General features: G+C 40.1%; 4 protein-coding genes and 1 long non-coding RNA gene across 9 annotated transcripts in view; 2 read left to right on the forward strand and 3 right to left on the reverse strand.

Moving 5' to 3' along the window:
- The first annotated feature begins 21497 nt into the window (after positions 1-21497).
- On the forward strand, positions 21498-29860 carry adra1d (adrenoceptor alpha 1D). Its single transcript, XM_086295727.1, has 2 exons — positions 21498-22864; positions 29310-29860. Exons 1-2 carry the CDS (start codon positions 21910-21912, stop codon positions 29858-29860), a joined length of 1506 nt encoding a protein of 501 aa, XP_086151853.1. The 5' UTR covers positions 21498-21909.
- LOC147327822 (uncharacterized) lies at positions 26204-32440 on the reverse strand. 2 transcript variants are annotated; one of them, XR_015129892.1, is made up of 3 exons: positions 31762-32440; positions 29279-29513; positions 26204-28090 (listed from the first exon to the last, which is right to left on the reverse strand). It is a non-coding gene; the product is annotated as an uncharacterized LOC147327822 (long non-coding RNA). The 2 variants fall into 2 exon arrangements; XR_015129891.1 differs by lacking the exon at positions 26204-28090 and having other exon boundaries at positions 29128-29513.
- Positions 32441-34883: 2443 nt separating this feature from the next.
- LOC147327823 (serine/threonine-protein kinase pim-2-like) lies at positions 34884-41727 on the forward strand. Of its 2 annotated transcripts, XM_086295728.1 has the most exons (10): positions 34884-35055; positions 35690-35932; positions 38550-38792; positions 38927-39061; positions 39179-39273; positions 39415-39462; positions 39566-39784; positions 39888-40068; positions 40155-40325; positions 40415-41726. In XM_086295728.1, the coding sequence occupies exons 1-10, from the start codon at positions 34995-34997 to the stop codon at positions 40504-40506; spliced, it is 1488 nt and encodes a 495-aa protein (XP_086151854.1). In that variant the 5' UTR covers positions 34884-34994; the 3' UTR covers positions 40507-41726. The 2 variants fall into 2 exon arrangements, with proteins under 2 accessions (XP_086151854.1, XP_086151855.1); XM_086295729.1 differs by lacking the exons at positions 34884-35055; positions 35690-35932 and adding an exon at positions 37804-37914 and having other exon boundaries at positions 40415-41727.
- Positions 41728-51461: 9734 nt separating this feature from the next.
- Positions 51462-54539, reverse strand: LOC147327824 (5-hydroxytryptamine receptor 4). Its single transcript, XM_086297597.1, has 2 exons — positions 54474-54539; positions 51462-52551 (listed from the first exon to the last, which is right to left on the reverse strand). Exon 2 carries the CDS (start codon positions 52536-52538, stop codon positions 51462-51464), a length of 1077 nt encoding a protein of 358 aa, XP_086153723.1. The 5' UTR covers positions 52539-52551; positions 54474-54539.
- A 10406-nt stretch (positions 54540-64945) lies between these two features.
- LOC147327825 (uncharacterized) overlaps positions 64946-72089 on the reverse strand; it is an 18510-nt gene continuing 11366 nt past the window's right edge. For all 3 annotated transcript variants that reach the window (XM_086295706.1, XM_086295704.1, XM_086295705.1), the window contains exons 14-19: positions 68829-68893; positions 68598-68737; positions 67675-68489; positions 67447-67508; positions 67218-67351; positions 64946-67051 (exon numbers count right to left, since the gene is read on the reverse strand). In XM_086295706.1, the coding sequence (XP_086151832.1) occupies positions 66963-67051; positions 67218-67351; positions 67447-67508; positions 67675-68489; positions 68598-68737; positions 68829-68893 (1305 nt within the window). In that variant the 3' untranslated portion in view covers positions 64946-66962. The remainder of the gene's footprint in view (positions 67052-67217; positions 67352-67446; positions 67509-67674; positions 68490-68597; positions 68738-68828; positions 68894-72089) is intronic.

A 72089-nucleotide genomic window follows, 5' to 3' on the forward strand; every position in this document is an offset into this window, starting at 1 on the left:
TTGAAACTAGCGTGTGTCTAAACCACAACAGTAACCCAAAATGATTTTCCAGTGACCTCGTAGATGGTACGAGGTTAAGTTTGTGTTCTCAGCTTAGCATAACAAAGTGCTTAAAACAGTGGATCTTTCCTGTCATGCACCTCTTTAGAAGTCTAAACACGTTATTCTACCAGATATATTAAATATATATTAAATATTAAATATCAATCACGTAATGGTGAATAAAAAAAGTGAAATAAAATAAATGTTTTGTTATTCTTGAATTAAACACGGTTAAACGCACAAGCAGGGGTGTCAAGTATAAGGCTTTGGGGCCAGAATCGGCCTGCCCAAGACCCCAATCTGGCCCACTGGACAGTTTTGAACTCTCAGATTTTTAACTCTTTTCACATGTTTTGCAGCTTTTCCTATTGATAAGGACCCTCTTCCCCACTTCCACCCCCACCTACTGCTGTTCATACTACATCAAAGTAAGTCACTAATAGTTAAAAAAGTTAAGTGTCAGTTTTTGTCTTCATCCATCTTTTTTTTTTTTTTTTTTAAGTAGGTAAAAGAAAAAAATGACCTTTTTTTTTAATTAACACAAACTTTAAAGTTTACAATTACAAGTCATTCTGGGCAGTGAACTACCATTTATCATGTTGTCTTTATTGGTCTCGCCCACTCAAGATCAAAGTGGGCTGTATATGTAAAATGACTTTGGCATCCTCGTTTTACAGCAGTTTTATTTGCTTTTGAACACTGATGGCTCAAATACCCACCTTATCTATGCAGAGAAATAAAATATCTGGATACTGGGAAGGTTTCTCTCATGGTGTCATGGACACATAGTTCAGGAGTTGTCTGGCGTATTGGACCTAATAGAATCACTACGGTTGCTCGGGGAAAGATTTTTTTGTTTCTCAACTTATTCAGTTCAGTATTATTTATATAGTGCCAAATCATAACAACAGTTGCTTCAAGGCACTGATTGGCAGTGGAGGTTTCCAAATGGGTGAAATCAGTTGTAGAGAAGGTCCTGCTCTAAAACCCCTTGGGATTTCTTTGGTTGCTAGCTGATAGCCACAGTTGCCTGTAGTTTCTCATGTTTGTCTGCAAATACAAGAAAAGTAATAGCCTAATGGTAGTAAAACTTGAAACAACTGAGCCTTTTGAAACATGTTGCCTGCAGTACTGAGGCACAGCTTTCATTTGAAGTAAAAGTTTCCAGTTTACATTGCACTTTTCATTTCAGCTTTGACAGTGGCGAGACTGTGTTTGTAGACAAGTCAGTCACTTCCATGGAAACTACAGGTGACCTCTGCAACGTATAGCAGCAGCCAGAGCAATCACAGGGAGGTTTTTGCCGATCAGTTTGGGAGTACATGTTTATCCCTAGTGACAGGTGGTTGCCACGGGGTCACTTTCTGGTCTACAGACCTGCGTGACTGGGGATTTACCAATGATTTTCCCAGTGACTGCCATCAACCCCCAGAAACCATTCACAACCAGTTGTGGATTTAAAAAAAAAAAAATTTTCTGTCATGATGGTGGTTGCCAGATGGTCACAGACCAGTGTCTAAGCCTGTGTGACTGGGGCCTTATCACTTGATCCTGCATTGTCGATATGATTGTCACACAACCAAAATGGCAGACAGGATAACATCACGTGGTTAGTGGTCACAAGTCTGTAAAATCTCAATAGTCCTCTGTCAGGGTTTATCGTGGCTTAGGTTTGAGGTTGGGGTTGGTTTACTGTGGTGGCAACAGGGAGATCTTTGTTTGGTTTATTTTTTCCAAAGAAGTCTGTCCAGGAAAAACCCTAAAACTGGATATTTTTTTATCATTAAAAAAGTATATCAACAAAAAATTCTGGTGTTTCATCAGTCAGACATTCTTTTCTGTTTTGTGCCGTTTTCAGCATCTCCAGCATCGAGTTTGACTTAAAAAACAAACAAGTGAAACTAACTGCACATTCCCTTCTCCATGAAATATACATTTGAGTCTAGTCAATCTGCAGTAAATCCTCATGTCTCAATCTCGCTTTATGTCGACCAGGAACGGAGACAAGCTAAGGATGGGGTGATTTGCCTGCAGATGATCATCCGTCTCCCCACACATCTCAGTCCAGTTTGAAAACTATGTTTTCTTGCTTTAGTGTCAGCGTCCAAGTATTAATACCATCTTTTCTGCTGAAAGTATCCACTCTTAATGTTTTTACTGCTATATATTTTTAATGCAGACATATATTCAGAGAAGTAGCAACTGAGTCTTAAACCTGTTTCCAAGTCATGAAGGGAGAAAGGAAGAAATAACAGAACAATAAACAGATATGTCACTGCCAATTGATGTCACCTCCGTTTCTTTCAATCTCTGTCTTCCCTTTAGACACGCACTCAAAATTTATTTTCCACCTCCTCAGAGTGGTCGTGTTCTTTAATCTTGTCAGCGAATCCTTGAATTTAAACTGACTTCTGTGCAGTCTTTAAAACAACAACAACAACAAAAAACCAATTGCATTTATGTGTCTATTACCTCAGAATCCATCACTTTGTGCAAACTCTTGTCTGCTTCACTCCAAATAAACTGACACATTCTGTTTTTTGCTCTTTGATAAAAGATTCAGTCGCTGTTCAGCAGCAATCGCAAGGCTGCCAAATGCTGATTTATTTATTTTTCGAAACAACATCTCATTATTCAGCGGGAGTAGTGAGGAAATTGAAAGTGTACTGTTTCAGTATGGCTTTTGGGGATACCTGATTATACAAAGTGCTGCTTCATTACAGTTTCTGATGCAGAAATGAAATGGAGTCTTGGTGGAGAGATTTTGCTTCCATTAAGAGGGGAGCTGTGCCGCGTGGAATGTCAATGAATATCCTGCGCTATTTTTAGTTACACTTTGTCCAATTTGTCTTAACCACTTAAGTATAACACTGACGAATTATAAAAGCACACACACACACGAGCGGGCACACACATCCACTAATCTGCAGATATGAGGCATCATCCTGCATTGTCTTTTATCTGTCGAGACTTGTAAAGTAGCTGGAGTCAGTTAGTCACATGGCACATAAAAGAATCTGATAGGAAATCCTTCTCTCCCATTTCTCCTGTCTTGCAGATTTGTATTTATTAGCCCTTTAATCTTCCTCTACTATGGGCTACTAACTGAATTTAACTGAAGCCAGAGGACACTAGTGTCTCAAAGCAAGCAGACAAATGCGTCTTTCATCCTCTGTGCAATTCTCCTCAGTGAAAAGATGTATGGGTATTATAATGGGAAGGTGAAATTTGCTGCAGATGTTAACAGGGCAACGGCTCCTTGTTATCTATGCGCCGTCTCTCAGTGAAGAATCGCTGTATCCACTTTGCTGAGATTTCTAAAGCTGCTAAGTGCCAAACAAATGCAAACATAGATAACTGCTCAGCTCAGCAGCCGCATGAGGCTATGAAAGGAAGAAAAACAGTGCTGTCAAGTTCCTCTGTACAAAGTGGAGGTTATGTGAACCGACCTGCGCGAATACTCTGAGGCCAAGAATCAGCAACCGCAGAGGCTTTCTGTCTTCCTCTGTAGGCTGAGGTTACAGTGGCTAATTAGTGTGTTTGTTATTGTAAATGTTACTCAGAAGATAAAAGCTAAAAAAATAAAAAAAAACTAGGGAAAGGCAAAAAAAAAGAGAAAAGCGATTATTTCCCATACAGTGAGTGGAGCGTTTATCTGTGAGTCACAGCTAACCTGGAAGAACCAGCTGTGATTTCCTAAGAAATGCCTCCCTGTGGATCAATCCACAACAGCTGTGCTGTTAATGAAACAATATCAAACATGTTTCTTCAAATAAACCTGCCGCTAACAATATTAAACTGTCCAGGTCCAACAGTTCAAGATCAAATAACAAATAATATTTGCTATCGGATTAGGCTGATGGTATTCTTTATTTTTCATGGTCAATACATCCAGTGAAAAGCCCAAAACCAACAATGAACTGATCCTCTTAACTATTATCAACCGTGTAACTAAACCCTGAAAGCACACCGGTTTGCCATCATGCATAGTGCTTGAATGTGAATGTCTAAATTAAACAAATTTATACCCATATAAAACAGCCCGGACGTTTATTTATGTATTTTTGGGGGGGATACGCATGATCAGTCAATTAATACCGATTGCATTTCATTTGGATATTTCACAAAAGATGTAATGCTTGTTGAACCCGTCAGATGCTTTTTTACATCTGCTTTCAGAGCGCCATTTGGGAAAATGCGTGAGTTCTAACTTGACAGCAAAACGGAGAGGTTTAATAGTTTACTGGATACACTTCAAATCACTTAACTGCCATGGCTTCTCGCACCTGTCACTCTTCCCCAGTCAACTATGAGAGAGGGAGAGTGAAAATAAATTTGAGTAATTACTGCAAATTGCCAGAACCAAGCAGGCAGTTAGCAAGTGTCAAGGAGGATTTTAATCATTAACATGAGACCATGCACCTGTCCACCCGGAGGCTCTAAAAAGTACCGAAAACATCTACGATTAAAGTTACAGCGTTAAATAAATGTTTTCAGATTACAGAGCTCAGATTTCAGCTCCCCAGTCACTTTCTGGTCTTCAGGAATAATGAGACAACCCTGTCACTTATCAGGGGACTATCAGGAGGGCTGAAGGATGGTTCCACACCTCCTGCTTTTCTACCAAATAATTAGATATCATTATAGTGACATATTTCTAAGTTTAGCATGACCTTCCTATTATATGGTTCTGTATGTTTTTTCCCCCACCTCTTTTATAGCAAAGATAAAGGGGAAAAAAAGCATCCGCCCTGTTTCATAAACAAACAACAAAGCATTATTTCAACTAAGTCTTTAGTCCTACCAGTGCTGTGCATCCTGCTGTTAGGGACAAATGTTTGCCTTTGTGAGTTTGCTTTGACTGAATACCCTTTATTCTGTCAGCAGCACTTCAACACTCAGCAGTTTGGAAACAGCATTATGTTATTAGTAGCAGCCACTGTTGGCATGATTCTTGTGTCTGGCACTTTAAATACATCTGACCATTATTATATTATATTTTTTATATTAGCTGCTGAAGTTAATGATTTGTTGATGGGGGAGTATAGCATTTAACTATATAAATGATGGATTATATGTATGTAGTTTAGCAGGAATCACAGCTCTTTGGTAAGTCTCTGCAATCTTTGCACACCTGGAATCGGCACATCCTCTCAAGCTCTGTGAAGTATCTGTGAAATACCATCTAAAACGGTCGCTGCAGATCTTCTCTAGGCTTTAAGTTTATGCTTTAGCGTGCACTCTAGGACAGCCAAGGACTTGTTCAAACACTGTATTCAACATGCCAAACAAGTAAGTTAGCTTTGCAGCTGTTCTCACAGGAGTTAGATAATCTAAACTATAGGAAGATGTAAAAGGTTTAGAGCTATAAAAAAAAAATCATTGCAGATTAAATTTCCATAAGCTTCACTGACAAGCTGACACAAAGGCTTCCCATCCATATAGTTGTTTGTGACTCCAGGCTGTGATCTGGCTTAAGAGTCTATGCATTTTAACATAGACTGAATGTATAATGCACACATGCAGAGAGTTTTGCCGTTAGCATTTCCCAAAGATCTCTAGGCTGTGACAGTACATGTACACATGACTGACACGGGTGATGGGTTACATCACAAAACTGAGGGGTAAAAAGTATTTTAAACTTTAATTTCATTTTTTGTCAGGGTGTGTATCCTGAATCAACTTAAATGCTGCCAGTATGTTTTCGTGGATACAACAAACTTAGATGAAGAAATTCTGCATTTAGTAAATGAGCAAAAGATCTTAATGACCTGTATACTTGCAGATACAGTGGGATGCAAAAGTTTGGACAACCTTGTTAATAGTCATTATTTCCCTGTATAAATCGTTGGTTGTTACAATAAGAAATGTCAGTTAAATATATCATATAGGAGACACACAGTGATATTTGAGAAGTGAAATGAAGTTTATTGGATTTCCAGAAAGTCTGCAATAATTGTTTAAACAAAATCAGGCAGGTGCATAAATTTGGGCACTGTTGTCATTTTATTGATTCCAAAACTAATTATTGGAACCCAAATTGGCTTGGTAAGCTCAGTGACCCCTGACCTACATACAGGTGAATCCAATAATGAGAAAGAGTATTTAAGGGGGTCAATTGTAAGTTTCCCTCCTCTTTTAATTTTCTCTGACGAGTAGCAACATGGGGGTCTCAAAACAACTCTCAAATGACCTGAAGACAAAGATTGTTCACCATCATGGTTTAGGGGAAGGATACAGAAAGCTGTCTCAGAGATTCAAGCTGTCTGTTTCCACAGTTAGGAACATATTGAGAAAATGGAAGAACACAGGCTCAGTTCAAATTAAGGCTCGAAGTGGCAGACCAAGAAAAATCTCGGATAGACCGAAGCGACGAATGGTGAGAACAGTCAGAGTCAACCCACAGACCAGCACCAAAGATCTACAACATCATCTTGCAGCAGATGGAGTCACTGTGCATCGTTCAAACATTCGGCACACTTTACACAAGGAGATGCTGTATGCGAGAGTGATGCAGCTTGAGGTATGCTAAAGCACATTTGGACAAGCCAGCTTCATTCTGGAATAAGGTGCTGTGGACTGATGAAACTAAAATTGAGTTATTTGGGCATAACAAGGGGCGTTATGCATGGAGGAAAAAGAACACAGCATTCCAATAAAAACACCTGCTACCTACAGTAAAATATGGTGGTGGTTCCATCATGCTGTGGGGCTGTGTGGCCAGTGCAGGGACTGGGAATCTTGTCAGAGTTGAGGGACACATGGATTCCACTCAGTATCAGCAGATTCTGGAAACCATACCAAATACTGACTTTCAAATTCATTACAATTGTACAGACTTTGTGTTTGCCTTTAATACTGTATTTCCGTGTATGTTTACACATGCTTCAGGAAATTTCTGCACCTATTTCCCATTTCGTCATAACAATATATAAAGAAATAAGAGGGTGAAGATTTTTGCACAGTACTCTGTTTCTTGTGACTGTCTTTCTTGTCCTACCTTCTCAGTCTCCCTGCTTTCATGAACATGTGTTTTTTTTCTCTCATATTTTCACATACTACACATAGATTCTGTACTCTCTTTCTCTTACCTTTGTTCTCTTTGTCCTGTAATAATGCAACATGAATGTCTTTGTTACAGTCCAGTTGCTTTTTGCTCTAGACATGCAGTTTCAGTGTATATCTGCTGATGTTTCCCTCAAAGGAAAATTTTGGAATCAGCCAGTTCTTTGGCTGTCCCGGCCAGAGAAAATATCATAAAGATCAACATGTTACTACAAAAAGCATAATTATAGACAATGATCTAAAATGCCACGCCACTGTATCTGTGCTGCTGACGAGCTAACTGGGATTATAAAACACTGTTACATGGAAATCTGTGTTAGCACCTGGCCGACACTGGGTGCAACTATTCCCGTCCAGCTCGACGCTGAGTCCTCACTGTTGTTTTCTAGCCTGGCTGGAATGTAAGTCGATAAGAAGTGACTAATGATAGTGTGTGAAAATAAAGAACTCTGTATAAGGTAACACGTAATGTTCAAAACTGAACAGGAGTGGAGGGCGAAAAGGGACCACAGCACATTCCTACAACCTTTGTTGTTTTATTGTGTTATCCAGTATTGTGTAATCTAATTGACGGGACTCACAGGGAAGAGGTGATGGGAGCACTTTTCTCGAGGGAGCGACGGCATATTTTCTTATCCTCTGAAATTATTGAAGCATTATGGTTGCAGCTGTCAACTTTGCACAAATATCTTTGCTCTTTTGTTTCTCACCCTCTGCATTGCTGCTGACATCCTCTCCTGTGTTCCCTGGAGTATCTTAACAAATCCTGTGTAGCTGTCCCCCTGAGGGATAGTACACTGCAACAAAGTAAGCAGTTCACAGTATCCAGTGCAAGCTGACGTGGGTATAAAAAGCTGTTTTGTCTTTTTCTTTCCAGTCCAGGAGATTCAGCTTGGACTAAAACATACAACTTAATACTTATCAAACTGGTTTTTTTTTTCTTCCAGACAAACATTTGCCTGCCAGCGTGGGTTGTAAAGAGCTGCCTAAATATCACTATTTGACACTTTATTTTCTACTTTATACTTCATGCAATACTTTTTCAGTTACTGGTGCTCGAACAGAATGCCATCCATCCAATTTCTGTCCCTTGTGTAGGCTGGGGTCAGAGGGCAGCAGAGAAGCTCAGGTCTCCCTCTCCTCAGTGACCACCTGTAGCTTCTCTGGGAGGACGTCAGACTAGCTCAGAGTGTTAACTTCTCCTGCTCATCCTGGGTCTGCCCTGGGATCTCTTTCCATTTGGGCATGCCCTGAACACCTCACCTAAGAAACATCCAGGAGACATCGAGGTCAGATGCCCAAACCACATCTTACCAATGCTCTCAGAGGGATTAATAAAAATGACAACATCACTCTTTGGACAATTATCAGAGTTGCTGCAAACTTCTTTGACAGAGCTGATGACACCAACACTAAATACAGGAGCAAAGGGCAGCCGTTTAAGCACAGAAAACCATGTGAGGAAGTAAAACGAGAGGAACAAGAAGAACAACCCACACAGACAAACATGAAGACCCACATGGGAGAAACACAGGAAGGGAAAAAACTCAGAAACATACGGGTGATACAAAAATTAAATGCCATGAGAGGCAGTGCTAGGCTTATGTTAAGTAAGCAGTGTCAACTGATTGAAACATTGAAAAAAAAGTCATTCATTTCAAGGGGGAGGAGGGGAAGACCCAGAGCAATATAGCTGCGTTTGTAATGGGGTAGGAAGCGTTAAGGACAAGCATGAATTCTAATTATGTTTTTATATTGTCAGGCAGAGATAAAATAAGAGACAGTTATGAAAAGAATGTGAATCATTGCACTGCTCTATCTGTCAGCAAGCAGCTCACAAGCTGAATATGAGTGTGTGTTAACAGTATTATTGTTGGGATCAGCGCTGATTTCATCTATCTCCACACACGCACACTCAACAAAGTGCTTGTAGCGTGAGAAAGGCACTGCAGGGTCCCCGCGTTTTGGAGGACACTCAGAGTACACAGAGCAGATCCCAGGAGAGTTGTCTCAGTAAACTCAGTCAGCGGCTTGCAATTAAGTGAGATTTACACGGTGTCAAAGTGGGGCCGACAGAATGAGCATGTAGATAAAAAGCAGCGAGTGTTGGCGTTTACAGTGCGTGTACTGTACGTCTGTGAAATGTGAAAGGAGCAACCACGGAAATCAATGGCACTGTTATCAATATTCAAGATATGTTAGTTTTAGCTTTTCATGAATTTGTATTTCTGCACGATGAAAGGACAAAGCACGTACCGAAACGTATGAATATTAAGTATTCGATATGAAACACAATCTTTTTAGTCCTCAGGTAAGATAATGCTGTGATTCAGTAAGTCAATCAATCCTGTGTCAATAATCACAGCCCAGTATTAATCTTATTATCTTGTTTGGGCCCCCTCTGACTCAGCTAACGAGCAGTGCCAGTCAGCCCGAGGTCTCGGCAGTCTAAACTGGAGAAGGAAGATTTTTGTTTGTAGCAGTGCTGAACCCATAGTCTAATTAGTAGACTTTGTTCTGCAAGACTTGCCTCAAAACATATTTTTCTTTGTTGAGTTTTGAATCGATTAACCTTCGTTCACAGTCTCCATATGACAGTCTCCGTTTCACAATATGTGACTTTTGGATTCTGAAGTTGGTGAGTCTGTCTGAGTGGTTGCATATAAGGTTTGTTTTAAAAAACTTTTTATTTTTTACATTTTTACATTTGCTAAACTACTGAAGCAAAGACTGTCGAGACCAGAATTACCTCAGAGTCCTATCATTAACTTGCATAAATATTCTTTATAAAAACATCAAATATGTCTCACCAAATACAATCAATAGCTGTCAAGAAATAAATGGGTGTTATATGTGTATACCATAGTAGCTCCCAAACGAACTCACGCTCCCAGATGACAGATGCCAGATGAGATGCCAAGGCTATGTGTTATAGCTTTATCAGTCCAGCCTTTGAATCTGCTTGCTTATCACGAGCCCCTTGACCTTACTTGCTTGCCTTTCTTGTCTTGGGTTTTTGAAGGTCTTATCACTACACCGGATGGGCAAGAGACTATTTGTAAATTCCTGTGTGGCCACTTGGTTACATTACTTCAGACACTATATCCTGATATATGAGACTTTACATAGGAGATATATATTAACAAAACCATGTTTCAAACTATTTTAAATGTGATTTTATTTTATTTATTTATTTTACTGAAAATTGAATTAAATCATTGAAAACTAACAGTAGGGAATGGTAAGACATAGCCACCACAAGCCGTGTAGCTGTGCTCCTGCTTAGAAGTGTCAATGAAAGCTAACCAAGGTGTCTGCTGCTGAAGACTAGGGAGAAATGAGCTGTTACCTGTTCAGTTAAACACATCCCCACCCTAAATCAGGTACAGAAGAGGACACGTTCACATATTGTGTATATTGTCAAGGATCACAAGGAGTGGCGTCTTAAAACACCAGACATTTAAAAAAAATCTATCAAGTGTATTTTCCATCATTTGAGTTTTGATGCTTTGTAAACCAGGTGGAAAAATGGGGTAAGATGATTTTTGTTTCCACTAGTGGGGGGGTGACATGTTCTCAGCATCTTCTGTGGGTTTAGTAGGGAGCAACTGAAGGGGGAGGAAAAACCACAAATGAATGGACATGAAACAGGAAGTCCTTTTGTTCTGCTGAATCGGGCCAAGGACGAGGGGCACACCTGAGGCTTTTGAGTATAAAGCCAGTTTAGGTATACCATGAAAAATGCGTCTGTGTAGTTTCAAGTTGATGTAATTGTATACGTTTCATGTGGATTGGTTCCAGTCCCCCTGCAACCCTACAATGGAGAAGCAGAAGAGAATGGATGGATGGATGATTCAGCATTGTATTTACCAATGATTTAAAAGTCTTTGTGCAATATCCGCAGGCTTATTGATTTAGTTGATGGCCAAATGGCCCTGCAGGCCTAAAGGGATAAAGGCCATTGGTTTTCCTTTTTATTTATGGTATTTGTAAAGCGCTATACAAATACAGGCCATTTACCATTTACCATATTTGTAATGTATTGTACCCGCGGGCCCAAAGCAATGCACTACAAGTTAGTAGTTTTTGTATTTGTGTGTGTATTTTCTGTTTAATGAGTATAAATGTTGTGCGTTTTAAATTGTGTGTGTGTGTTACTTTTTTTTAAGAATTCCATGTTTGTCAGAATAAAACACCTTGTCATTTATATATATCCATCCATCCATTCGCTTCCGCTTATCCTTTTCAGGGTCGTGGGTGTTGGAGCCTATCCCAGCTGTCATAGGGCGAGAGGCGGGGTACACCCTGGACAGGCCGCCAGTCTGTCGCAGGGCCCATTTATTTAAATATATATATATATATATATATATATATATATATATATACTCTATAGCTCACAGTTACAGTTATTTGGAGCAGACACTAGCTATTTTGCTAGTGTCACGCTGCACTGAATCACCTACACATTCCACAAACTGTAATTTACAGAGTCTCCAAATATCCAAAATTCAATGACTGTTTCAATGACTGTTGGTGGCATCTTTCTGTGAGCAAAAAAAAAAAACAACAGTCTGGTTTAACATTAGAATTCAAGTTGAGAGCCTAAAGAAAATCATTCCCTGTCTCCACTGTCATACCACAAATGCCTCTTTCCTCTGCTCCTCTGCTCTGTTGTCTCTCTGTTTTTCCAGTGTTTCTAGTTTAAACTCGGGGATCATGTTCAACATCCCACTTGATGTTGTCCTTTGTTCTCATGAGACTTCAACCCCTTATGGGCCTTTTTATTACTTTACACTAACAAAAGTAAGAACAGGAAAAAAGGAGAGAAGTTCAGCTTGTGTTCACTTGACATCTTTCTGCACTCAAACAATTAAAACATAGCATGCAATTGACCTGTTAGTTTAATATATGTATATACTGTATGGTATTTGTCCAGTGAAATAATTTTATTGAAGCCTTTCGAGGAGGAGGAGGAGGAGGAAGAAGAAGAAGAATCCTTTATTGTCATTATATATATATATATATATATAAATATATATATATATATATATATATATATATATTTATTAGGGGTGCAACGATACACAAAATTCACGGTTCGGTTCGGTTCGATACTTTGGTGTCACGGTTCGATATTTTTTCGATACAAAAAAAAATGTTCATGCCTTTTAAATTTGTCATTTATTAAATTTTCACGGCACATTCTGCACCACATCTCTGTGCGTTCATCATTTGTTTGAAGCCAGCTCACCTCCTGCAACTACTTTTCCGAGAATACGTGCTTCTTTTGTGGTTCGGACTCCTTCTGACATTTCTTTGGAGGTGGAGGAACACCAAAGCAATTGCTTAAAGGAGCTTCTTTGACATCTTTAAGAGTTTTAAACAAATGTCTGTCCTCCTCCAGAAAATCTTATGTATGCAAACACGCGTTGCAACTTCTTATCTTGTGCGCATTTTTTATTTTGACAGCGAATGCGCACCTGCGGACCACTTATGTGCAGCCCTGGTTATTTAGCTCGTCATATTGCAGCCACAGAAATTATTTTGTCCATAAAGCTGCACTTTCTTTTTGCCTTATAGTCTGATTTGTCATAACTTTTCCGTTTTGTGGTAAGCTTTTCTTTGGCTGTCACTTCTTCACCCTGACCTGTCTTATTTGGCTCAGCAGAACTAAAATATATATCCTGCTGCTTTTACACACGCACTCACATAAGCTCAGCGATTCTCTGCGTGATCAACCTCTCACATGTTTAAGCTGCGGGAGATTTCACTTGTCATGTTTGCATAGTAAGCTAACGATTGATAAGACGATGTCAGAGGAATTGGTGGGCAAATGATCGTCACTCACCAATCAGTGCTGTCGCTCTCTATACACAGTTCGCACGATTGCAAAGTGAAAGCAAAAAACAAGCGCAAATTCAAACGAATATATATATATATATATATATATATATATATATATATATATGTGTGTGTGTATATGTGTGTGTATATCTTCGATACCCAACATCCACAATGACGGCGAAACAACTAGTAGCTCAGTGTTCCAACATTCGAAAGAAGGGACTGCTATCACAGCTAGAGATTGAGGGAGGAGATATCATCACCCCTACCCGAGATTGGGTACATAGCCCCAAGTGCGATAGGAGAAGGATCGTTGAGTGCGAGAGGAACTGACCTGAAAAATAGGATCATGGCCAAGCTTGAAACCTGGATCCCCCGTAGCCGGTTACCAAGATTACGTGAAGTACCCTCAGAAGGTCTGCTAGATGATGTTAATGCAGCACTACGGACGATACCTACAACCACGATTACCGACACTAACAAGCTGATCTACAATACGGCAGCAGTGATCAGTGAGATGCTTGGCTACAAGTTGAACAGCCACAAGGGGCAGTACCCTCCATGGAGAAGGAGGCTAGAGGGCAAGATCAAAGTAGATCATGTATGTATATATATATGTATGTATATATCTGCTTCTCATCAGACACTTTACCTTGGGGATATTGAAACATGAATTTATGTTTATTTGGACAACACTGCTGAATCCTGACCTCGAAATATAATTGTTTTGAATTTTCTTACTCAATTTGCACAACTCCAGGGTGCATATTAACAGCTCTGTCTCCGAGAAAATACAAACAAATATGTCTCGGCCTTCAAAATTGCGGGGATGCAGAAGAACTGACTACAGCAATTTAAGAAAACTGCATTTATTTTAGCAAACTGTGGAGCAATCAGAGTCCTCAGACAAACATTAAAATGCAAAGAGACTAATCTCATATTGCCGGAGGTGTGTCATGCTGTCAACAAGATACCAGAATCAGAACAAAAAGTAAACATTTCAAATGTCTGTGTGCCAACAATTTTACAGAAATTGTTTCTGCCTTCAAACCCACACAACAAAAATATTCATATTAACTAGTAAAGACAGTTTGTTAAGCTGTTTTAGTATTTTATTCTTGTAAGCACCACTAGCTTTTTCTATATTTTTGGAAGAGGAAATTAAAAATGGTCAATTCCCAGAAACTGAATGTATGTCTCTCCAAAGAAAAAATGTATATGGTAGTAGAAGTGTGTGTGTGTGTGTGTATTTTTGTGTGCAATGCTGTGAAAAAGTATTTGCGCCCTTCCTGATCTTACTTTTTTGTACATTTCTCACACTTAAATAGATCTTAAACAGATCATCAAACAAACTTTAATTTTAGATTAAATTAACCAGAGGAAACACAAATGCAGTTTTTAAACAATGTTTATATATGTAAACGCAAGTGGCTCTATGTGAAAAAGTAATTGCCCCTCCTTGTTGAATCATTAATTAACTCTGATTAAGCACATTGTTTGGAAAACTGAATTTAATTCCACTAACCACACCAGGCCTGATTACTTCAGACCCGTTGAATCAAGCAATCACTTAAATAGAACCTCTCTGACAAAGTAGGCTGAAAGATCTCAATAAACAACACACAATCCGACGATTTGAAGAAACTCAAGAACAGCTGAGAAACAAACTCATCGACATCTGTCAGTGTGGAAAGGATTACAAAACCTTCTAATGCTTTAGGACTGCAGTATACAGTGAGAGCCATTATCCACAAATGGAGAGAACCTGGAACAGTGGTGAACCTTCCCAGGAGTGGGCAGCCTGCCAAAATTACTCCGGGAATACATTAGCAACTCATCCAGGAGGTCACAAAAGAACCCAGAACAAAATCTGAAGATCTTTAGGCCTCACTTGTCCCAGTTGAGGTCAGTGAGAGGTCAGACTCTCTACGGAAGAGTCTCAAACAGAAAAGTACTACTGACCAGAAAGAATACAAAGGCTTGTCTCACATTTGGCAAAATATCTCTTGGTTTATCCCCAAGACTTTTGAAGTTATGGAGTGACATATTCAAAGTCTGGACTCAAATCAGCGAATCAAGAATCATGATCTCAAACAGGCCATTAATGCTCGAAAACTTTCCAATAAATCTGAATTTCAGCAATTTTGCAAAGATGAGCGGGCCAAAGTTCTTCCACAGCAAAGTGGAAAACTCATTTCCAGCTATTCCACGCACTTGATTGCTTGATTCTTGGTGGCACAACCAGTTATCAGGTTTAGAAGGCAATTACTTTTTCACACATGGCTCAAGGATATATAAACAGGCAGTTTATGTCCAGGTCAGAGTGGGAATAGTGAAAAAAAGTTGTTGCAGGTTGGAGATTTATTTATTTTTTGGCCCAAATGACCTTTTCTAAATGTAGCAACTTAGTGCTGGTGCATTTCTTTAAAAAGAGGTCAACAACAAGAGTAAATTGGACGTGTGAAGACAGCAGTCCTAGATGAGACTCAAACATCTTTCTTATTGGAGGTCCTGTCATTATGCTACCCAGTGTCCAAACATGCTCCTTATGTATACATGTGCTACGTGTGATAAAATATAATGAGAAAGTGTGCTGACCAAGCATCAGTACATCAAGAGTTGGGAGCGAAAGATGTTGAATGGCCCTTCTTTTTCTATTTGTCACTACAAAACCTACTTTTAAGCCACTCAGGTTCTGAGGAAGCAGCTTGGTAACCCCACAATTAAGCCTTGATGAAGGGTAGACTGCTACCAGGTATTGACTAAATGCAGTTTCATCTATCCTCTGACTGTGGAACAATGGGCGGCCTACAAATATGGCCTAACAGCAGGGGACTACAGAACAGATGCTTTGTCATTTGGACTTGTCTCATTAATTTACTGTTCTTTATTATAGTACAAATGCTCAGTTTGTGAGCACACATTCAGTGGCCACATGTGAAGAAGAGTGCAATCAGCCCTGGGATGTTATGTGAAACAACAGATGTACAAACGGAAGTTTGCATTGTTTGGTCAATTTATTAGGTACGCATTTTCAACTACTTGTTAAAGTAAAGCTAATCAGCCAGTTACATGGCAGCAACTCAATGACCGTAAGCATGCAGACGTGGTCAAGATGAGCTGCTGAAGTTCAAACAGAGCATCAGAATGGGGAAGAAAGGTGATTTAAGTTACTTTGTGCTTGTTGGTGCTGATCTGAGAACAGTCTCAAAAACTGCTGGGATTTTCCCCACACACCCATCTCTGTCTCTGGGGTTCACAGAGAAGGAACTGGAGATATCCAGTGAGCGTTGGTTCTCTGGGAGAAAATGCCTTGCTGAGGTCAGGGGTTACAGAAAAATGGCCAGGCTACTTTGATCTGATAGGAAGGCAACAGTAACTTAAATAACCACAAGTCACAACCAAGGTATGCAGAAGAGCATCTCTGAATGCACAACATGTGAAAGCAGGTGGACTACAGCAGCAGGAGACCACACTGGGTGCAACTCCTATGAGCTAAGAGCAGGTAACTGAGGCTATAACAGTAAATAACATTGTGACATGTGGATAGTAGGATCAGACTGTGGTGCAGTCAACATGAAAGCACGGATCCATTCTCCTTTGTAAAGGATATTTTCTTGGCACACTTTGGGCCCCTTAGTAACAACTGAGCAGCCTACCCGAATACTGACCGTGTCCATCCCTTTATGACCACATCTGCACCCATCTGCTGATGGCTTCATCAAGCAGGATAATATGCTAAAAAGCTCCGATCATCTGAAATCAGTTTCTCGAACATGAAAAAAAGAGCTACCACTAATGAAAATGTAACCAAAAATATTTTTTTCCTGTTTCCAGTAATCTCAGTGTTTCTCATACCATAGTATGCTCAGTGCCCCAAATTAGGCCTGAAAAAGATCACATCTGTCCTGAGACTTTCTTCGTGAGAGAATCTGAAACAGCTCATTTCTAATTCTTAGAGCATATCATTCCCAGTGATTCAGATTCTCCCCTCCGTGCATGCTGGTACTCTGGTCTGTTTCAGGTCCTGTGCCATGGCCCCTATAACTTTTATACAAACAGAATAATCTCATAACATGCCAATCCAAACTGACAATCACAATATGATTTGCATTCCACAGCTGCCATAATAGCAGTCCATATTTGAGACTGGTTTCAAACATCTTAATTTAAGAACTTAGTCTCAGAAAATCATGCTTATCCTTTAGCTGGCCTGCCCTGTCTTTATGAATTAAAAGTATTATGATGTCACTGATTGGATCCAGAATTAGACATACATAAATACGGGGAAAAATGAAATAAGAATACATTTAAAAAGTCTAAATTTTGAGTCGCATAATGATATAATTTTAGATATTGGATAAAAATCTATATATCTAGACATTCAAAATATAAGTTAAATAGATTAAAAAATATATTTCTATAAATACATCTTGCCTGGAGGGTTAAGGGTAAAATGGAGAACTATCTGCATCGTCAAAGGCAGAATGGACATGATAAATGGTGAAAACATAATGACACTGCTTCTCTGTTCACCCATTTCCACTTGCAGCTATGTGTTCTTTTTGTAATGGCACTAATTAAGCATTGGAAAAGTGTGAAAAATGCCCCAATTTAGATCCTGTTAAATGAAAACAGGCAACAAATTTTCCCATCTGCTCACAGAGCTCTTTGAGGAACATTTCCAAGGTGTAAATCAATACAAGCAGAGAGCCATATGTTGTTGTTGCTGCTGGATTTACAGTGAAGCCTGGGTGAAAAGAGCAGCTCTTTGACTCTGATGCAAAATAGCCTTGATTTACAGCAAATATGCTTTTGAAAGCCGTATTAGGAAGTCCACAGATTTTTCTTTATTTTCTTTAACTAATTCTTAAAAATATGTAAAGTCTGCATTGGCTTTGATGATGTTTTTTTTTTTTAATAAAACACTTGCAATTCGAGAAGCAGTATAACAAACCTCTGACCGTTTGACCTATTAAAACATTTTAGCCTTTGAACAGTTGTGTATGAGCTGAAATCAAAGCATGACTTGTGGCCGACTGAGTCCAAGCACTCTGCTGAGAACTGATAAGATGGCACACATTCAAAGTCTAGTGCAGATTGCCATATTGAGAGGAAAGAGGAATGTGTTTGTGTGTCTGTGTGCGTGTGTAATGTCTAAATGTACAAAAATCTGGGTTAGCATCATAACAAATGGAACGAAGATATGAGCAGGCAACAGATTACTCGTCCTTCCAGTCTCTGACAGCTTGAAACATCATTTCAAACATTCAGTACAACGCAGAGACAAATAGATAAATCACACAAGTGATGTTTTACTTTTAACACGTCGATGGCGGACTGCTTAAGAAATGATTTAGGCTGTAAAGGCTACAATGGCATTTTTCTCACTGGAAACATACAGTACGATATCACAGGAAATACCAGGAATTTTGATAGAGGTCAAAAGCCTCTGAGGGTGAGTGGAGCAGGGCAGAGGTTGTGAAAAATTGACTTTGATCATCAGTTGCGTTCCTGAGATATGAGCGCAAACCACTGGCTCCACAGGAAGCAGGGCGGTACCTGAGTCAGGGTAGAGAGAACAACACAGAAACGCACACAATAACTCACAGTACATTTATAGAGATCAAGCATCATCACATACACATAAAAAATGAGAAGCAGGAAACGTTAGGATTATCCCTCACAGCAAGCGCTGTGTCTTTAGAAGCCACTACTGCGTGTCATTAAATGTTCCTGTTAAAGGGAGGTTTTTCCTCCCCACTGTCGCCGAGTGCTTACTCACAGGAAATCAGGTTGGTGATGGTTAAAGTTTTTTCTGAAATAGTGTAGCGTCTTTGCCTTACAACATAGGTGTCAAACTCTGGCCCGCGGGCCAAATTTGGCCCGCAGCCTAATTACATTTGGCCCGCGAAGCCATACCAAATTACTATTAGAGCTGGCCTACTGGTATTATACAGCTAATATATACATTGTTTAGTATTAAGCTTTGCTTGTTCCACATTCAGTTTTTCAGCAAAACTTGTTTGAGTCCATAAGAAGAGATTCATTCTTAAATCTGGAGGAAGATATTTTTCAATAAATATTACTGTTAGCCCGCGACCTTGTTCTAATTTTGAATTTTGGCCCACTGTGTATTTGAGTTTGACACCCCTGCCTTACAATATTAAATGTCTGGAGGCACTTTACAAAATAAATGTCATTATATAAGTAAAAACAAAATTCAAATGACATAAAACTGAATAGGAAAACACAAAAACAGCAAACTCTCATTCTGCGTGCAGTACATTTGTTTGTTTTTTGCCACATAATGCAAAATTCCCACTACAACTGTAAGTGAACAAAACCTTTTGGCACTGTGTATCAGACAGTAAAATATATTCCTTTGTAGTCTGAACAAAAAAAAGGGTGAAAAAAAATCAAAGTAAATTTTTCAGTTTGTACACTGAATATGAAACAAAACTCTGACTCTGAGGTTTGACTGTTGGCTTTATTCTCCAATTTGTTGGTCGAACAATGACATCAGATCAATAGAGCTGCACTTATGCACTATACTGACTTTCAAACACAATAATCAATATTTAAACTTTGAGAATTTAGTGAGGAATAAAAAATTTGTCTATAGTGGGTTCACTCCATAAAGTAGGGACTATAAATCTTACCCACTTGTCCAAATGTGGATGTGAAATTCTCTTATTTCAACTGTCTGAGTGGAAATCTTGAGCGGGTTGGTAAGGACATTACTTTTAGTGACCTCCAGTTCATCCCATGTATCATTACCTCAAACATTCTCTAACAGGCTCGTCCAAATATCTCCTGCGTTAGTGCAGTCTAAAGTCGGTTCTGCATGACTGCGGATTTAGCTCTCTTATAAGGAGGAGCAGGTGGGCTGGATGAGATTGTAGCTTTTCTTTTTTATAAATTTAATAATAAAGGATGTGCTCTGACAGCTGAGCAGACTCACCGTGACTAGAAACAGAAATGCTGCTGCCCGTAGCCAGACTCCTGAGTCGATATTAGACCCAAGTTGCTAATATAGCTTTGGGGCTTTTTATCTAAACTGCTCAGCTACTTGGTTTGATGGACAGTCAGTCTCACTGCTCAATGCCAACCGCCATATTTTCTGTGATCACATTCATGCCTTAGCATGGAAATGGTGAACAAATTCAAATAAATTCTGATGGTGACGGTGATACTAACTCTGGTGAGCATTTCTGCTACTTAGCTCAAACTATAGCTGAGTGCAGGGATGACGTTGAGAAAGAAGAAATCTAATTTGAAGCAGCTATAAACTCTGACTAGTCCTTTCCTTTCCTTCCCAATGTTGCCAAAGTGCTCGCTCATAGAGGGTCAAATAATTATTGGGGTTTTCCTCTGTATTTGTGTTATTGTAGGGTCTACCTTATAATATAAAGTGCCTTGAGGCGACTGTTGTTGTGATTTAGCGCTGTATACATAAAATGAAATGAATGGAACTGAACTCGTCATACTGGACACTGCATACCTCACATTTTGGTCCAGAGCCACTGTTCAGTATGAAAACAGGAAGTACAGTGCCTCAGTGTTGTAGGGTCAAATGAGGGGACAGGTGGGCATGTGTCATGTCTGAAGCATGCCGTACCTATTTTACAGCTTGTTTTTTTGTGTGTTTTTTTTTCTATGAACATGTATTTTAGAAGCAAAAATTTTAAAAGCATTGAGAACTTTCACCAACACTCACTAACTGGCTCTGTTATTAAGGTAAATTTGACACTTTTTTTGCAGCACAAAGGATCTAAGAATAGAAAAGTTGTCTCTTCAGTTTTTATCCATCCATCCAGCAATTTTGTTATCTGGTGTGTAATCATCATTAGGGTCTTTTGGGGGTGTGGGGGTAAAGCTCTAATGCTTTTTGAGCTACGCAGACACACATGGCCTTTCTCCAGCATGGGTACGGACTCTTAGCCCTATTGCGAGCACTCAAACTAATAAGAAGAAAGAGGTGGAAACCAACCAATCTGAAGAGGTCTCAGCTGTAATTATGGGCCTCTGAGAGTGGCCATCTTTCTACTTCAACTATGCACACCAGGCCTGGAGAAAGCAGCTGCAGTGCCACTGGGAAGCTTTACCGCTTTGCCTGAAGGCACTCGGATTTTCACACCGGGGTCAGTATGGTTTGTCGGTGCCTGGTGGCAGTTTGGATAATCTCAGTGATGTGCCACTGTTTTACACTTATGGCATGAAAGAGAGGCTTATTCTGGTGTGTAATAACCGGTGAGTAATAAACAACATAGCTTTTATCCCCCTACCTCCAACACGTGTCCTTTTGCTTTGTTTTGTTTGTTTCTTTGGTCAAACTTTATTTGCCCATAAGCGCATCATCATCACCCTGGTGATAAAAAAGCACTGGAGCATTTAAGGCTTGTACACATGCAGCGGTCATGCAGAATTCGTGACCACATATACGCTCTCTGGTGGAGACTGTGAGCCCATCGTTATGTTTTTTGCGGTGTGGGTGGAGCTGTGCAGTAGGTTCAGACCTGCTGTACCAGCTCTGACTCTGGGATTTGTTATGAAGGATGCCAGCAGTGGAAACCCGTCGCATGGAAGAAATATTTTTACATTTACCTAATTTGTTTTTTTTTTAATGATCTTTAAAAATGGCATCCAAACTTTATAGTTTATTAAACATTGTGTACATACACGTTTAAGTGAGTTTAACACTAATCACGAGTCAGTCTTTGTGGATGTAGTTTTTGCAGGGGCTTCTTTTTTCCCCATCGGTTTTATTTTTTATTTTTATTTAGTTTTGTTGCCTTTTACTTTCCCTTCGCTTGACCCGTGATAAATACTGACAGTGTGAACGGCTGCTTGGCAACCTTACTGGAAAGACAGAATGAAAGGAGACTGAGAACGACGCGTGTCACACTGCTTTCTTCAGAAAACTTACTCCCTTACTTCTCTTTATGGCGTTTCAAAATGACAGACTCTAACTTGAGGAACGAAAGCAACCATGGGCTGTTTTTCACTTCTTTTAATGGATCTGTTTCGGACCAGATGTTACCAAATGACAGCATTACCACATGCAGGAACTTCACAATGGACTCACAGGTTGTCGGAGTTGGGATCTTTCTCTCCGTTTTTATTTTGGTGGCAATTGTTGGGAATATTTTGGTTATCCTGTCTGTGGTGTGCAACAAACAGTTACAGACCGTCACCAACTTCTTCATTGTCAACTTAGCCATAGCAGACCTCCTGTTGGGCATTATTGTGCTGCCCTTCTCTGCATCTCTAGAGGTGCTGGGATGCTGGGTGTTTGGCCGGGTTTTCTGTAACATCTGGGCAGCGGTGGATGTGCTCTGCTGCACGGCATCAATCCTCAGCCTCTGTATGATCTCCATCGACCGTTATATCGGCGTGAAATACTGCCTTAAATACCCAAGTATTATGACTGAGAGAAAGGCAGTCGCTATTTTAGTCCTAGTGTGGGTATCATCTGTTGTGATCTCGGTCGGTCCGCTCCTGGGATGGAAGGAACCGCCGCCTGTGGACGAAAGCATCTGCAGGATCACAGAGGAGCCGGGATACGCGCTCTTCTCCTCGCTTTTCTCTTTCTACCTCCCGCTTATGGTCATTCTCATCATGTATTTTAGGGTGTACGTGGTGGCCCGCAGGACTACTCGGAGCCTGGAAGCGGGAGTCAAACGCGAGAGAAATAAGTCGATGGAAGTGGTCCTGCGGATACACTGTCGCAGCGTGCTGGAGGACGCGCGTCCGGCGAGCTCAAAAAGCAGCAAAAACCACCCGTTTCGAAGTTCGCTCTCCGTGCGGCTGATGAAGTTCTCCAGGGAGAAAAAGGCTGCGAAAACCCTGGCCATAGTGGTGGGGATGTTCATCCTCTGCTGGCTGCCCTTTTTCTTCTTTCTGCCAATGGGTATGTTTTATTTATCGATCTCTTTTATTTTTATATAACCGTTTCTCAGCATTTCATGCTGGGTCATGAGCTGGGTCCTGCGTAAAATAGGATTCAGTCTGTTGCATTTCCACCAGACTCCTGCCAAAGACGGAGAATATGACTTCTTATAAATGTTCCTCTCCTAAATGCGCTTTTAAAAAGTTTCTATCTTTAAGAGCAACAAACACGCCTGTTTCGGGCATGCTATGATTTATGATTTTACTCCTGAACTGATCATGTGTGAGATGCACATCGGTCCAAAATAAAGCGTTCTGAATAAATGGGTCGTGTTCAGTATAAGAAATTGACGCTGTGATTGAAAACGTTTGCGTCTAAGAGGCTCCTCTTGACAGCTGCGCAGACTCTTATAAAAGACTCGAAATTCTGGTCGCAAAGGAAACCTAAACGTATGAAATTCCGTGAATTTTAATTTAAGAAAACCCTTTCACACTGTTAATAAACTCTGTAAAATTGGCGTTTGGCCTAACAAAATAAGAAAATTGCGTGTTCTGGATTGCATGCGCAGCTTATTTTGGGAGCTATGCCAGGAAGTGATCAAAATTAAGATGCTATAATGCTACAAAAACCAATTCTTTTGTCAGGAAAGGTCAGCTCTGCAACATGACCATTAAAGTGGTTTGTTTTCATGCCTGTAATTTTTTCATGACTGTAATTATTCCTTCACATGGCTAATATCACATTTTTCAAAGAGCAGTCATAACAGACTGACATTCTTCACTGATGACCAGTTCCAGCGGCTACTTACCTTGGTAAAAACTCAGACAGGCATGATTTTCAAGAATAAACATTTATGTTTTATTGTTGAGCATATTCATTAAGTTGACTACGGTACTAAGAGAGTGGGATGTAAGATTCAAATCAGGCAAAGAGATCTTCTATTCCCCTGCAGATGGTTGAAAAGGCCCTCCACTGAGGGTGACCAATTCAGTCTTTATGACAACACATAAATCAAACCGAACGAGCACATTTTACAGTGGAATCAAATGGAAATAGCTTTAAATTTAAAGACAAAACTGGACATAAAGGCACACCTTAAAACACAAACAGAGGCAATATGGGTATTAGCAACAAAAAGAATGACTGAAATGCAAAACTGAATAAATAAAGAGTGCCTACGTAGCAGGATTCAGGCTAGATTCGCTTAGACTAATAGAGCTCTGGTGCCACATGTTAATGGTGGCACCACAGTTTTTCATTTTGCATATATTTCACATAATTGATTGCGAGAGCCATTGAGAACAAATGGCCAGTATCTTACTGGGCAAAGCACTAACACAGCACTCTGATTCTTGCTGCACCTCTCCTTTTACAGACTGGAATTATTAGGGACACACGGGGTGCATGAAATGAAATTGGTGCTACTTATCATTTTATTCACTTAATGGGAAAGAAAGGGGCACGTTTATTTGTATGCCTAAATCAGACAAACTCCATCCTCAGCATGTGATTAAAAATGACAGGAATGAGATTTAAAGGTTTAAAATGTTAAAAGTCAGTACACATTTCATTACACACATTATTAATCAATTTGTGCACCTCAAGGCAGTCTCTAATAATAGTTTTAATTAACATTACTGTAATGATTGTAATAATTTGACTTTGTGATCACGTTATTGCTTTTAGGAAAGGTCATACAGACTCTTAAATCTAAAATGGTGACACTAAAAATCTGCATTCAAAGGCAGTTCAGCCAAAAGGGATCATTAATTTTGTCTGGTGTTATCTTGAGTTGTTTTATTTTTTATTTATGATACCTGGTGAATGTCAGAAAGGTCTCTAATTTGCATGATAAAGGAAGTCAGACTATCAAAACACTAATATCTAAACTAACGTCTGCTGTAGATTAATGGATGACCTGCAATTTGGTTTTTAAAGCATAGTAAAACTCTGAACTCTAAGAATCTAGTCATCGTGCTGTAAGCCATCTGGTTTGCAAAAACCCTTTGAGAGATGACCTCAGGCCTCCTCAAAGGAAGTATTTTTAAACATTAAGTTGACAGTGTAGAACTTTATTGATCCCTGGTGGAACTTAATGTTCAAGTTCAAGAATCTAGTCATCGTGTTGAACTTGAACTTGAACATTAAGTTCCACCAGGGATCAATAAAGTTCTACACTGTCAATTTATCCCCATGGGTGGCTGCCTTTTATTTCCCAAACCACTCACAGATGAGTGTGGGGCCTTAGCACCGCTTGCTAACCTACACTCGGTCAGTCAGACACGGTGATGTTGGTCCATCGCAGAGACAGACATTAATAGGTAACTTTTTGCCGAAAGGCAGAGCTGTACGTTCAGCTCATCTTATACCAATCAGGACTTTTCTGTGTGATGATCCAAATCTAGATGGAATCCTCTGACTCGTTTCAACCTATATTAGCACACCAGACCCATTTTATATTGCCAGAAACTGAGGAAATAAAGAGGAATGGCCTGTCAGATTTCTGTTTAAGGCCGTTTCTTTCCCTCTGTAAAAGCCAACCACGACCACTGAGGTGGTATAATTAACTAGTTCTTCTTTCAGGCTTAGCAGAAAATGCTTTTTTTTGTTTTTCAAAAATGCACAACTGATTTTAAATATGTTCACCCACTATTGTTTAATAGACTGAAATTGGTTGTTGTAAATGAGGAAGTGCACAAAAAATCTGCAGTCTCTCTGAAGGCCAACAGGTGGCGATAGTTGTGGTTGCAAAAGGACTTCTGGTCCTACTGAAAACCATGTGAGGACATTGTTCTGATTTGACGTCTGTAAAGAGTTTCTTGTTGAGTTTATGGACTCAGTCACTCATTTTGGATTAAAAAATATTTTGTAATTGTTTCATAATTCTTGGTCATGCCATTTTTAAAAATTGTAGCTAATTTGTGGTATGAGACTACATATTTATTGGCTAACAACAAAAACTGCATGTCATTAGGCATGTGGTTTACCAGTCAGACCCACCAATCTTAGTCACATACATTTTTTTTTGCAACCAAGATAGCGATGGGGTAAATGCTCATCTCAGGTCTTCAAAACGTGACACAACATTAGCTACTTTTATTGTCTGCGATTCTGACCAATAAATTATCTGAGCTAGAAACCTCTACTGTCCAAAGTCTGTTAAAACACCTCAGTAACACATTAACAAAACCCATTGTTATGCTGTGTGACTGGCCCCTTCATCATCATGAAAGTATTGTATTAACCACATACACACAGTCATGCTGCTGTAAATACTCAGCTACACCTTATTATTAGCCCCTCTTGTGATAGTCGTTATTGTGGGGGGCATTTGATAGTGATGACCCATTTTAAAATATTTAAATTAGTTGTGGACTCCGGGCGTGATTCACAAGCAGATTTGATTAAGCAGGAAAGTAACGGGAGACAAGCAATCAGAAAATTTAAAATTTTACAACTAATGTTAACTACTAGTAAACATTTACTATTGCTACAGTCTGTAATATTTGCAGTTTTGTATTATGATAATATGTCATTTGGTCATTAATATCATACCATAAATGAATCATAGTAGTTAGAAATGTGTACAAAAAGGGGAAGCACTCAATTATTCTGACAGAAGTCCAAAGAACAAAGTCCAGAAAAATGTTTTAGATATTATGATGAAACTAAGTGAGTAAGTGCAGAGGGCATCCTCTATTTGTACACAGGTACGTTTTAATACAGGGATTTTCCACTTTTGTTTTCAAAATCTCCATCAATGTGAAAACACATGAAAAAACAGCAAAACCAAGCAGTCTGACATCAAAAACTGAAATACAGGCGCACATCTTTGATGTTCCAAGATAACATCCTTGCTTTCCTTGTTGACATATTAATACAGAAACGTCGTTGTTGAAAATCTTCAGGCTGGAAGAGGTTTTCAAAAGGCCCATTTTCAGTGGCCTAAAATGCTGTTTAAAAGTAGAGGAAAGGTCACAAATGCAAAGAAAATTTATGTCTTCCAGAATATCCAAGTATGTGTGGACAGGGGCTTAGAGTCCATATGCAGTCGTCTTTATTTGGTTTTGGTTTTTTCTGTCAGTGAAGCTGAAGATCTTATTTGACCAGAGCGTAAAGTAGCCAAATAGTTTTTCAGTGGTTATACTTGAACCATATAACTTATTGAGTGTCTTAATAAGTTGTTGGGCGGCCATGTTTTTCCAGAATAAAACTATATCACTCTTTGAAATAGACTTTGCAGACCACTGGCAGTATACCTGAGTACAAAAACAATTTTGACAACAGGTATTCCTTCATTTGACCGTGGTGATAAATTGTTTAAAATCTCTCATAAGTGTTCAGTTTCTTTGGCTATACTCTCCCACTGTCAGCCAACTCCAATGCATTCTTGAGATCCCCTCCCAGGCATTTCAACCCCCATTCACACCTTGCTTCAGCTGACCTCAGAAGATCACCTCATATTGTTTTCTTGTCAAAACATTCAGACAAACTTTATTGATGGAGGAATGGTCATACTGGAACAAATAAAGGTGATCATTATGAGCAGCTGTGTTTTTTTGCAATGAATCTGAGGGCACAAGTGGACAAAAATCAACTATGCCAACAAAATGCCTTTGCCCAACATCCACACAGCATAGCAGGGCGCCTCCATCCCCTCACTTTTAAGGTTTCAAGTTTTTCAGTGTCTGTATATCTTAGCTGTTGGTGGCCTTATGTTGAGTTTAAGCTTTAGAAAAGCGTAAAACAAAACACACTAATATACAAAATACACAAATTAAAAAAGATTGCCATCCCAGAAGCAATAAAACAAATACATAAAAAATATACCTGTTGTCATGGTGTTTTGGCTGTGCGTCAGAGCAGTGAATCACTTGCTGCCTGCCTCTAAAGGTGATGTCATTTTAGGGACATAATTCAAAAAAAGAACATCCCTTCCTCTTATTAATTTATTAATCTTAGTCTTTAATCCTGAGTGAATTTGGGTGGGTAGTGATGAAAGAAAAATGAGACTATGAAGAAAGTCTCAACTTTGTTTCATCATCCACTTCTTTTAATATAAGTGCATTCTTTCTGTTTAGTGGTCAGTAATGTCAGAGCATGAACTCTGAGCATTACACACAAGCCTCTGTGCAGTACTAAGCAGAAAAAAAAAAGGATTTCTGGGATATCAGTGCAGACTTGACATCATAGCATTGTTAAATGTTGCCTCTGTGTCCAGGCTCGATGCCATGTTAAATCCCAGGCCTGGAGAGAAAGAAGAATAACAGTAAAGAAAGAGAGAAAAGCAGCTTCCTCTGAAAAATAAGGGTGTCATCGGACTATTGTACTAAAAATAGCATTGGGAGTATATGAGCAAAGCAAAATGCCTTGTGCTGCTAGTCATCTGTGCAAAAAGCAATTTTCATTATGAAAAACTCTAATGTTCTCATTTGTTAAATTACCAGTGTGTAATGTCATATGCACAAAAGCTAGAAAACTTCCATATATTCCATATTTCTTAAATATCTATAATCCCCACTACAAGAAATAATAGAAATTCCCTTCATTTTCCATTATTCTAAATAGAGTTGATAAATTGAATATTTAGAGGTTATCCATTCCAGTATTTCACATCAGGCAAAACCAATAACAAACACAGACAGAAACACCAGCAGAAACAAAGATGATGTGCTTGCATTAAATGGAACATTTCAAAACTTTTATGAATCATTGTGCTAAGCCTGGTGTGTGTCCTTGGAGCATGGAAAAAACATTTTTTGATAACAATGTGTATGTTTCACCTGACCCCTTTAGCGAGAGTTTCCATCACAGGAAAAAGCCCATCTAATATTGTGTTGGCACATTTCATGTAATCAGTTAACATCAGTTAAATCCATTCAAGAAATCTGTAAGTACCAGAAAAGTCTGCCTTCATCGTGCATGGTATTCAAGCAAAAAGAAAAAAAGTTCTGTGCCCTCAGGCTTGTGGGTGAAGCATGTTCTATAAATATCTGCCCTTAAAATGTCAGAACCTCCTTTGCTTCTATTAACAAACATAAGCAAAAAAAAAAAACCTGCAGGTGCACAATAAATCATTAAAAAGATCCTGCCGTCAGAGTGCAAATACATATACACATAACATAATAGTACATCACAGCTGTGCATAGACGTGTGCATTTCTTGCAGTATATATATATATCTTTGTTAAATTAAGATTATTCCATATAATTATTTTGCTTTATTATTACTTACCTATTATTATTTAGTATCCAACCTGACTGACAAAATGACATACAGCATCAAACTGTAAAAATCATTCATATTTATTAAATTTATATATTTTGCATGTGTACAAATTCTCTGACAGTACTAACGTTTATCTTCAGCGGCTCTTTGTAGGATATTTGCGAAAATATTTGTTCTATATTGTTCATTTACTTTATGGTAACTCACACATCTTCCTGATGGCTTCATCTCCTTTCAGGTTCCTTCTTCCCGGCACTAAAACCGTCTGAAACTGTGTTCAAGGTGATCTTTTGGTTGGGATACTTCAACAGCTGCATCAACCCCATTATCTACCCCTGCTCCAGTAAAGAGTTCCAGCGGGCTTTCACCAGGCTCCTCAAGTGCCAGTGTTACCAGAAACGTAGGGTCCTTCGCCGCTTCTATGACCAGAGATGGCGGACTGCTGTCAAGGGAATGACAAGGGATCAGAGAGGCGATTATAAGCCTGGCTACGCTGTGCACGAATCCTGCGGCAGCTCTTTGCTACACACAAGAAAAGGACATGCACTAGGTTTCAAGAGATGGAGTCTGTTTCCACCACTGCGAAAGTCCTCCTTCCAGCTCAAAGAGAAAGTAAATAATCTGTCAAACAAAATTAAGGGAGGGACGGGAAAATGCAACACACCTGCTGTTGGTCGAATTGAAACGGTGGACACGGTGTCTATGGGGATTTACAACTCTTGTGAGCAGAGTAGCTATCAGTTTTATGATCTGGCAGAATGCTATGGCCTGAAAGAGACTGACATTTAGACGGTCACCAAAGAGGCTTTTATTTATTTTCAAAGGGCCATATTGGACCGACATGTAAGAAAGACTGTGATAATGCATAATATCAAAGAATCAAGGCACGATTAAAGCTGAGAATAATGGGTTGATCCTTGCACAAACAGGCAAAAAAAAGAAACCCTTATCCCAATCACGTGGGTCCCACCATGTTTATTTGGATGAAACTTCTAGCGAACTGCTCAATGACACATTTGGGACATGGGTGCGAAATAAGCAGTAAGTTGGGACTTAATACTTTTTCGCTTGAAGGCACTGGATGTGAAGATTTCATAGCCTACAGCTGACAGCTGGCAAGTTTTAAGAATGTAATATTTTGGGAAAGACAGTTAACATAAGGCTGGATAATTAGTATTGTTGTATGTTTTTCTTACAGTTTTGTATCAGGCAGTTTTGATGTCTTTAAATGTTAGCCAGCTCACACTGTGTGATAAAGACTGAGAGTAAATGGTTTGGTTGGCATGTTTTGTGATTTAACAAAAGACAAAGAAGCAAAAGAACAAATACCTGTACTGAAACTAAGTTTTCAATCTCCGCGAAAGTAAAATCACAAGTGCATTTTTGTGTTGGTGCCACAGTTTAATCAAATGTAAAATTTCATATTGAATTATGATCATTAATCTGCGCCTCTGTTTCTTTTTTTGACAAGGCATTGTAAAGACGAGTGGCCAACGTTGCCAAGTGAACAGTAATGTCAAGTTGTGTTTTTTTGGTGGGGGGTTTATGTTTATCAGATGAAAGGCAAAAAATGTAGGAGAGGAAAAAATGTGGAGACAATAATTTCTTTATTGTTTTATGCCTTCCAGTTACGTTACGTTATTTGATTCATGATTAAAGAAAAATATCTCCTTCATCCAGAAGATGTCACTGTTGCTTTGGTTGTTTTACCTTGTGCACCTATTCATCTTTAAGTAAAGCTAAATGCTTTTGGGATGACTTGTTTTTAGTAGAAGTGAATCTGTTGGAAATAAATTAACACCTGCATTTAATGAAAGCGGTCAGAACAGCAGTAAGAATATGTCTACTGACTGAGAAGTACAAATTACAAAAAGAAAAAGAAATACAAAAAGATTTCAGGAAAGCACAAACACACTTTCATAAATCTGGAATTGGAGGCAGTGCACATTGATAGAGAGAAAGGGAACAACTCCATGAAGACCAATAAACCACAGTTGATTCCTGTTAGAAGCCTTACTAGAAATTAGGTATATAACCTTAACTTTACTGTATTAAAGTTAGAAAAATCACTTAAAAGTGGTCAAATGTGTTATATTGTTGAATATAATTAAAGACAAAACTGCCTTCATCACAGCTTTCCCTAAATTAATCTTTATTGATTTAATCAGAAAAAGCTTTGGTAGCTCATTCTCAGAACAGCAGCCTCAGATTTCTTCTTAGACAGAAGATTTGCAGTACAGAGAAAAAAAACAATAAAGGGGAAAATGGGACGGGTACATTTCAAGTTTGTTATTTAAGTTATTAGGCTTAGCAAAACATCTACGTCCGTTTGAAACGATTATCAACATTAACAGACTGAACTGGACTTAATAACAGGAGTCCATATAATTTTAGTAAATTATTCTGGTATCAGCTGCGCTGGGTATGTAAATCGGGCCGTAAATCAGCTGCTGTGCTGATCCGACGCCACTCGTGCTAAAAATCCGGACAAATGTCACTTGATCAAGGAGCAGATCTGCATCAGATGAGATCAGCTGACTACGTGTGCGTGCGCTGTGCATATAAAGAAAGTGGTGCGCAAAAGCAGGGTAGTGACAGAATTGATGCGCATTATAGATATTTGAAGCATGTGTACCTGCACATGCATGCTCATTAACCCACGGGTACTGTGGAATATATTTTTTACTCACCTAAAGTGCTCGTGCTCTCGTCCACTCCCCGCAAAAAATTAGCAGCTGTGCGGTGTCTGTGGCATCGGTGCTCTCATCTCATGCCATGGAGTAAAAATCAAAAGCACAGCTTTATCAGACAGTTGCAGTTTAATGTTGGCTGACGAGTCTTCAGTGCGTCGCACAACTGGATTTCTGGACACGCTGACGTTGGTGAAGTCCTGCACATTATTTCGGTGACTTTAACGAGGCCGTGTTTTATGAGGTCTCCATCTGAAAAAGCCTTGACATGTCTTGCGATGAGTTGGGCGACCTCATAGCCGGCTATTGGAGCCTTTTCCTGGATAATTTGAGCACGAAAAAAATACTGTTGCTGACCTTGCAGGAGAGCTACCCTTTGCTTTAATTTCTGCTCTCGCTCAGCACCAGTGTAGGATGCATAGGCCTGATGTTTGGTTTCATAATGACGTGGTACATTATACTCTTTCATAATTGCCGCAGTTTCAGTGCAGATCAAACAGACACACTTCCCCTTGAATTCTTTGAAGAAATATTCACTCTCCCACCGTGTCTGAAATTTTCTGCACTCACTTTCTACCTTTCGCTTCTTTGGTTCTGCCATGTTTAGTAACTGGGGGGTAAATTTCTTCTGTGATTGACCTTTTTGGTGGAGCAACTGCCTTGATTAACAGCAGCTCCCCCTGGTGTTAAAACTAAGAAGTGCAATACACTCAACCAAAAGTTCGGGCCAAAGTGCGGGCCATATTCTATTCTATTCATAAAATTACTTGCGGGCCAATTAAAAATGGACCGCGGGCCGCAGTTTGGACACCCCTGTTTTATGTGGTCATATAAACGTTTCTTGCAATTTCTTAAACTGGACTTGACTTTGTTAATAGCAGCCTATCAAAAACAACACAACATGTATTCCCATTTCCATTTTAGCTGAATCTACAAAAAATGCCAAAGATAACAAACACAGGCTGACAGCTATAAATCACTCTGCAATGACCTATGAATCATTCAAGTACAAAAAGGCACCTAATTCACAGGATGAACCAGTGTTGGGTTTACACATAAAAGACAATTTAGCAAAGAACCAGAGATAATTTTATTATATCTTTAGGTGCTTTATTACCAGCGGTACACATATCTTTTGTTTCCAATTTTGTAGGTGAGTTTACAAAAAATAGTAATGATGACAGAGTTTGGCAGATATAAAATAATATTTTACATCAATGAAGTGAGTCAGTGGGGCTATTTGCCTAAAACGTCGCACATGTCAGCATGGTGTGTAGTGTGTTTTTAAAAGAAATGTGAGGAAACTGGACAAATGGTGTATAAAAAAAGAAATTTATCTGAAAGTCATGTCCTTAAGAAGCAGACAAAAAAAAAAAAAACCATCCAGCATAACTGGCTGCGCCTTGGTTGCATTGTTTTGGATAGGTATGGGGGGAAAAGAAGAAAAACTGTTTATTAATACTGCTGCAATATTTGTTAAATATAATTTTTGTTCAATAAAAAAAGACCTTGATAAAAAAAAAAAGCCACCCAACAAAGACCTGACACACAGTGGCGTGTCGAGAAAATTTTTGTTGGGGGGGCCAGGTAGGGGCACAGATTTGGAGAAGGGTGGCAGATGTAATTGGCAGATAATGTTTAAAAAAAAATTCTACCAACCATTAACCATAATTCAATAACACTATAAACCTAATAACTGAATGCACTTTTAACTCTTATTAGAATGAGATTTTAACCACTACGGTGCAAAGTTTTTAGATACTGCGTTGATAAAGTACAAGAGATACAATCAGTGCTTTGTCAGTGTTTACTCAGCATTCAAGGACATCAATATTTGCATAGTATTTTTACTGACATGTAGTGCACATATGTTTTGGGCAAAAACATTTTTGAATATTAAAATATGAACATTTGTAACAAACAATTGACAAATTAGCCAGTTCCAATGCAAAACTTTATCTGCCTGTTAAAAAAGAGAAGATAATCTTCTCACAAACTGGTGTTTGATTTTGAAACAGGAAAAAAGTGGGGAAACAACTGAAAAGACTAACATTTGAATAAAACCTGAAAGCAAGTAAATACTTTCTATGCTGCCTTATGGTAAACTTTGGTAATATTGATAAAGAACAACACTGGCTGATGATGAAATACAGTCAGCTGGCATGGTGACACTGCCAGTATTAACCTGCAGGGCTGGACTGGGACAAAAAAATTGGGCATTTTTACTACAGACCGGCCCACCAGGTATTAAAGCCATAAAGCCTTTGAATGAAAACAAATGCTGTTGTGACAGTGATGTACAGTCTTGTTGGTATATGTATGATTTCTATACATTTTACGTCAGATAAAAACTTTGGTTGTAAGATTTAGATAATTATTTAATAAAAACTAGGTATTTTAAATGAGAATAAGAAAGAAAAGTATTTCTTTGTGCCCCACCTCTCCCTGTTAATGCCCTACCTGGCCCCCTGGCAACACTTTGCTAGACCCGCCCCTGCACAGTTACCAGCTGTCAGCTACGTAGAAAAAGGATCCTGGTGTTATTTGTCTCTCAGAAACAGTTCATAACTTCCCTTCAACTCATTCATGTCACCTAAAAGGTAAACCTGTTTCTCCATCACCTGTTCAGCTCTGATGATTCTGTAAGGACATCTCCTGGTTTCATCTTCATGTTTCCCTCTCATCACACATCCAAACCGATATCATGACCAGCAGCTTTACAGCTAGTTAACACCAATAGCTAGTTAACCCATAGCTATTCACACAACAACGGGGTATTGGGTAACTATGATGTTTTTATTTTAGAAAACAAAGTACACATGAATTAATGTACTTTAATAGAAAATGGAAAGGTGATACAACCTCAAAAACGTGGTTGTCTCTAGATTTAAAAAGAGAAATAAGGTCCAGTAGTTACACTATATAAAAAAATAAATGCACAATTTAAAAAACAACATTTATAGGTAGGTATATCGACTTCTCATTAAATTATATGAATTATTATGGCTTTGTCTGCCATAGTGTTTTTCTTTAAACTACTTAGGAACACTTTTACTGGCAGTCGGTGATGTCACTGAAAGGCAAGGTTCTGTTGCCATAGTCTCCTGAGTTTATTTTGAAAGCTAACTTACGGAACTCGCTTAAACAGCTTAGGAAAGACAAGCGCACACATTTGAAGAAGTATTCCCTCATCACGGTGACATTTTCACTTTTAAACGGTCTCAAAAATTAACATGAAAAAGGAAACGAGAAAAAATACAAATTCAGGAGAAAAGAAAGATCCAGGAGATCAAAGTAAGTAAACAAATACACCAAATCTGGGTAAAATCCCTCAAATAACAGAATCTACTTTTCTAAAAATGTTGACAGTCTGTGTATAAACTGAAACATTTGAATCCTACCCATATGGAAAAGATATATATAAATCTTATAAAGTTTGTATCTGTCTTGTGTGAAACTTGTATGTTTTGGATACTTACTAAAACAATATATGAAAGTAATGAGAAAGTGGCCACTTTCATGAGTAAATCATATAAGCCTGATATGATTCACGGTATGAAGTAGGCCACATCTTACGCAAGTCTTTTATAAATTTGTACTATTTCTTTTCCATATGGGTATGTTTGACTGAAAATAGCATAATTACAACACGTCTAATCAAAGAAAGGTTAATGGGGCACTTTGTCTTTTGGTAAAATAATGTGACAAGTTTATTCTTGGACTCAGCAGTAAAAACAGATCAACAAGTGTCATGAAGATCTAAGTCTTAGTAGACCTAGTATGGACTCGTGTTGCTCTGTTTTTTATCAAAAGGATAAACTTGTTATTATAATTTAACCAATACTTCCTAAAATGGCATCAAAATCCTTCCAGTCCTGATGTCGAGCACTCTTTTTCACTACTGTGTTGTTGTTGTTGTTGTTTATAGACTCTAAGAGCAGGATGGCTAAAAGAAAGGCCAGTCCTGAAAAGAAGACCCCCGTAAAAAGAAGGAGGGTCACTGAGCAGGCTGCTCCTTCCACCAGCTCAGATACACACCAGGTCAAAGCAGTGAAGCGTAAGGCCCAGCAAGATGGAGCGGGCACAACCAGTGCACCGAAGAAGATTAAACTTGCTGAGCCTACGAGTGAAGACAGGGAGCAAGCGTCTTCCTCCGTGGACACTGGTAAAGGTAGGCTAATTAGTTGAGTGAGGGGTAGATTAAGTGCACAGCTGGTTGCTCGGTTTAAGATATTAGTGTTTGGGAGATATTTTTCTGTTGTACAGTTCATTTGCTGTTATGGAGTTCTTGTTACTGATAAAAAAAAGTGTATTTTTTGTTTCAAAATAGCTGATCTGCTCTATGCCAACATCTGCGAACAAATATAATTCTATAAAGTTGGTCTATATAGTGTGTAACTGTTGATATAGAGCGTTATTAAATTTATTGCTACTGCAATCATATGGCACGTTGACTTCTAAGGAAATTTTAGATGGCACTTATCATCAGAAAGGTTGCTGACTCCTGGGTTAGACCTTCATAGTAATTTTTTTTTTAAACTTTTTTAAGAACGCATTTTAACATTGGACTCAAAAATAAATAAATCCCCCGCTAACAAAAAAGGCTCTTCAAGTGCCAAATTGCTTTATATTTCTTCACTTAAATATACGGCCGCAAGTAGGGCTGACATGGGCCCCAGGTTTGATGTGTTCTGCCGTAAACTGGACAAACCAACATAAGGATGGAAGCCACTGTGGGACTTTTTCAGTAAGTTGAGCATGTGTTTTATAAGTTAATCAGTAAATTAACACCAATAGCTAGTTAACCCATAGCTATTCACACAAATGAATAGCTATGGGAAAGGTGATACAACCTCAAAAACGTGGTTGTCTCTAGATTTAAAAAGAGAAATAAGGTCCAGTAGTTACACTATATAAAAAAATAAATGCACAATTTAAAAAACAACATTTATAGGTAGGTATATCGACTTCTCATTAAATTATATGAATTATTATGGCTTTGTCTGCCATAGTGTTTTTCTTTAAACTACTTAGGAGCACTTTTACTGGCAGTCGGTGATGTCACTGAAAGGCAAGGTTCTGATGCCATAGTCTCCTGAGTAGGGATGGGTACCGGTGTCCGGTGCCATGATGGCACCGGTTCTGACATAAACGGTAGTAACCAGACCGAAAAGCAGCGCACATTTCGGTGCTTTATTTCGGTGCTTTTTTTTCCTGAGCTGTGATAAACTTCTAGCCAATCATTTTTACGTTTCCGAGGATAGTAGGCGGGTCCAGGTACGTGCGTTCTTTTAGAGCAGAGCTACAGATTAAAAATGTCCAAGGCCCTCCTGATAGCCCTCAATGTCTAAGTGTATTTAAAATTGAGAGGTGGGCAACGACGCCAGGGGTGAGGTGTACACCCTGATGGTAATTTGGACTCCGTGATTGTGCCCACCCCCAAGATCCTATATGTATGTGTAATGAGAGTGTGAATAATGTGAATGTCTAAGTTGTGGGATAAAATTGAGGCAGAGGCAGCCAGAAGGGGACAGAGGGGGGGGTAGCCTCCTCTGCACCCTGGTGACATACCCCTACTCCAAGGCCCTGCATGTGTGGGTGGTTGTGGTGGAGCGGGAAGAGAGAGGCAGCTGGAGATGGGGAGGGAAGGAAGGGAGGGGCAGGTAACCCCTCCCTGGGGCCAGCTCCCCCACTGACCCCAGTAGGCACTCCCACACTCCGCGACCCGCCAGGGAAAGGGGGCCCAGGCCCATCCAGACCGGGGCCCAGTGCAGCAGCGCCTCCCGGCCCCACAGAGCCTGGGACAGTCCACCCAACCCCACCACAGAGAAAACTGCACCCACCCCACCATCCACTCATCTGTTCTCCATTCTTTAAGCACCGGTTTGAGCACCGGCACCGTTTCAAAAGTAACGGTTTGGCACCGGTATCGGATAAAACCGAAACGATACCCATCCCTACTCCTGAGTTTATTTTGAAAGCTAACTTACGGAACTCGCTTAAACAGCTTAGGAAAGACAAGCGCACACATTTGAAGAAGTATTCCCTCATCACGGTGACATTTTCCATTTTACAAGGTCTCAAAAATTAACATGAAAAAGGAAACGAGAAAAAATACAAATTCAGGAGATAAGAAAGATCCAGGAGATCAAAGTAAGTAAACAAATACATCAAATCTGGGTAAAATCCCTCAAATAACAGAATCTACTTTTCTAAAAATGTTGACAGTCTGTGTATAAAATGAAACATTTGAATCCTACCCATATGGAAAAGATATATATAAATCTTATAAAGTTTGTATCTGTCTTGTGTGAAACTTGTATGTTTTGGATACTTACTAAAACAATATATGAAAGTAATGAGAAAGTGGCCACTTTCATGAGTAAATCATATAAGCCTGATATGATTCACTGTATGAAGTAGGCCACATCTTATGCAAGTCTTTTATAAATTTGTACCATTTCTTTTCCATATGGGTATGTTTGACTGAAAACAACATAATTACAACACGTCTAATCAAAGAAAGGTTAATGGGGCACTTTGTCTTTTGGTAAAATAATGTGACAAGTTTATTCTTGGACTCAGCAGTAAAAACAGATCAACAAGTGTCATGAAGATCTAAGTCTTAGTAGACCTAGTATGGACTCGTGTTGCTCTGTTTTTTTATCAAAAGGATAAACTTGTTATTATAATTTAACCAATACTTCCTAAAATGGCATCAAAATCCTTCCAGTCCTGATGTCGAGCACTCTTTTTCACTACTGTGTTGTTGTTGTTGTTGTTTATAGACTCTAAGAGCAGGATGGCTAAAAGAAAGGCCAGTCCTGAAAAGAAGACCCCCGTAAAAAGAGGGAGGGTCACTGAGCAGGCTGCTCCTTCCACCAGCTCAGATACACACCAGGTCAAAGCAGTGAAGCGTAAGGCCCAGCAAGATGGAGCGGGCACAACCAGTGCACCGAAGAAGATTAAACTTGCTGAGCCTACGAGTGGAGACAGGGAGCAAGCGTCTTCCTCCGTGGACACTGGTAAAGGTAGGCTAATTAGTTGAGTGAGGGGTAGATTAAGTGCACAGCTGGTTGCTCGGTTTAAGATATTAGTGTTTGGGAGATATTTGTGTGTATGATCTAATACGCTGATGTGCTTTTGCTGTTTTCCACATCTGCAGACTGCAGTCAAAACACAAAGGGGTGCACAAAAAATGGCAGAAACAAGTCTGCGGGAGACAGCAAAGAGTCACCCAAGAAAAAGAAAAAGGACAAAACCAAAAACGTCGTCCAAAATCCAGCAGCCGACCAGCAACGTAAGTAGCAAGCAGCTTGGCTTTTATACTCAGGTGAAGAGCAAAATGAACATTTAGGGTACAGCAGAGAGTAATTTGTGTCACAGCTGTAGTAAAACAACATTTGGGTCTTTTCAGGGGAATACCAAGCCAGATATGTGCAGGAGCACCATCTAGGAAATGGCGGCTGTGGAGCAGTGTTTGCTGGCTACAGGATAACAGATCATTTCCCAGTAAGTGTTCAGATGGTGGGAGTAAGACAGGCAGTAATGCAGATAACGGATAATATCGTCAGCTGAGCATTAAAGGTGCCGTTTTACACCTTTAATGATGTCATACTGAGGAAATGCTCACCAATGCTCTGTGTCTTTTAGGTAGCCATCAAACACGTTCCCAAGAACAGAATCCCCATCAAAGTGACGGTAAGTGTGCAACACTTGAACTGTTTTTACATTCCTGGACTGAGTGCAGCGTTCACCTGTGAAACATCTGTTCCTCATCATCCACTTTGTTGTAATATATCAGGATGAAAACGGGAAGGAAGTCTCAGTGGAAGTGGCCATTTTGCTGAAGCTTGCAGCTGAAGCAGATGGATCAGTGGGAACGTCGGCTCCTGTGTCTCTGTTGGACTGGTTTGACTTTGGCACAGAGCTGATCCTGGTGCAGGAGAGACCTGTCCCCGCGGTGGACCTGTTTGAATACATAAGAGAAAATGGAGGATGTTTACCAGAAGGAAAGGCCAAGGTAAGTTGACTGGAAGAGCCTTAGACTGTACAGCACTGAAAGCACAGAGTATCAAAGAAGCATCAACCTGTTGACTCATTACTGTCTTTTTCATCTTTTCCAGGTCATTCTGAAGCAACTGGTTGATGCAGCAAAGGACCTGGAAGAGAAAGACATCTTTCACCGGGACATCAAGAGTGAGAACATTCTGATTGAGACCGGCTCAGATGTGCCTCGAGTTCGTATCATTGACTTTGGCCTGAGCTGCTTTGCTACGGAGCAATCGCAGTTCTGCTTCTTCTATGGTAACATATTCAGCTCCTGCTCTTCACAGATGTAGCAATTTGTGCCTTTTGTTTTAGAAGAAATTGTAATTGTGTCTGTTTATTAGGTACACCTATCCACAGCCCTCCCGAATGTTACTGGGGCAAAAAATACAGGCCTGGACCCACCACGGTGTGGCAAATGGGAGTGGTGCTGTACGAAGCGCTTCATGTGGGGGACTTTAATATCATGACGTTCATTGAAAACGAACTGAAATTCAACGAGCATCTGTCCCCACGTAAGAAAACATCACACTTCAAGATTCACTGATGGCTTGGATCACTGGAACTATCATCTTCATCTTTTCTCTCCTTTCTTTCTTTCCAGACTGCCGGAATTTCCTGGATGCGTGTTTAACCGATGTCCCGGAGAAGCGCCCAACGCTGGGGGACCTCCAGCGTCACCCCTGGCTCAGATAAACCCATCTCTCACACACACACATTTCATATATTATCATATAAGTGTGATACGTGACCTAACTTTCTTTTTTTGTCTTTCTTTCATTTTTTTGGTTTTTTTTAACAGGAAAAGGTTGTTTTTTGGGTTTTTTTGGCCAATTCTAAATTTTGCTATCCTGAAATTCCTGTAACCCCCCCAGCCATCCCAGGAAAGGGGATCTCTCTTTGAATTGGCTTTCCCGAGGTTTCTTCCCATCATTCTGGCCCCCCGGGGAGTTTTTCCTCGTCTTCATAGAGAGCTTGGGCTGGGTCAGGAGCTTCATCAAAATTGGCCTTATTTGATTAGGTTAATGTAATAAAATTACGTTGATGTAATCAAAATTAGTAAAAATCAAAAGATTTAACTTAAACTTCCATTAAAACTTGTTTAACTCAACTTTGCTGAGAATACTCTTTCATTACCATGTCAAGGATTGTTTTTTACTCATGATGCATTTTGACAAGTAAGAAAACTGAAAACTCAATCAGGTTAAAGTATGCACAACGAAAGTCACACTGTCACTGCTCTGAAGACTTGCATCTGTTGCCCTAACCTCTAATGCGTCTCAACAGATTTCCTGGATCTAACAGAGGTTGCAACAGTTTTTCCTTCCCACTGTTGCTGATTGTTTGCTCATAGTGGGCTCTCTGATTGGTGGGATTCATTTTCTAATAGTATAGGGTCTCTTCCTTCCAATGTAAAGTGCCTCTAGACAACAGATGTGACTTGTTGCTATAGTTAAGGTTGAATTGAATCATTAATGTCCATTCAGTAGTGAAAATTTTATATTTCTTAATAGGGGTGGGTTTTGATGATCGATTTATCGATTAAAATCGATTCTGGCTTGGATAACGTGATATCGATTCATTAAAACCTGAATCGATTTTTAAATAGAAATTTATTTTGCCCGAAACGCCAGAATCTCAGGTTAAACCTCACAAAATTTCTACAACCACCAAACCGCTAAAACAGTAAATGAGAGCAGGTACACGGATTCTGCACAAAGACGTGAACACAAAACGCGGACCCGACGGATCAGAATCACTGAGATGTGGCTTTCTCACCCGCCGGCACGTACGCTTAGCTGTGTCTCTAATCAAACCTCTGTAACTTTGCTCTGCTTCACTTCGTTTTTGACTGCACAATATTTTTAATGTCATCTGCTATAAAAACCCAGACCAAGTCTCGCAAGGGTCAGCTTTCTTTTTATAGATATAAAAATATAGATATGTACTGATAAGTACCATCTGTAGCTTAGAACATTAAACACTTATTGTACTTACTGTAAGGAACAACAAGATAAGTAAAACAACACAATACATTCTCACAGTTCCCGACTGTATTGGTGTTTTGTTTAGTTTTTTTCAAATGTTTCTGAGCTTAATCGGCGGGAAAAATACATTGTGTAAACTTAACAGGTAGCTAACGAAAGCGAGTGACTCACCGGGACAAATAACTCCAACACAAGTAATTCGACACACGTTATTCCCTTTGTGGTCAGAGTTCGGGGCCTAATAAAAGAGTAGCTTATTAGCATTGATATGTAAAAAAACAAAAAAACAATTTGGTCTCATTATCTAGTTTGCAGCACTGCATACTTTACCTCACCGACCGACCACAGTATGTGAGGACTCAGGGCTGTGTGTCGGACAGGGTCGTCTGCAGTACGGGGGCCCCACAGGGAACGGTTCTGGCTCCGTTCCTCTTCACCATCTACACTGCAGACTTCTCCCACAATTCCACCCAGTGCTTCCTGCAGAAGTTCTCTGATGACTCTGCAATAGTCGGCCTCATCACTGATGGGGACGACAAGGAGTACAGAGGTCTGACCCAAGACTTTGTGGACTGGTGCCAGCTGAACTACCTCCAGATCAACGCCAGTAAAACCAAGGAACTGGTGGTAGACTTCCGCAGGCACAAGCATTCTCCACTGCAACCACTGAACATCCAAGGTATGGACATTGAGGCTGTGGACAGCTACAGGTACCTTGGTGTTCATCTGAACAATAGACTGGACTGGACTCATAACTCAGACGCCCTCTACAGGAAAGGGCAGAGCAGGCTGTACCTGCTGCGGAGACTCAGGTCGTTTGGAGTGGAGGGCCCACTCCTGAAGAAATTCTATGACTCTGTTGTGGCTTCTGCTATCTTTTATGGCGTGGTCTGCTGGGGCGGCAGCATCTCTGCTGGGGACAGGAAGAGACTGAACAGGGTGATCCGAAGGGCCAGCTCTGTTCTAGGATGCCCTCTGGACCCAGTGGAGGTGGTGAGTGACAGGAGAACGGCGGCTAAGCTGTCATCCCTGATGGACAACATCTCCCACCCCATGCAGCAGACTGTGACAGCACTGAGCAGCTCCTTCAGTGGGAGACTGCGGCACCCACGGTGTGGGACGGAGAGATTTCGCAGGTCTTTCCTCCCCACTGCTGTCAGACTCCATAATAAAGACTTTAACTGATCAAGCACACACATCCATACATATGCAATAATACTAAGTGCAATAATCCTTTCTGTCATCGTTGTATTTTTACTCAGTTGTATATAGTATTTGTATTTGTATTCTATTTTTATCTTATTGTATATTTATTTTTATTTTATTCTACTGTATATAGTATTTTATTTTATTCTATTCTGTACAGTTGTGTACTGTATTTATTCTTATTGTATTCTAATTTTTGCCTCATAACTTTTGCACTGTCCACTTCCTGCTGTGACAAAACAAATTTCCCACGTGTGGGACTAATAAAGGTTATCTTATCTTATCTTATCTTATCTTATCTTATCTTATCTTATCTTATCTTATTGCGAAGCTCTCATAGGAAGAGACAGCCAATGCTTCCTGCGCACAAGACGCAAGGTCGTAACGCAGCAAGACTGCATCAAAGCGCCCCCTTGTGACAATAATAGGCAATCGTTTTAGATGACAAGAGGGGAATTTGCAGCCCTGTATTTCGCATGGGTTAGACCAGGAGTCGGCAATCCTGGGCACTCCTGCCACACAGCTGGCACGCGAAGGGTTAACTGATGGCACGACACCCAGTGAATTAATCTGAGAAGGTGTATTAAAAAATTAATGGCCGTGCCAGCGGAGCACATCCAGTGGCGTGTCGAGAAAATTTTTGTTGGGGGGGCCAGGTAGGGGCACAGATTTGGAGAAGGGTGGCAGATGTAATTGGCAGATAATGTTAAAAACAATTCTACCAACCGTTAACCATAATTCAATAACACTATAAACCTAATAACTGAATGCACTTTTAACTCTTATTAGAATGAGATTTTAACCACTACGGTGCAAAGTTTTTAGATACTGCGTTGATAAAGTACAAGAGATACAATCAGTGCTTTGTCAGTGCTTACTCAGCATTCAAGGACATCAATATTTGCATAGTATTTTTACTGACATGTAGTGCACATATGTTTTGGGCAAAAACATCTTTGAATATTAAAATACGAACATTTTTAACATACAATTGGCAAATTAGCCAATGCCTGTTAAAAAAAGAAGATAATCTTCTCACAAACTGGTGTTTGATTTTGAAACAGGAAAAAAGTGGGGAAACAAATGAAAAGACTAACATTTGAATAAAACCTGAAAGCAAGTAAATACTTTATATGCTGCCTTATGATAAACTTTGGTAATATTGATGTATAAAGAACAACACTGGCTGATGATGAAATACAGTCAGCTGGCATGGTGACACTGCCAGTATTAACCTGCAGGGCTGGACTGGGACAAAAAATTAGGCATTTTCACTACAGACCGGCCCACCAGGTATTAAAGCCATAAAGCCTTTGAATGAAAACAAATGCTGTTGTGACAGTGATGTACACAGTCTTTTTGGTATATGTATGATTTCTATACATTTTACGTCAGATAAAAACTTTGTTCGCAAGATTTAGATAATTATTTAATAAAAGCTAGATATTTTAAATGAGAATAAAAAAGAAAAGTATTTCCTTGTGCCCCCCTTTCCCTGTTAATGCCCTACCTGGCCCCCTGGAAACACTTTGCTAGACCCGCCCCTGCACAGTTACCAGTTGTCAGCTACTTAGAAAAGGATCCTGGTGTTATTTGTCTCTCAGAAACAGCTCATAACTTCAACTCATTCATGTCACCTAAAAGGTAAACCTGTTTCTCCATCACAGCTCTGATGATCCAGTAAGGACATCTCCTGGTTTCATCCTCATGTTTCCCTCTCACCACATATCCAAACCGACATCATGACCAGCAGCTTTACAGCTGTGGCTCCAGCAAACATCAGCTGATACTAGAAATTAATATTAAATAAATTCTAACAACAGCTGATCAAGCTTAAAAGTGCTGCTGTTGTTTAGCGCGACATCCGCTGGTTTCCTGTTTCTGGCACAAAGTGGGCGATAAACAAACAAGAGAGAAAAGCTGATCAGCTGATCATTGATCAGTTTCATGATTGAAGTAGCAACAGGAGAGGCAGGGTGAGAGAATGAGAGAAGAAGAGGCAGCTGTGCAGCGTAACGACAGAATAACTCCAGCTTTGTGTCTTTTTTTCATTATAGCGAAAGTCCGGGACAAACTGCGTCTCTTCTCAGCTCAATACGAAACGTGTAATATTTTCTCTGAATGAGGGACCATTCCATTTTTTTAAGGAGCCGTTGGCAACTCTACTAACCTTATGAATAAAATAAAGTTCACTATCAGTAACATCATAGCACCCACCCAGCTGTATATAAACTCCGTCAAGCTGGCTAGAACGCAGTACGAGTTTTTGCAACTGAGGGTAAAAAGTCAGCACAACGAAAATAAACTCCACCTAAACTTGGTTTATATCTGACCCAGATAGACTGCAGGGCCCTATTTCAGGAAGCCGGTTTAGAAAACTCAGAGTGAAAAACGATACTCAGGGTTGAGTAACCCCGAACTGTCCAACTCGGAATATTCGGTTTCAGAAAGGCTGATAACAATTAGTTCAATCAACGCGGAGTTGCTTTAACCCCAAGTTAAGCGCGCGCACGAGGATACATAAAGCCCTGATCAGTGGAGCACAGATTAAGCGAGTCACCATGGAGACGGAGGGAAAGAAGGCGCGGTCAATGTATTTTACAGCGCTTGAGGCCGAAATTCTGATGGCAGCATATGCTGATAACATGCAAATTTTGCAGAAAAAAAGTAACACAGCCTCAGCTGCAAAAGAAAGGGAGCATGCATGGCAAAACATAGAGTCAATGCGTGAGTGTTAATTTAAACATTGATCTAGGGATTTCCACCCATTTAACACGTTATTTTATTATATTTTATTTTGTATTTTATACAGTTTATTTTGTGATGTGATTTGAGCGCAGGTGCAACCCAACAGGCCCCCAACGTTCCTGGCAGCAAGTAAAAATGAAATATAAAAATATAGTCCAAACAGGTAAGGTGTAATTGTATTATGAGCCATAGTGCTTGGTCTGTTTGTCCGATGTAAATCAATTGCAGTTAGAGGCTACATTAATTTCCCCTCTGTAAGCACTTATTGAAATTATCTGAGCACATTACAAGTACATATTTGCTTACTCTGTATACTCAAATGTGACCCGTTATGGCCACTAGAAAAAAAACAGAGGCCTGAAAAACAGGTGGGGGTCCTCCACCACCACCACTCACAGAGCCTGGCCACTTGGCTTCCACATTTGTGATAATGTTGGCAGCATCACATATGATCTTCACAGTGCAGAGAACACAAATTAGCATCCATTACTATAATGAAATAATTTGTTAGTTTGAAATGCTACAGGGAACTATGTACCTGTACATTAATGCTGTGGAAAGACTTCCTGTTCACATAGTCTCCTTCATTTACTGAAGGAGCAATGATTGGAATGTGAGTGCCATCTATACAGCCAATCACGCCTGGGAACCGTGAGAATAAATGTAAAATTTAAGTAGTAGTTCAAGTATCACCACATCATGAATTAAGTTTTGTTCATCCTGCTACCTGCAATTTTGTGGAATCCCTCTTTGATAAATCTTGTGGGTCTATGACCGGGGAACACCACAAACGAGTACAGGAGACGTTTCAGTGCAACTGTAACATTCCTGACTGCCCGACAGACGGTAGCCTTGGAAACGTGCTCAGCATCACCAATAGGCCTATTATACAGAAAGCTCCCGTTTGCAAAAAACCGAAGTGCGATACAAATAATATGTACAGAACTGAGAGAATGTCCGTGATGTGTCACATGAGCAATATTAGGCCTGAGGATGTTATTCAAATAAATTATAGATTGTGCTGAAAAACGGTAACGTTCACACAGGAAATCATCAGGAAATGATAAAATGTCCAAACGCGCTCTAATCACTCTCTCCCGGCGGAGAGCTCTGCGGAGAATTTGGGCTTCAACATCTACTGGCTCTTCAAGGAAGGGGCATGCCATGTCTGACACTTCCTACAGTCAGGTTTCCGACAAAGAGGCGGGGACAGTCAGGGTTAGTTGAAGTAAACCTGCTAGGGGGCAGGTTAGCTTCACGGAGTGTGTTGTCATAGTAACTCGCTCAGAATTAATCTAAACTCGCTTTGTGAAACCGAAAACCCAGAGTTTTCGTTAACTCAGGGTATACTTACTCAGATTTTGCTCTAAACCGGCTTCCTGAAATAGGGCCCCGGTCATAACTTCTTACCTGAAGTTCAGTTCACCTGACGCTCGGACTGGCGGCTGCCTCAGGGCTCTCCTCCTGCCTCCCCTTCACTCATTTACGTGCTGGCCTCTGTGGAAGCCCCGCCATAGCCACCACCAAACAACTGAGTTATTTTTACACATCGACCTGCATCTGGCCAATCCACCACCTCTCATTGTTCATGCCCTTACAAAAAAAAATAAAAAATAAGTCACCGGGCATATGCCCGGTATGCCCGATGGCCAGTCCAGCTATGTTAACCTGCAACCAAATCTGCAGCTCAATACAGTAATGTTACGACTTAGATTATATCTTATAACGCATAACTCTTATGTTAGCTCCCCTCAGTAGCCTACTGTCTGAAATATTCAACGGCTGCAATAATTCTTTAAGTGTTATTTTTTCCTTGGTATTCTAATTTCACCGAAGTTTACTAAACTCAGCAAACTTAATATTACTTACCGGGACATTTATTCTGTCCTCATTTTCTTTCACCGAAAAATTGTTTCCTGCAGTGCCGTCTTTCGTGCTTGGCTCTCCTACCTTTGCTAACTTGATGCGCATAGCGCTGAAGCCGATGCTGCATTCACTTACACTCGGATATCTGAGCTTCACCGTGAAAACATAATCGGACATTTGATATTTGATTGAATTTTATTGTTTTGCCTTTGGGGTGGCACCTGGGGTGGCCAGTCTGGTGGCCACCCCGCTGGACACGCCACTGCTGACACAGGACCTGAGAGATACATCTGGACCTTCATTTGGTCCATGTCAACGTCAGTGTAAGCGTGGCTCTCAATAAACCATTCTTCCAGAAGGGAAACAAGGAGAAAAGGCTGAGGTATCCGAAATTATAAAAGGAGTTTTAAAGGAGTTCCCACTATGATTGTGCTACTGTAACATTAGCAGTGAATTAAATAACATTATTGGCCAAAAAAAAGTGCTTCATTAAGTTTTTTGAATTTGCTGTCATCTATCAAAACCTTTCTGGTGCTGGTAAGTTGTAGAACAGCTTGCTGTGAGGATGTATTCGAACAGTGCAGATGCAAGTTAGATTAAACATGATAGGAACTTGGTTGTAGCAAAGAAATGAAGAAGGCTTCCTTTTACATGACAGGTTTAACATATTTAATGAGTAAACTGTCTGCAAGAACATACACAGTAATTAAGATGTACATTGACTCCAGACCCCAGCAAGCAGTTTTTGGTAATGGAAACAACGTGTTTAGGTTCCATTACACTTGTATCCATGGAAGTAATAATAAATGGAAAGTTAGGGTATATTAAAATATTGCATACACACTTAAGATTAAAATTCTAGTTTCCATTGTGAGCTCATTACAAACCACCATTCAAATCCTCAGAAATCTACCACCACAAAACACATACTGAATGTGGTACAATCTGCTAACTCTTTATTAATGGAAATTTGTACATTTACTTACTGCAGGAAACTTGGTGACTCTGTTTAAACACCTGTTATCTACAATATAATGTTACGATCAGATAGGAATTCATGTGCTAAACTTTGGATTTTCAAATATCAAACATGGGTGCAGTAAACTGTGTTTCCTAATGAATAACAACTAAAGAAACAACCAGCATTTAAAACGGCTGCCTTAGCTGAGATCAAGTGGACACAGCTTTTTTGCTTTGCACTGCTGATGCATTGTGGAGCATCGAGTCCGTGGTCCAATGAGGTCTCTTCTGTGTGTTTCAAGACCATCTGTGTCTGCATCAGCCTGTGGAGGTGGGTGAAGAAGAAGAGGTTATTATACACACTGTGAAAAGTCTGCTGTGTATATTGTAGTTCACAGGCTACTACAGGTTGTGTATCATTACTTTAAAGGATGGGTTTACTTATGTATTTATCTGCCATTTGTTCACATAATGTTAACATTAGAAAGTAAAAAAAAATCTTGTAATTTATGATGCATCTAAATAAATTTCATGTAAGTGTTCACAAATGTGTATATTATGTGATAACTTGGTTTGATTTATACAATCCAGTGTTTCTCAATATAATAAATCTTAATCTTAATATGGCTTAGAAGAGAAGTTGTTTCTTCACTTTGGAAAAAGCAAAAGTGTACAACTTGGGGAAAAATGTGCATTACAGTTCAAATCTTATTTTACATTCTACATATTTTTCACTGTCACTGTCGTTACTATTACATTTTCATCTTCTCTCCCCGCTTAGGTCTTTGTGGACAGAGTGTCCCAAAACCTATCCAAATACAGTGGGTGAGAGGGAGCATACACTTCATAATACCCTCGTAAGGCACAGATAATCAATCACACTGACCTTCGAGCAACATGAAGTCTCAAGTTTACCCGACCAATATATTTCCACAGGCTGACCTAACACAGCACACACAGAATGAACTCTGTACACTGTAGTCACTTTTTATGTGCAGGATTTACTGCATGGTTGATGTATCGGTCTGGGTTACACTGTAAAGGCCACCCCAATATTTGCATCAACATATTAACAGCTGTAATGATAAGCCATAGCACATCATCACATCCAATATTATACAGTGATGAAACCATATGATAGAGTGCTTTCAATTCACTTTCTGAGCAACACAAATAAAAACACTGACAGGATTAGAAATTAACATATTGACACTAAAGGTTTACTACAAATGTTCCTTTGTCATAAGTCATATTGTCATTTTCTAGCTCTCACAAAATGTGCTAACCAGAGGTTACTGAACACATCCAGTAAATAACAGAAGATCAAAGTATTTGGGACAGGGCACGCAGACTTAGTTCCTTAAAAGCATTTGTATCACATAGGAAAACATGTCATTAATGATAATAATTAGGAGGTGTGGCCCAGTAGGGTTTTTTTTCACATAGTGTATTTAATTACCTTAAATCTGTTTCTCTTCCTGTCCCATCTTAAACTGAGATTTCACTGCATCTGTATCAGTGATGGAGGTAAGTAAACAAGGCAAGTAAAAGTATTTATTTTAATCATAAAAAAGTCATTTTTTATGAAACAATATTTCTGACTAAATGTCTTGAAGTGTCACTTGAAGCTGTATCAGCAGGTAAGGTTTAATATTGTAGCTGTCCTACAGGGACCACACAGTGAGAAAAAGTCAAGCACAACATCTAATAAACATCAAATTTATAAAATCATGTAATGTGTATTTATATCAAAACTCTCAGGGTGTAAGTGTAAGTAGCTATTGTAAATATTGTGCTGCAGAATTATACAAACTGCAAATACCAGCAAAAGTGGAACAAAAGACACATCCAAATTTGTGCTGTGCTCTTTGTTTTTCATATTATTTTTGCTTCCGCTTACATTCAAACTGGTGTGAATTCCTGCTTCTCTGCCAGTCAGTTCAGTCAGTTCTTGCTACCCAGTCTTATCTTGAGTTTATTATAATGTCAGTGAATTTTATCACTATAGTTTCAAATTCTTGAGCAAAGAAGAGCAAATTTATAAACATCAAAAAGCTTTACCTTTACCTGAGATTTAAATCTGCATGTTGCTGAAGTGAAGTTTCATCTGTTCCTTTCAACTTGCTTCTCCAAGTCTTGCTTCACAAATCTTCCAAACTTTCCCCCATTTAGATCTTGGGAATTGTTTACTCTTACATAAAACCTCTAATTTAGGTATCTTTTGGTTCTCTTTCTTATTAGATGAAAAACAGTACTACCACAAATTTAAAAGCTTTGGCCTATTGTTTAGACCTTTAAAAATTACTTTAAGAATAAATATGGGAATGGTCAGCACCTAGGATGTAGTTTGTTTTAGTTCAACACAAACCCTGGAGAGGCAGCTTTTGACACTTTAACCTTTCACATTGCCTACTCATTGGGAATTGTACCATCATCATTACTGCATTTACACATTCCTTACACTCAACAGAGGATCTTCTAAGGACAGAGCAATTCACATAAGTTAGCCAAAACGTCTAACTGCTTATTTCCCACAGTTCCCACTCTTACTTAACTTTATGATCTGCTCATTTTTCCTCTTGTAAATCCTTTTGAAACAAATGTAATAATAATAACAAGAAAAATGAATAATGTAATTTTTTATGAAAATGAACCCATAGGCTGGGAACAAATTCTTACATAATGGTTGAAGGCATAGTTTTAAACCCACCCTCATTAGTGGACAGGTCACAGTTAATGATATTCTTTCAGTTTTAAGCATATTTTGCCTTGCTGTTAACAGAAACTGTGGCTGAAGTAGTCCGAGAGTAATGTTGTTGATTTAAAAAAAAGTAGCCCTCACTGTTTGTTGAAATATCTACACCTACATTTATAGATACTATTTTAGGATTGCTCTGCACATTCATTTGCCTCTTTTCGAGTATGTGATAATTCCATCCCTGGGGATGATCCGGGCAGGCATACCCTGCAGCCCATAAACATGAGGAACGCCCTCCGAAAGGAGCGATTGAACAAACCATACAGGAAAGGGTTTAGGGATGAGTTGATATACCCTAACCACAGAAAGAGATCCCAGAGGACCACCTCTGTGCTGTATTCAATGAACGGGTCCACGATGTTGACAGTAAAGAAGGGCATCCAGAAGATGAGAAAAACTCCCATGATGATACCTAAAGTTTTTGCTGCCTTTCTCTCCCTCTTCATGGCATTCCTGTGTCTTTTTTTCTTGCTTGAGTCTTTACCCACTCCAGCAGCCATCTGGCTTTCCATGGCACTGATCTGCCTGGCCTGCCGCTTGGCAGCTTTGAAGATCTTCCAGTAGGCTACTAGCATGATTGCCATGGGCAGGTAAAAGGCTACTAAAGAAGCCATGACAGCATAAATGCGACTGACCAAGAACACACATAAATCTTTAGGAATCACCATGTCTACACCAGCAACATGAAGGTCTAGCATAATGGGGCCAAAGGAAATGAGTATGGGGACAAGCCAACATACAGCAATGAGGAGAGCTACCCGCCTGTGGCTCATCTTTAACGAGTAAACTAGAGGGTTACAGACAGCATAGTAACGGTCGAAGGCGATGCAGCTGAGATGAAATATGGAGGCAGTGCAGAGCATAACATCTAGGCTAGAGTGTATCCGACAAAAAAGAGAACCAAAGTACCAGCACCCCTCCACAGTTCGAATCATACTATAAGGCATCACTACAAGGCCAACTAGGCAGTCAGCCACTGCCAGGGACATGACGAAGCAGTTTGTGGGGGACTGCAGCTGCTTGAAGTAAGCAATGGACAAGACCACCAGGAAGTTGCCCACAACTGTGCAGATGATGCCAACCGACAGGAAAGCATACAGGAAAATGCGAGAGACCCGATGCCTCAATAAAGTACACGATTGAAGTTCAAGTTGAAGAGATGTGTTATCATCTCCGAGCCATCCCAAGGTGCTGTTATCCATGGCCTAATCAAACCTGTCAAAACATACAGAGAGAATTGGAAATAATTACTTCGAGGCATTTCATAGCACCACTCTATGGCACATTAACAATGAAAAAGTGGACAAACCACCCAGAATCCTGTTTGTTTCAGGCTGAAATGCAGCTCCAGGGCTACTTTTTATCAGTAAATCTTTGAACAGTGAACTTTGGTTTGCCATATAAATCACAAGAGACCATGGGCCTGAAAAGCTTGTTCTCAGAGCAGGGGGCGTATCTAACACACAATCTCTTTGCTTGCTGTGGCTAACAATACCGGGTGGTCTTCTAATCAACACAGATGTTGTTATAATGATTGAAAGGTTATATTACATTTTATTTACAAAATCACGACTGGACATTAAAAAAAAAAGGCTTAATGCATCAGACAATAGTTTGAATACCTTCAGAGGGAAGTGAATTCTCCAAATTCTCCAAAAGTAGGTGGATTTAGAGTCACTTTTATGAAAACAAAAAAGCAAAATTACAGTATTACAGTGCAACCATGTCTTGTAATCCATGTCGAGGTAGGAGGTATTAAGACATTGTTTGGACTGATATTTATTTCCAATGCTCCCCTCTATCTGGTTCTTGACCAACCCATTTTAAAAATTAAACAAAACACCTTTTTTGAAACCATTTTACACCCATCAACACTGTAAATACTGCAACTTGAATTACTTGTTATATAGAACAAGGCCACTGTGCATTATAAAATTACAAATCATCAGCACTTAAGGAAAAAAAAAAGTTAGTGTCCCGTTTCAGTTGAAATGATGATAACTTTGAACATTAGTCTCTAATTAGTCACAAATTGAGAAAATCTGAACCTGAGTTGCTGAAAAAGTTACTTACTGTGTATTTTAGCATTTGTGATAAAGAATATGATAACTAAAAAAAGAATATAATCACAACTAGAAAATATATTATTTAAATTATTATTAAATTATGACAGAACCAAAAAAGTTAAGAGGTGCAAAACAAAATTAGAAAGCGCTGTTCTTCAGACAGTTGGGACGCAGTTCTTGAATAAGTGCTGAGGTCACAGAGCTTATCTTAATGAGGAGTTCCTGGTCTTTATGCACATTACTGTACAGATTAACACAACAAGTGATACCACACATAACTCTGCTGCTTTAACTTTCAGTAGTAAGTTACTACTACTTAGACCATTTTGATAATGATTTTTTTTTAAAGTCTTCTTTTGCTTGCTGCAATTAGTGGGTTAAAAAAAACACTTCTCAACTTTTTATAGTACAATTTTATATACCTTTATGTCCATACTGGTTTTTGCTGTATCAGAAAGTCTGTTTATTTGCACTGTTGACCATTTATTCTGGAAAAGCAGTTTTACTGTAGCACCTACCTCATCAAAGAAATAGAAGGCAGTTCAGCATTCAGCTAAAATGTGTAGGAAGAGTCATGTTCACGGCCCTGCACGCATCATTTGATCTTTTCATTCTCTCATTTTTCTATTTATTGTACTTCCAGCCTATAATCATTTGTGCAACAGCTATATATTTGCATCTGGGTCTGATAATAGTCCTATCTAGCAAAAAATGATCTGTCAGTTGATTTATATTATTCCTGGTGAAGGATTATGTATTTTTATTTTTTATCTTCACATCTTTCTGTCATAATGATCAAACAAAGCACTTGCATTATTTTGCACAATCTTAATTACAAATTATATAGGGGTGAAGCCCCATTTTTCATCTCGAATATAAATGCTTCAACTCACAACATCACAGGGATTCTATCAGAACAAAGAACAACTTGGTTACAGTTTAACTAAGCTTATTTAAAGCTGTAAAAATTTCAGTCAGGGTTAGCGCTCACTAAATAAACCGTTTTGTTTATTATAACAATTTCCCTTCACTGGCGCTCATAGAAAAACAGGTTAAAAAAATGACACTCACCTGTGATGAAGAAAAATGATCGTCTGCTCTTGTGTGTGTCATACTGCAGCTCTGTCAGCCTTAGATTTACACCGACGAGAGAGATAGTAGAGGAAGCGGGCTGTAATGAATACATGCAACAATAACCACACTAATTAAATGCCTTGCCTTGCCAACTCCCCTGCTAACACAATTCAAATGAATGTAAAAAAGGAAACCATTTTTTTTTGTTTTAGATTTTTTTTTAAAGATTTTCTGATGTGTGCACAGCGGCACAAAAGACATTATGTGGTTTAGAACAATAAAAAAAAAAAATAGAACATATCTGACATCCAAGTAATACAGTAAAACATAAAAAAACCTCTTTTTTTAAAGTAAGCAATTCCATATGGATAGGTCAAAGCATATTTTAAAGATCTAGAAGTCATTGGCTCCTAGTACAGGAGGTAAATATGTGAATGATATTTTTGTAAAATACCCAAACTATTAAATGGACTTATTTATTTTCGCTTCAGGAAAGACTGCTGTAACTTTATCAGGGGTGACTAGTCTGCAACTGAAAAAACCGAGGTCAGCAAGTTTTCAAAGCAAGTTAGGATCATTCAAAACAATATAAAAGTAATTTTAAGAATCAAATTTGCTATTAGAAACAGTGAAATAATAATTAAAAAACAAAACAAATTCAATTTGATGAAATAATTAGCAAATGATTTATTCAATTATCTGATTTCATACTTTAAATCAGTTTCATATTTGTGAAACTCCATTTGCTACAAACCCTTCAAACATCTCTCATCATCCCTTTCATGCGTTTAAGCGCGCAGTCGACCACAGCCAATCCTGCCGAGCTTGAATACCTTGGGCCTCAGCCAGTGACAGGCGTATTTCATGTGTGGCGGACGTGTTCTAATTAAACATGGGGGAATTTTTAATGAAGGGTGCAATAAAAGGCAGATTGCCTCAATAATTAGTGTTTTGTTTTTTTTTATCAGTCATTCATATGTGTAATGCAAGTGTTCTTTGTAGGCGGGGTAGACTACCACACATCTGTTCTTTTGTTTGTGAGAGTAAAGTGAGGAGACAGTGATTCCAGTGCTTTGTTTCTTGTACTCGACTGCAAATAAAATGACCCTTCTTATTTGGTTACGCATTTCATTATCAATACTGTAATATTTAATAATGAGACAATATTTTTATTATTTGATCATTTAAATTTGTCCTAATTTATATAATCACCATTTCAAATTGTACAAATTTAAATTCGAAGAATTGAAAAGTGTGTCTGTGAAGGTTCTCAGTCATCCAGGTCATCGTAGTCAAAGGAGCTTGCAAAGAAAAGCGTCTGGACTTCTTTAAGTTACTTGAAGACGTTTCACGTCTCATCCGAGAAGCTTCTTCAGTTCTAAGGTCAAATGGTGGAGAGTCCCAGATATAAACCTAGTGGGAGTATCCCCCCACAGAGGGACAAAAGGACCCCCTGATGATCCTCTAATCGCCTGGGCCAAGGTGTGAAACTGGGTGTGGGTCCCAATCAGCCAGAGTTTCGGGTGAGCTCATTGTGAAACCTGGCCCCACCTTATCATGCGAATTCCTGAGATCAGATGGCCCAGGATGTGAGTGGGCGTTAAGGCGTCTGGGAAGGGATCTCAAAACTGGATTATAGATGGCAGAGAGTTGGTGTCGTAAACCCCCGCCTCTGTTCAAAGATGGTCGCTCACAGTGGACATAGATGGATTCTTTCACTCTTTCAAACCATCTGTCCTCTCTGTCCAAAATGTGAACATTGGCATCCTCGAAGGAGTGTCCTTTATCCTTAAGATGCAGATGGACTGCTGAGTCTTGTCCTGTGGAGGTTGCTCTTCTGTGTTGTGCCATGCGCTTGTGAAGTGGCTGTTTGGTCTCTCCAACGTAGAGGTCTGGGCATTCTTCACTACACTGTACAGCAAACACCACATTGTTAAGTCTGTGTTTTGGAGTTTTGTTTTTCGGGTGAACCAGTTTTTGTCTGAGCGTGTTGCTGGGTCTGAAATGCACCGGGATGTCATGCTTGGAGAAAACCCTCCTGAGTTTTTCTGATACACCGGCTACATAGGGGATGACAATGTTGTTGCGTCTGTCCTTCTTATCCTCCCTCGCTGGTGTCTGGTCTTCTTGATTCTGCAGAGAGCACAAAATCACCTTTTAAGTGAAAGGATAAGACAGGTCCATTTCACCATAGATGCCCTCCAGATTAAGATCAGCCAGACCCTGCAGGAACTGGAAATCCTTCTACCCTCTCCAATCTTAGAAGAGGTTTACAAGTTTGTGGACAAGGCTCAGCGGGCCCAACACTATAAAGGAAAAGAAAGACAATGCAGGAAATTTCACACATTGCTTTCAAAAACACACACTCCTCATCCTGAACCTACACAACCCAGAGAAGAAAACACACCTGAAGACAGTCAGGAGAAATGGGTTAAGAACTTTTCAGACAGAATTCTCACTGAACCTGAAAAGAGAGTATTAGCCAAAGGACTCAGATTTGCCATTTCTCCACAACAGTTGCCCATAGTGGACCTCATCACAGCCACAGAATCTGCCATACGGATTAATAAATTATCACAGACAGAAGCAGAGCAAATCAGGATGAAAGTCTCAGCCACGCTCTCCAGTGCCAAAGTCCCTCCATCCAACCTCACAATACAGGAAAAGAAGGCCGTCGCTTCCCTGAGCAAAGACCACAACATCACTGTTTTACCAGCTGATAAGGGAAGATGCACCGTGGTCCTAAACACTACAGATTACCATACAAAGATCACTACTCTCCTCAGTGACAACAATACCTACGAAGCCTTAAAGCAAGACCCCACAAGCAGCTACAAAAAGAAAGTTATAGCTTGCCTTCAAGACTTTGAAAAGGACAAAATTATTGACCGCCTTACATATCACCGCCTTTACCCAGGGGATGCCATACCCTGCATTTACGGACTTCCTAAAATCCACAAGGAAGCTGTCCCACTCAGACCCATAGTCAGTAGCATAAACTCAGCCACTTATAACATTGCTAAACACCTTGCTACCATCCTTGCTCCTCACGTGGGGAACACCCTACACCACATCAAGAACTCCACCGACTTCACCGACAAGGTCCAGAAACTTACCCTGGATCCAGATGAAACCATGGTGTCCTTTGATGTAGTCTCTCTCTTCACTTGCATACCCACCACGGAGGCCGTGGAGACTGTCAGAAAACGACTACAAGAAGACAGCTCCTTGGAGGACAGGACCAACTTCACACCCGATCAGATTTGCACACTGTTAGACCTCTGCCTCACCACTACATATTTCAAATACAACGAAGGCTTTTACAGACAAAAACATGGCTGTGCCATGGGCTCCCCCGTGTCACCTATTGTAGCCAACCTTTACATGGAGGAAGTGGAAAGGAAGGCTCTTGGCTCTTTCAAAGGAAGAGTACCCAGCCACTGGTACAGATATGTAGACGACACCTGGGTCAAAATCAAGACACAAGAAGTGGAATCCTTCACTGCGCACATTAACGCTGTGGATAAAAACATCAAGTTCACCAGGGAAGACACAAAGGACAACTGTTTGCCTTTCCTGGACTGCGCTGTGCACATTGAGGAGAACGGCAACCTCAACATCGAGGTTTACCGGAAGCCCACACACACGGACCAGTACCTCCGCTTTGACTCCCATCACCCTCTGGAACACAAACTTGGAGTAATTAGGACCCTAGAGCACCGGGCAGAACATGTTCCCTCTAAGCCTGAAGGAAAAAAGAAGGAACACACACATGTAAAGGAAGCACTCAAAACGTGCGGCTATCCTAAATGGGCGTTCTTAAAGTCAGCAAAGAGGCACAGAAAAGAAGACCAGACACCAGCGAGGGAGGATAAGAAGGACAGACGCAACAACATTGTCATCCCCTATGTAGCCGGTGTATCAGAAAAACTCAGGAGTCTCCAAGCATGACATCCCAGTGCATTTCAGACCCAGCAACACGCTCAGACAAAAACTGGTTCACCCGAAAGACAAAACTCCAAAACACAGACTTAACAATGTGGTGTATGCTGTACAGTGCAGCGAGGAATGCATAGATCTCTACATTGGAGAGACCAAACAGCCACTTCACAAGCGCATGGCACAACATAGAAGAGCAACCTCCACAGGACAAGACTCAGCAGTCCATCTGCATCTTAAGGATAAAGGACACTCCTTCGAGGATGCCAATGTTCACATTTTGGACAGAGAGGACAGATGGTTTGAAAGAAGAGTGAAAGAAGCCATCTATGTCCACTGTGAGCGACCATCTTTGAACAGAGGCGGGGGTTTACGACACCAACTCTCTGCCATCTATAATCCAGTTTTGAGATCCCTTCCCAGACGCCTTAACGCCCACTCACATCCTGGGCCATCTGATCTCAGGAATTCGCATGATAAGGTGGGGCCAGGTTTCACAATGAACTCACCCGAAACTCTGGCTGATTGGGACCCACACCCAGTTTCACACCTTGGCCCAGGCGATTAGAGGATCATCAGGGGGTCCTTTTGTCCCTCTGTGGGGGGATACTCCCACTAGGTTTATATCTGGGACTCTCCACCATTTGACCTTAGAACTGAAGAAGCTTCTCGGATGAGAGGTGAAACGTCTTCAAGTAATTGAAAAGTGTGTTTATCTTCTTCCATAGTGAATATATTTAAAGAGATTTTTTTTCTTGAGTCAGCTCTCTTTTCTTTTTTGTGAATGATACAGCTACTTTATCAGAAACCTTTATCACAAATGGTCTTCATCAGATTGGTTGTCAAGGAAACATTGTTAAGGAAGGAAAACAGGGAGAAGGGGTCGAACTATGCCAAATTATGCAACAACTGGACTGATAATCAGATGCAACAGATCCTAGGGAGACATGAAGTCAAATCTGAAATTTCTCATTCAAATCATCATCAGTATGAAACACAGGGGATCAGGAAAGCGGGACACTCAGTGTCTATAGCCATCTGTAAAACATAGTGGAGGTTCTGTCATGCATTAGGGTTACATTACATTGGAGATGTTCTTGTTAGAATTAAGATTCACCATGCAAAACCTTCAGAAAAGCATCTGATTGGCAATTTTCTGATTTTCATTTTCATCTGCTTTTCAGCATGACAATGCTGACAATGATGACAGCTGGTGATTTAAGAGCATACATTGTAGGATTATTGCTAGTGGACTGCCCAAAAGATGACGGAGATTAGTAAGCAGGTTTGGTGTTCATAGTTTTGGTATTTTTCTTTCTGAGCAATTTTGTGGTAAATGGAAAACTTTTAAAATCTAAAAGAATAGCTGACTAAGTTTTGCTGCAGCTGCATCCATGTGTGCGGCGGTATTGGTGGTCGAGGTAGTGTGTCTATTAAGGGAATAGTTCTTGAGAGTGTCTTGGTGTGACTGTCTCTCCCTCTCCTTTTTTCCTGTTGGCAAAGTGTTATGAGAGAATCCACTGTTTTCGCCCCACTGCTTGGTACATTTAAGGTGAATATGCTCACCTTGCATATTGTCCTAATCCATCCTTCCATTTCATCTAAAGAATGTGGAGGAGGATTAACAGAAATGTTTGCTTTTCTTCACCCTTACCATATTTCACCGTCCCAGGCTATGCCATGAAGAGAACTGCACAGAGGCAAGAACTTCTTCATCAGTGGCTGGGTTCAAAACTAAAACAATCTCAAAATGTATTTTTGAATGCGAAGAGAAAAGATGTCAGCATATTTACATTTGGCAGGGAAAGTCAAGTTAACATTTCCTTAAACCCCCTGTTGTCATCCTGTATTTCACCAGCCTCAGTGCTCCACAGCTGACAATGCAACACGTTCTCATCCGACAATGGGTTCCAGCATCACTGTTAGTCCTTTTGTGTGTTCTTATCGTGAGAAACATGACAGCGGAAGAGTGTGGGTGAAATACTGGCCAGAATTTGACTTGAGTTGGTTGATATCGTTTAAATGTGGATGTGGAATGGACTTGCACTTACATAGCACCTTCCCAAGGTGCTTTCAACTTAAGGCATTCACACACACATTCATACAGTGCTTTTATCTATACCTTGGAACTTTGAGTAACATTCATACACACACGATGGATGGTTTGGGGACAACTGGAGGGTCAGTATTTTGCTCACAAATACTTTGACTCATGGGCAGGAAGAGCCAACGATTAGATTGGTAGATGACATGCTCCACCATCTTCCCCAAATGAAAAGTTATTTACCAAATAGTTATGGGTCACACAGACCACTGCTGTTTTTGAAAAAGTGGTACTCTTAAGTAATTAAATTACATTTCAGAATTGTGAGAAATGCTGCACTCCTCTGTATACATAATTTGATTTTTGTTTTCTATAAAATCTTTTCAACTTGTGGTCACTGCCTGTTGATATAAGGGCAGTTTAACCTTGTCTTACAGAGCCCCAAAACTCTTGAATTTCAGGGACTAATTCTTGGGTTAATGCAGCCCTCTTCTGGCATGCCATTCTCATTACATATAGACAATGAGAACATAAATCAAATGCAACAATCATTAAATTATACATTATTATTGTTATACGCATTATGTATGCACAAACAACAAAGTCATTACTGTTTAAATAAACTATATATTTTTCCCAAACAGTAAATTGGTGAGTGGATTCCTCCCACGGTCTGCAATCAACAGTTGCTGAGGAACATACAACACATTTATGCATGTAGCTTATTTGTCTGGTTTTTTTAAAGCAGTTCCTTCAGATAAATGTAAGCATATTTATTTTCATTAGTAATAAAAGGATTTACAATCCTAAATTATTAATCGTTATTATTAGTAGTAGTAGTAGTATTACTAGTTTCTCTCAATCCTAATCAAACTTTAAATGGCAACATTATAAAAGTTTCTTGTTTTAAAATGTCCTTAGAAACAGTTTAATGTTTTCATCAACTGTTCTCTCAAATCTCCTCTAAGATTAAGGCCATTTTCTGTGGAGAAATAGCCTAATTTCTTATATTGCACAAATGGTAAGGCAAGACAAATTCACATGTAACAATTTGCTAATTGCACTACTAAAAACATGTGTATCCCAGAAGCTTACCTGTTAAATCTAAGAAAAGACTGCTAGTGTTAGAAGCCTGCTTGTTTTGATGCTTTATAACATTTTTTCATATTGATACTCAATGACTAAAAAGTGAGCGTTCAATAAGGAGAGAGTTCATTAGAAGGAACTGAACATGATTTATAAATATACAAAATTCAATTATGCTATTTGGCAATTAGACTCTGATGGCCCATCACAGAAGAATGAAATCCCAGGGGTGACCCCCCAGAGTTTAGATGGTGGTGGTGGTGGTAAAGACAAGATGGAGGCTTGGGTGGAGTGTCTTGTGTGAGACAGTGATGGGAAGGAAGTGGTTTGCATGAAGGAGACTGCAAGAGCGAATGAAAGATGAGCAGGGCGATTAAAGTACGCAGAGTGGAGGCTGACTGAACTGAAGAAAGCAGGCAGCAAGATGATTGGACTACAGTGATGATGTTGGCATTTGTTTTACAGTGGGGGAAAGTGATGTGAAAGAAAAGACTAGCAGCCAAAAACCTGGGAAAATGGGCTGATCAGTGAATACAGATGTTCTTTACTGAACTTATTATTGAAAAGGGTGGGCAGTGACATGGACAGCCAAGCTTGTCAATTTCATTTGTTAAATTCATACCATAGGTGCATCTACTAAAAATCTTGGATAAGTAAGAATTTTGTTGACCTTAACAACAAGGTCAAAGGTCAAGTTTTCTGATAATCTTTTGAATGCAACATCTCACGAAGTAAATGATATAGGATTTTGAAACTGATTCCAAAGGTGTATCTACTAAAAATCCCAAACTCAAGATCAGAAATGTACTTTTCTGAAAATCACCTATGGTTTTCAGATTTACACCATGGGTAGGGATGGGAATCGAGAACTGATTTTTATAGAGAACCAATCCTTTGGAATATTTAGTCTGATCACTGCTTATGCTTTCCATTTGCACTTGAGCTTTGATCTGCTGATTTCAGTTGCTGTGGCAGAGGAGGAAAGTAGTGGTGTAGAGCGTGAATATGAATATTACTTTTATTTTTTGGCAAAAAAGGAGGAGAGCACAATGATGAAAGGCAAACTGCATGCAGGAGAGAAACAGTTACATTATGCTACCAACACAAGTTTGGCACAGACAGCATGCTAACACTAAGCTAAGCCCCTGCCCAGCAGCCAGACCCTGAATTTCAACAAGTAACAAGCTAATGATCAGCAACCATTTCTATTTCTGTTTATGTTTCTACAGTAGGATCAATGTGATGATTGCTTTGAAGTCTCTTTCTGCTGGTCTTCATCTTTGCTTGGTGCTGTCAGCTTTGTGGTCATACCTAAATACTAAAAGAAAGATAATAAGCTTTTGACATTTGAAATATTTTTAAGCATTTTTGGCAAAATCTTCAAATTTTCAGCATTCAAAATGCATTTTTGCTCGTTAGCAGTAGCGGTTTTAGATACACAGGCGGTTGCCCGGGGCGGCATCGTGGTGGGGGGCAGCATCACGGGCATCGGCAAAAAAAAAAAAAATTCTCTGGCTGGCTGGAGCAGCATCTAATAATAATCAACTCGCAAAATAAAACAAAATAAAAACAAACCAACAAACACGAAAACACCAGACATTATGATACAGACTTATAATTTGCACCGATGTTTTTTCGTAATTCTGTACACGAAAAATGAGCGCGAGAGCCTTCGGTGCGCCTGCTTGCTGCTGAAGTCAAAGTAAACTTTATTGTCATCTCCACTACATACAGTCCAGCATATAGAGAGACGAGACAACGAGGCTCCAGTTACAGCAGTGCAAGTAAACAAACAATATATATAAGAAGAGTAAGAAAATAAATATACACTTTAGGACTGGGGGTAAAGGGATCAATAACAATTTAAAATTTATAATTTTCAGTTTGATGATTTAAAGTCTCACACACAACCCGTCGAAAGGGGAGGGAGACCCGCTGCTTCCAAATAGAGCACATTTCATTTATAATGTTGTAAATCCAAGCCCATTATGTATTCATGATTTGAATCCTGGGTTGTGTGAAATCCCAGAAATAAACCCTAGACAAAGTGAATCTGTGAACTAAGGTGTAGGTCTATTAGGTCATGTTGTGGTGATCCTTGAGTTGATGGATGGGTGGTCATACTGGAGTGCAAAATTAAAACCAATGGAAGATGGACAAGAAAAGTTCAAAGCCATCAGGTGCTCAGTTTAGAAAAAAGAGAAAAGAAGAGGAGGAGAAACGAGCAACAGATACAGGTAAGCAGATGTGTCATTGGATAATGGCAGGTCATCCTGAAACAATCAGAATCAGAATACTTTATTAATCCCTAAGGAAATTATGTGCATTACAGTTGCTCCAAGAAGAAATGGTAAAAATAGCAACAGTAACAGACTGTTGATTTGTCCTGTTCTCATTGTATGACGAATTATGATGGACGTTTGGTAGCCGTTTGCATACTATGCATACTCTCTCTCTCTTCACGTGTGTGTGTGTACAACAGTTTCATGTTAATGTACAATCCTTAATATGTTTTGTGTGTGTGTGTGTGTGTGTGTGTTTCAGCTGTTTTACAGAGCAATACGAAAGTAATGTAACAAGTACTATAATAAATAACTTTCTCTTTGAAGTAGTTAAAAAGTAACGTATTGCATTACTTTTATGAGAAGTGTTTTGTACAAAAATAATAATAATATTTTCTTTTGTTCTTTGAGGAACACCGATCTCCAACATGCACAAACATTTCACAAAACAGCATGCAATTAATTTGCACAAATTTAATGTCTTTTGACTTTTGTAATGTCAGAATTGCTAAAATCCTATCAATTCTCCATCTCTAACCAAGTGCATCTACTAGAAGGCTAAGGGGAAGCACTTGCAGTCACCAGTATTTTATATGACATACATAAAGTAAAAGCTCAGGATAATGTCCTGTAAAAATACTTTTTTACAACATCTTTTTAGTTTTGTGTTGACTGTTGGAGTTTAAGAAAAGGAGTGTATGGATATGACCCATTTTCCAGAACAGATAAGACTGTAAGTTGTGGAGCTTGGTGTGTAGTGTGACTTGTAAATAAAAACAATTTTGTACACAACCTATTGAACCCAGTTCTTTTTATTCTTCTACTGGACAGAGAAGACGCAGACTCAAAGTATTTATAATCATTTTATGATTCTTTACTTCTTTACCTCTGCCCTTACTTGATGTGTGTGTGTGTGTGTGTGTGTGTGTGTGTGTGTGTGTGTGTGTGTGTGTGTGTGTGTGTGTGTGTGTGTGTGTGTGTGTGTGTGTTGCTTAGTTCCGCTTTTCTGTCTGTACATGTGTTTTCTGTTCTTAATATACTGCCTCTGCAGCTCTGCACAAGACTTCCTGTTCTGCACAGTTCCAGTCTGGCTGAGCAATTGGTTTGTGAGTCAAAGCTGGCCTTCCTTTATACAGGCCTTTATTATAAAATACATAGAACAAAATACACAGAAAATAAGCACTAGAAAAGATATATATTCCCTAATAAACCAGAGATTTCACAGCTTTTCATGTACTTCTACCTCTCTCACCATCAGACCTATAAGAGTTCAAGTTTGCTTTGGAAATCATGGATACAGCTAATGAGTGACCATTAGTGTGATCAACATGAAGTCTCCATCCTAAACACAAGCAGAGTCTGAGAGTTACACTTCCACAAGAAGAGCCCATTTACAACTATTGAATTTATTTGGACATTTAGAACAATAAAATAAATGCTACATTACAGTAGAGTGAGAGCAGGTATATCCATTGAGGTTGAGCTGCAGGTGTGATACACAGAGAATTAAAAAACAATATTGTGTAAATGGATTGTTGTCTGCTACTTTGCTCCTTCATTTGAAAGTACATCAAAGCCTGTGGTCCTCTACCTGTAGTAGAGTAGTTTGTAAACAGTAGTTTGCAAGGGAAACACATTTGTACTTGTTTCTTGGTAGCTCCTGTTGTTTTTTCCTGGATTCTGGTAGTAGCTAGGGATACATTCATGACTATGGCTAACAGCCAGTCTTAACAATCCCAGTTTGATCTATAATCTACTATCCTTGGATATCGGCTCTGAAAATAATAGGTCTAGTAATAAGATGACACATCTTTGATAAAGAAGTTCAATACAGCAACCCTTTGTTTGTGTTAGTTGGCTTGACAAAACCTAAGCCCCAGTTAAAGATTTCATACCTGTTCATTGAGGTGTCAAAAGTAGAGACAGTTTGTACTTTAGTAGAAGTACAGATACCAGTGTTAAAGAATGCTGCAATAAAAGTTGAAGTACTGATTCAACTCCTTTACTCAAGTAAAAGTAAAAAAGTACAGGTTGTGAAATATACTTCACACTACTTCCACTACAGTGACAACATTACTACATAAAAGTAGCTTCTTGAAGACAATTTCGACCACCTATTTTTATGCAGAGCCAACTGAACCTTGTGCTATATCAATGTTCACGTGTTTAAAGTTCACATGGTGATTTAGGCTCTTGCTTGACACAGAACACTCTGACTTTAATCTCAAAATAGCTCCTTAACGCATTAATTGTTTTGTAGTACACAAACCTGGTAATTGTCATAATCTTTATTTTGATAAATATAAAGTTCACAAATCTACAAATCACATTCACCACACCACTAATAATTATTATTTGCAGTAGTTTTTCCTTCTTCTGATATTAAAAGGAAAAAATGCAGAGTAAAAGAGATGGCATTTACAAATCACAAGAAGCATATTAAGCCTAAGATTCTAGTACTTGGTTGAATAAATAATGGTTTTATTAATTTCATTATAGAGGCATACAGATCTTTTAATCAATGCACTAATTAATCAATGAAAAGAAGAAAAACAACTTATTTTTATTAAGACAGTAGTATGTAAATATTTTGCTAGACTAGTATGCTGTTTCTCATTTAAAGTCCACCTTCCAAACTATTCACCTGATACTGTATGATTATGACAGAATCAATCACTTGTCTGCTGCATCAAGATCATTTCAGTTCAACTCACATCATTAAATATGCACATCTTCTCTTTCACCATTTAACTCAATAATATGTTTGGATATTATTCGCATCTTGCAATGCATATTGTAAATTAATATGTATGTTTTTTATAGTTTTTTTTAATGCCACAATAGCAACGAAAACAAGTGCACTAACAAGCTAATGTGTTACTCACAAGTAACTGCCAATACGTTGCCAAAAAGTATTAGATATTTTGCACCATAAATTTGTGTCTGGAAAATACTATAAGATATATATATTAATCTTTTACACTCAGCACACATCTGAGCACCAAATTACTTCATCTTGGTAAATTTCATAATGCTAGCTTCTTATATCTTTTGTTTTTCCTTTGGTTGGCACACCCGGTTTTATAGCACAGTAAAAACTTTTGGTGAAGTCACTGGAGTGAACTTGAGTGGTGCCTACATGTTGATCATGATTTGTGCCACAGTCAACAGTGTTAGCGCCCATATGCCAATTGTAGACTGAAGACTGGTTGATGATGACACTCCTGGAATATTGAAAAAAAAAAGTACCTCCATAAAATTCTCTGGACTTATAAACTTGAGTTCTCATCTTGCTTTTATGTGTAACACTGACAGCACAATAATACAACATTATATAGGGTAGTTTACATTAATAAATTCAAACTGCAGAATATGTGGCCAGAAACTTACTTATACTGCCTTCTATGATGCCCAGTGTGGTATTTTGGAGTGCTTGTGTCAGCGCTGTAGTTGCATTAGTTAGTGATGGAACCGAGCTTTGATTTTGGAACACAAGAGTCATGTTGACAACTACTGATCCATTCCTAGAATGACAAAGACAGAAGCAATACTTCTTAAAAGCAGTTGAAGGACAGATATCTAAGAAAAACATAAGTCATGGACAGAAATTTAGCCTTACTTAAAGCTGTTAACCCTGGAGCGTAGGAATGATCCAAAGACATTTTTAACCAGTCTGTTTATCTGAAAGAGAACATTATTGTGAAGTGTTTACAAGTGTTTAATAAAGGTTAAAGAAAGAAATGAAAGTCTCTTAAATCATATATAGTTCCAAGAATATATACATTTTACATTATTATGCTAGCCGACATTTAGGTTTGCTTGTTAGCACATAGTATTGGTGTCTTACCTCTTTAATCACTGTTTGAGCCAAAGTCTGAAAAGCTGATGAGCTTGGGACTGAGAGGTTTGCTGTAAAGGTTTGGTTGAGACTGAATTGTAGACCAAGGGTTCCTTCATTTGCAGAAGGAGGATCTGTTGATGCAGTGCTGGTAGTTGTTGTGGGTAATGTTGTCACTGTAGTGGAAGCTGTAGTTGTATTTGGAGACACAGTTGTAGCTGTAGTTGTATTGGAACCAACTGTTGTGGCTGCAGTTGTATTAGAACCCACAGTTGTGGCTGCAGTTGTATTGGAACCAACTGTTGTGGCTGCAGTTGTATTAGAACCCACAGTTGTGGCTGCAGTTGTATTGGAACCAACTGTTGTGGCTGCAGTTGTATTAGAGCCCAAAGTTGTGGCTGCAGTTGTATTGGAACCAACTGTTGTGGCTGCAGTTGTATTAGAACCCACAGTTGTGGCTGCAGTTGTATTGGAACCAACTGTTGTGGCTGCAGTTGTATTAGAACCCACAGTTGTGGCTGCAGTTGTATTGGAACCAACTGTTGTGGCTGCAGTTGTATTAGAACCCACAGTTGTGGCTGCAGTTGTATTGGAACCCACAGTTGTGGCTGCAGTTGTATTAGAACCCACAGTTGTGGCTGCAGTTGTATTGGAACCCACAGTTGTGGCTGCAGTTGTATTAGAACCCACAGTTGTGGCTGCAGTTGTATTGGAACCAACTGTTGTGGCTGCAGTTGTATTAGAACCCACAGTTGTAGCTGCAGTTGTTGCAGCTGTAGTAATGTTAGAAGCAGTGGTTGGGGTTGTTGTAATATTGAGCACAGCTGCGGAAGCAAAGAAAGTGGAAACTGTAACTGTACCAGTGATTTATCAATAAAGAATTACTAATTTATTTTAGATAAAGAATTAAATAAGTTTGGTTAAATACTTACTTGCATTAAGACTGCCTGGTATAATGTTCAGGGAAGAAGTGTTAATATTTGTACTGAGTTCTGAGGTTAAATTGTTTACTGTAGGAACTGAGGCTTTGTCTTGGAATACAAGAGTCATATCGGTAACCACTGATCCTGACCTTTATTGGTAAAGAGAGAAAGAAATACGTTTATGACAGGAAGTGAGTAGTAAATATCTGGAAAAATTACATTATCAAATTTTGGCCTTACCGGAATGATTTAACAAAGGAACGAAGGAAGGATGATCCATAGACACGTTTACATGCAGCATTTACCTGAAAGATAAAATGTAGTTTTATACTTTTACAGCAGATGCACATGCCATTGCCTGTATGAATCTGAGGCTTTCATAAATATCATCTTGCAAATCAAATGGATTTACAAAACTAAACAGGACTTAGAAGATTTAATAACCAAACTAAATATGAATAAATGAATGTAAAAAAAAGAAGAAGAAGAAGAAGACCAGGAAAAGAGGCATTTCAGCATTTTAACCATTGCCAATTTTCAGTGAGTTTTATGTAGGCCAACAGAATATCAGCACATAGTGTTGCCGTCTTACCACATTGGTCACTTTTTGAGCTAAAGTCTGAAAAGCTGTTGAACGTGAGTCTGTGAGGTTTGCTGTAAAAGTTTCGCTGAGACTGAATATAAGACCAAGGGCTCCTTGACTTGCAGTAGGAGGATCTGTTAATGCAGTGCTTGTAGTTGTTGTTTTTTTTTTTGTTTTTTTTTGTTTTTTTGGCCTGTCCCGTTTGGCTCTTTTGCCATCAGAATTGTTGTCTAAAGGCAAAGAAAGATGCCCAACGGATTTACTTTACCAAACTGACCATCCCAGCCTGGTCCATTTGATTCACCTTTTATTGTTTATTTTATTTTCACTTACTGAATACGGGACAGACTTGACTGGGGGAAAGAAGGGGAGAAAGAAAGAGGGAAAGAGAAACAGCTGAGAAGAGGGACGGGGGAGAAGGGCAAAAGACAAAAACCAACAGAACGGGCAGAGAAAAAAAAATGCATATATCAATCACCTGGATCACCTGCTGAGAAAGAAAAAAGAAAGCAAGCAGAAGAGAACAAGAGTAATAGAATAAACAACATCACAATGATATATGGGAATATGACAGTAAATACTAAATGTTAAACATTATTGTGCAGCACATAAGATCAACAGAACACAGTGTGCTTTGAGGTAGGAGCCAAAAAGGGTGTAGTTTGTGGGTGTGATCACCCGTGTGTACACCTGTGAGCATGGACGCGCTTGTTTTTTGTTTTTTAAAAGGTTCCTTCATGTAATAATCTGCTAGAGGGTGTGGGGGGGCCACAGCCCCGTCCTCCAGGGCATGAAGCAGGTGTGGATGAGATCAAAACTCCAGACATCCAGAGGCCCCCAGAACACAAGAGACCAAGGAAGACCAACATAGGGGCAGCTGCGCCACTGTCCCGGAAAGAGCTGAGGAGAGTCCCAGATGAGGGCTCACTCAGCAGCCACGGAGCAGAAGCCAGGGGGAGTTGCAGTGACGCGCCCGTGAGCTCCGCCGGCAGCCAGCTGCGCCTGAGTGACCGAGCCCCAGGCCGAGAGGCCGGGGGCACCCCACCTCCGAAGTGGCCCGAGCGAGCCCCAGGCTCCAGGCCCCGATAAGCGGCCGCCAAGGAGTGAGCCGGTGTGTACCTGGACGCCCATCCCCGGACACAAAGAACCACCAACGCACCGATGTCTGAGGGGGTCCGCCACTGGCAGGGGAAGTGGTGGTAGGGGGAGATAGGCCTCCAAACCTTGGAGGGCCTGAGATGTCCCCAGAGAGGTGGCGCCTGACACCCAACCTGACATATAGACACAGACATACAGGCACACACAGATACAAACATCCATTCCCACCCTCATGCTCTCATATGCACTTACTCCACACTCAACCAACGTGGAGACAGACATAAAGAGACGCTGTACACACGATCACACTCCCCAAGCGTACTCTACAAACCGGGTCTAGGTGCCCTTGCCCCTGGAGGGGGGAACTGCACCCAGACCCAGGTGGTGTTTCCCTTTTCCCTGCGGTGGGGGGAGCCAGACCGCCCCGACTCCGCAGCAGCAGGAAGGCTCCACACTCCAGACCGCAGTCGGACGGCCAACTCCTCCTCCTAGTCCTAGCCCCCCTGCTCCAGCAGGTCGCAGAGAATGGGGGTGAGAGAAGACTCCAAACCTCCCTCCACCTGCTATGGGGGTGAGAGAAGACTCCAAACCTCCCTCCACCCGCTCATTGTAATGTTGATGCATGTGTGTTCTAAGGTGCATTTAAAACCCAGGAGGGCATGGAGCTACCTGCCAGAGAGCAGCAGGTAAGCGCATGGTCCCTCCTGCTAGCCCTCAATGTCTACGTGTATTTAAAATTGAGAGGTGGGCAACGACGCCAGGGGTGGGGTGTACACCCTGATGGTACTTTGGACTCCGTGTATCGTGCCCACCCCCAAGATCCTATATGTATGTGTAATGAGAGTGTGAGTAATGTGAATGTCTAAGTTGTGGGATAAAATTGAGGCAGAGGCAGCCAGAAGGGGACAGAGGGGGGGGGGGGGGGGTAGCCTCCTCTGCACCCTGGTGACATACCCCTACTCCAAGGCCCTGCATGTGTGGGTGGTTGTGGTGGAGCGGGAAGAGGGAGGCAGCTGGAGATGGGGAGGGAAGGAAGGGAGGGGCAAGTGACCCCTCCCTGGGGCCAGCTCCCCCGCTGACCCCAGTAGGCACCCCCATACTCCGCGACCCGCCAGGGAAAGGGGGCCCAGGCCCATCCAGACCGGGCCCAGTGCAGCAGCGCCTCCCGGCCCCACAGAGCCCGGGACAGTCCACCCAACCCCACCACAGAGAAAACTGCACCCACCCCACCATCCACTCATCTTCCAGACTACATAAGACAATAAACACCCAGGCTGAGATCTTCCTCCACCTCTCCTGTATCTCCCCCTCCTGCAGAGGGAGCTCCTGAGGAGAGGAAAGCTCCTGCAAGATGTGACAATCTCCCCCACCAGTTGAAGAGCCCCCCAGGTGGCTCGACGCACCGGCAGCACCCTGCTCCAGGGCTGGGCCCCCATGCACCCACCCGCCCACAACCCCGGCAACACACCAACCAGGACCCAAGCCCCCGAGGCCCGGTCCGGGTCCCAGCCCACAGACGGAGCGCCCCCAGAACCTCACACCCATCCCGGACCCACCCAGGGGCAGCCGGGCTACCAGGTCAGTAACCCACGTCCGTCAGCACAGACCCTCCCCTAGCCCCGCTGCACGCAGCCGCGAGGAAACAGTCACCTGAGAGCCAACAGAGCCCCTAACCGGACATGACCGCTACCCCGGGTTGAGCCCCCCAAGGAAGATGCCTCCGGGGAACCCCCCGACGCCCTAAGCCTGTCCCTACCCCCACACCAATCACAACAGTGAAGGCGGGACCAAACTATGACCCCCCACCCCCACTAGGTGAT

This window comes from Aulonocara sp. 'chitande type north' Nkhata Bay, linkage group LG6, assembly GCF_057382095.1.
Source record: "Aulonocara sp. 'chitande type north' Nkhata Bay isolate Kocher_YH1m ecotype deep benthic linkage group LG6, A_spYH_male_GT1.1, whole genome shotgun sequence".
Taxonomy (NCBI): domain Eukaryota; kingdom Metazoa; phylum Chordata; class Actinopteri; order Cichliformes; family Cichlidae; genus Aulonocara; species Aulonocara sp. 'chitande type north' Nkhata Bay.

Excerpts from the sequence above, each read along its gene's own strand:
- adra1d (XM_086295727.1), top strand. The coding sequence starts at position 21,910 with ATGACAGACTCTAACTTGAGGAACGAAAGCAACCATGGGCTGTTTTTC. Across the intron at positions 22,865-29,309 it reads TTTCTTCTTTCTGCCAATGG|GTTCCTTCTTCCCGGCACTA; the intron begins GTATGTTTTATT and ends ATCTCCTTTCAG.
- LOC147327823 (XM_086295728.1), top strand. The coding sequence starts at position 34,995 with ATGAAAAAGGAAACGAGAAAAAATACAAATTCAGGAGAAAAGAAAGAT. Across the intron at positions 35,056-35,689 it reads GAAAGATCCAGGAGATCAAA|ACTCTAAGAGCAGGATGGCT; the intron begins GTAAGTAAACAA and ends TGTTGTTTATAG. Across the intron at positions 38,793-38,926 it reads CTCCGTGGACACTGGTAAAG|ACTGCAGTCAAAACACAAAG; the intron begins GTAGGCTAATTA and ends CCACATCTGCAG.
- LOC147327824 (XM_086297597.1), bottom strand. The coding sequence starts at position 52,538 with ATGGATAACAGCACCTTGGGATGGCTCGGAGATGATAACACATCTCTT.